Raw genomic sequence first — 72089 nt, 5'->3', positions numbered from 1 at the left:
GTGGCATCGCAAAGCAGAGAATAGAAGTGTGGGTTTGGAGATGAGAGAAAATAGATTAATTACCAGCCTGGTGAATCCTTTCTGCTATTCATCACCTATATACACGCTCATTAGAGTATGTATTAGAACACCGTATAGCAACAATAACAATTTTATGCTTTCACCTAAAAGTACTCAATTATCTTTTATGCACATGAAGATGTTCTCATCTACTCCCTAAAAAGTGGCAACATACAATCCAATTGGTCATAGGATCCATCACTGGATGTTGTTAATTACTCCCCATATTCAGTCATGGTCCCACCCGAATATTCTGTACTCTAAAGACTAAATTATAAAGTTTATCACCCACAACAGACTTAATAAAATAATAAAGACAAGAAGAAGAGTGCAGGACAAATTAATTGGTGTACACATACACACACACACACAACACGCTAGGAAAACATGCAGAGCTGCTGCAGTGCTTGTTTTTGTAATCGGTCAGGAAGCCATGGTTGATAAAGGCCCTGCCTTGTAGCATTTACTGATTTCTGTAGTGTAAATACTTCCGAAGGCTGATTTCAAGCTTCCAGGGTGACGTCACCACATGCAGCGTCGAGAAATGATTCACTTCATCAGTTCTTGGGAGTCCATTTGCACCTGCTCCAGTGCCCACTGCTTTCATAGTGCTGGAAGTTGAAACTGCACCTGGCCAGTTGGCACTTTGCCATTTTGCACTTCTCACACCATTCAAGCAAGAGGCAAAGAGGGCAGAATACTGGCTGGGTGATCTTAATTAACAAGGATAAATTGTGGTTGCTGCTACACAATGGGGGAAAGAAAAACTCTGTCTGGAATCTCTGGGATTCTCTAGGATCTCCTCATTACTTCCATTCCAATCAGTAAAGGTAAGTGAAACTTAGAGCAAAACAAATAAATGAACAGATAAACATGCAGGCAAGCAAATGAAGAGATGAGTGAAGCAGGTCCACTCATGATTCAGACCCTTCCCAAATGAACATTTAGATCACTCCCAGTTAAAGAATTTCAACCAACTGAGATTATGACAGTGATCTCATAGGCATATGGAATGTGTAACAGACAAAGATCATAAACTGAATATTAATTTTTGTGTCCCCAAAACTGAATAGAGTTTCTGACACATATTAGTGCTCAATAAATATTTGGCAATTGAATAGAATTTATCTACCAGGTTAATTATCTAAATTCTCAGTCAACCAAGTACTGTTTTCCAAACTAAATTATCAAATACATTAATGACTTTGGGTTTGAAATTCCATTGTTTGTTCCCCATAAATGTGTGCCAAAGTATACCCAAAAATTGACTAAATTAATTTTGCCATCCTGATAAAAATCTGAGTGATCCTGATTAGATATTCCCAAACTCCTCACTTTGCTTTTCATTCTATTGATATAAGGGATTCTGGAGAACTAAAGACAAAACATTTACCTTCAACTGACTCTGATAGCAGGTGCAGAGAAACACAAGCCATTAATTTGGATACTGAGCTCAAGGAAATAACACCAATCCACCTATGGCAGGTATCACTTACGGATTCTCAGTGGTGTCCCTGCCCTTCAAAGCTCCCAAAAAGACTGCAAGGGAAGAAAGCTAAAAGCCACATTTTCTAGACTCCCTCACCAGCTGGGAGATGGAGAAAAAAGGAGACGGAGGGAGTCTTCTCTGCCAATTGCAAACAGGTCTGTGGGCATCAGCAGGCAAGCAGCTGATGAAGGGGATTCTCAGCAGCCATTGGACTTCCTCCAGAGTACTATCCACCTCAATGTTTTATGCTTTTAAGATCATTAGTGGAGGCTTCCTGAGGCTTTCTGGAGTCCTCCTGAATATAGCCCACACTGACGTTGTAGGCAGGGGAGGACCCTGGTGATGATTTCCCTGTTCTACTTTCATTTCTCAATTTCCTGAAAGTCTGTTTCCTGACCACCACATCCTCAACCCTTGCAATGGTTTGAAAGCCCCAAGTTATCCATTGAAATGTCTCTCCTGTATCACATTAATCTATAATGACCTTTGAATGATACACCATTCTATCCCGTGATTTTTTTCTCATAAATTACATGATGGAGATGGATGAAGCAAAAAGAAGAATCAAAAAAGAATGCAGCAGAGATCAATATTTGTTTTATTTGTCTTTGAAATTAATGCAAAGATAGTCCCAGGGATCCTTAGAGAAAGATCAGATGAACATTTGTCAGAAAATACTGAAATAGAGTATTGTTTTAGGAGTCTAGTAATCAATTGTAAAATTACTTTTAATGCTACAATATTGTAATTCTAGGAACCATCAGCAACTAAGGAGTGGGCATTCTGAACCATCATGGAATTGTTATTAAATTATCTATAATGTGATAGAATAATACCGCAATTACATTGATAGCTTACATTAGCACTTAAAAATGCTTCAAGGTATAAGTCTGCCTAATTTCCGCATAAAACATTTACTATGGAAGCATTAATTTATAATTTTGCCCATCCTCCTAATTATTTTCAAATGGTATAGAAATTATTAATTGACATATATAAAACATGCATGGAATAGTTCAGATACATAAGACCCTATGCTATGCTTGCTCTTTAGGACATACCAAAGAGTGTAATTTACATGCTCCCTGGTTTACAGAGATCTCAGAGTCATCTTTAATCCCTCTGTTCAATCCATCAGCCTGTCGCTGCAGATTCCGATTCCAACATTCGTCTCAAATCTATCTACTCCCTTTCATCTACATGACAGTCACACGGGCTAAGCAATCATCATTTCCGAGGAACCTGCCTCCTCGCTGCTGCCCCTACACTTCTTCCACTCCACCTCACCACCACAAATCCACTTACACTCAGCACACAGAGTATAGTTTTTAAAACACAGATCACGTCAATTACCTGTTATACAACTTTCAGGGCTTCTTCTTTCTTTTACGGTAAAATTCAAATGTGTTTGGCCAGCAAAGCCCTGCAAAATAGGACTCTTGCTTACTTCTCAAGCCTTATCTGGACCATCCCACACCCCTTCCCTAGCTGTGCTCAGCCCTTCTGTCTACCTCCCTTCTCTGCTTGAGAGCCTTGGTCTTTCCTGTTCTCTGTCCATCCCTGGGATACTCTTCCCTAGCGCTTTTCAAAAAAGTTTTTATTTTGAAATAACTTCAAATTTACATGAAAGTTGCCAGATAGTATTAAGAGCTCCCATATACCCTTTTCCAGATTAGGACGCTTACTTTCATAACTGCAATAAAATCATCACAGTCAGGAAGTTAGCACTGGTCAAAATTGATTAAGTATTACCATCTAATTCACAAACCCCATTCAAATTTCACCGATCGTCCTAATAATAGGCTGTCAAGGACTAACTCCAATCAGAATTTTATGATGCACTTAATTGATATGCCTCATTAGCTTTTGTAAATCTAGAAGAGTTCCTCAGGCTCTCCTCATATTTCATGCCTTTGGTAGGTTTTAAAAATGCAGGCCAGTTCTTTGTAGAATGTTTTATATTGATTTGTGTTATCCACAATACGTTGTATTAGAAAGTACACCATAGCTAATTGTCATATTACTGGTGAGGTTAACTTTTATCCTTTGATTAAGATAGTGCCATGTTTTTCCACTGTGGAGTTCATTATTTAATATATTTATTAATAACAATTTCAAAGTATTTTGTAGAAATATACTTTGAGATTCTGTAAATATTCTGTTCTTCACCAATTTTTGCATGCATTTGTGATTCTTGTATGAATTATTAGTATGACAGTTGCCAAATGCTGATTTCCCAATGCCAGCATTCCTTTTACACATATTAGTTGGCATTCTACTTAAAGTAGAATTTGCTGTCTCTTCAATTTAATATATAGTTAGTTATTTTTGTACATGCAGATTTTGAATTTCTATTTCTCAAAGCATTACACTTGTTACTATTGTTATTTGTTTTGAGAATCAAACTCTCCCATATTTGGTCTGTGGAAGCCTCTTCAAAGTTGTAGTTGCATCCTTTTGATGCATCTCCATCATTCTTTGAGCACTGCCTTACTCCTACCCCAATGACTTGTCCTGAGCTCATCTTGCTTTTCCCTGCCCAGTGCCTGGAGTCAGGCACTTCTTCAAGAAGCCCTGGTTCACTTTAGTGGAGAACAGTATTTGTAAACCAAGATCTGACTGCTAGTTGTGCTCATTTCAAATGGTACTTCATTACTCATTAGCTGGCAAGTAGAGAGAGCTGGGAAATATATATGTATATACATACATACACACACAAATTGAAAGCTATTTATATATCTACTAATCTACAGTTTATTTTAAAAATTATAATTTCACAACTCTGCTTCCAATCCCGGCCCCCCCTTTCTAACTCCATTTTTTAACAATGAGAAGCTTGCCTACCCTTTTCCTCAATTTATTTTCTTATTTTCTCTGTCCCCCAGGATTGCATGTGCCAATCTTCCAGCATTCTTGGCAAAAGCTCAATACCAGTGAAGGGAGAAAAGAAAGAGGAAAAGGAAGAAAGAAGGAGGAAACTTCACCACGTCTTTTAATTATTTCAATCTCATTCTTGGGTCGTAGCTCAAATGCAACCACCCTTTAAAATAAATCCTTTTCACACAGGGACACACAGGTCATAAGTAAAAATGTAAGACCAACTATCTGGTTGTTATAATCTCTTATTTTTTTAAAACGTGTCAAAATTTTGATGTTTTATTTTAGCAAGCTGGTTAAAATCTCAGGTTTCTTGAGACCTGATTCTGCCACTTACTAGCTTTGTGAACTTGGGCAGCAGATTTTAATCCTTTAGAATAAAAAGGGGGCTCGAACTATTGAAATAGCTCGTACTATTGAAATAGCTAACTCATATGGATGTCATAAAGAATAAATGAGATCAGAACTTTATAATTCTCGCCATGAGCTTTATCTGGCATGTAGTAAGCACTTACTCAAAAAATGTTAGTTGTTGTGGCTTAAATATATTTTGGGTAGTATTATTGTTGTTGATATCAAGTTCAGTTCATGTTAATATTAGCATTAGCACTCTTCAGATTTATATTCTTCAAGAATTTATGTATGCCTCAATCATAATCATAAATTATAGCGTTACCATTAAACTACATGAAGATTTTCTTCTTAAAAAACATTATGAATTTACAGCAATGAAAAATACTGCAGGCTTGCAAGCATATTATACCTAATAATGTGAATAAGTTTATTTTGTTAGACTATTTCAAGGAGGTACTATTTATTTTTAAAGATGATTCATGGCATCATACACACATTAGTGCACAAACACACAAAATAAATGTCGAAATAATGATGGAAAAATTGGCTAATATATTTCAACTACTTATATTTTAATAAAAGAATAGTGTTTTCCAATATACGTTACTAATGTCCAGAATTGTTACTGGATATCAATAGATTATGTTAATTTTCTTAGTGGTTGCTTTCATTTAGGAAAAAAGGATTTATAACCATTGTTTACCTGTATTTTATTTTTAAGAATCAATTATGTTGGTCTTTTTATATTTTTATAAAGCTTTTATTTCTACAGAGAAATAAAACCATTTTATTTTATAATCACATGGTCATAAGGGTATAAAAAATAAAGCTTTAAGCCATAAAAACAAGATTTTTACATAAATATACAGCTTCCAAAGCACCAATTATTACTGTCACTTTACTTAGACATAAATGAGAGCACTTGAAAACCTATTGATATGGAAATATACTACTGCCCTCTTATGGAAGATACTGGAATGACAGTGGTTTTACACACGTCTTTTTTTTTTTGAAGATTTTTTAAAATTTTTTTCCTTTTTCTCCCCAAAGCCTCCCGGTACATAGTTGTATGTTCTTCATTGTGGGTCCTTCTAGTTGTAGCATGTGGGACGCTGCCTCAGCGTGGTTTGATGAGCAGTGCCATGTCGGCGCCCAGGATTCAAACCAATGAAACACTGGGCCGCCTGCAGTGGAGTGGGCGAACTTAACCACTCGGCCACGGGGCTAACCCCTTTACACACCTCTTTTGAAGTGGAGAGAAATATAAATAAAATTTTAAAAATATGAGTCAGTTCATATACTCTATTCTCTTCATTTACTATTTTGCTTATTTTGTTAATTTCCTGACTACAAAACAACATTTAAAAATTCTTTACTCATATATTTTTTTCCCCTTTAAGCCAATCAATATAGAATTTCTACAAATTTGTTTCTCACTTAGTGTCTTTTGAATTTGTATCAGAATTACAGTAGTATATTTATTGGAAAACTGAAATAAAATAGTGGAGCATTAGTGTTGAGGGTGGGTGAAAACACTCGTTTTAATGTTTAAACCATGGCAGGTTAACATGACTGGTTAATCCATATGGAAAAACTGGATAAAATAAGCAAACATTGAAAATAATAGTTAACATTATGTGACATGTACTATTTGATATGCATTGTTCTAGGTACAAAGCATTCTACATATATTAACCCTCTGTATTCTCACAACAACTTTATAAGTTAGGAATTGTTATCATCCCCAATTTACAGATGATGAAAAGGAGGCATGGAAAAGTATGTGAATTACTCAAAGTCATCTGGATACTAAGTACCAGAGCTAGTATTTGAACCCAGGCAACCTTGTTCCCTGTTTTTTAACTCCAAACTCCTGGGTTCTTGGTGATCAAGATAATTTATAAGAAGATCTTTATATTTATCTATGATCCCAGAAAGAAACCCAGAAATTCTCAGTTCATCTCTTGTTAGATCATTTTGATGAGTTTTAACAAATTGAAGGGGCAGACTAATTTGATCCCGTTTATATAAGAGTGTGGGTGTCCCGATAACACCTTGTTTATCCTCCGCTAACGCCTCTTCCCTCTTCAACACCTCCTGCTCTCCTATTCCTCTCATTCCTCCTTCCCTAAAAAAAACAAAGTTGCGTGTCTATTCTGTGCCAAGGGCTATGTAAGTCCTGGAAATACAATTCTGAATAAAACAAAACATCTGACTTTCAGGAGTTTATAGGCTTATGTGGGAAACAGAGAATCTGAACATACAGTGGGATGAGTGCTGTTTCTAGGGTAAGCAGAGCACATAAACAGGGCAGAAAAGTCCACAAGGGAAAATACCATAGAAACTGAGAAGTGAAAGCTGTCGTGATTCCAGCCAAAGATAAATGGAGGAATGGGGAGGAACGGAGAGCAATCTGGAAACAGAGAACAGCACGTGCAAAGAAGTGGACTTGAACGAATTTAGAACATTCAAAGAACCGTAAATATAGCAGTTGTATATAGTTCGGGTGTAGAATGTGCTAGAAAAGAGATGAGCCAGAGGTAAGGCAGAAGAAGAACCAGGTCTACCATCTTAAGTAGTTTAAACTTCATTCTGAGGGAAATGCATATCCTTAGAAGGATTTTTAAGAGAATGACCAAAACAAAATTACACTTTTGTGTGTGTGTGTGTGTGTGTGTGTGTGTGAGGAAGATTTGCCCTGAGCTAACATCTGTTGCCAATCCTCCTCTTTTTGCTTGAGGAAGATTGTCACTGAGCTAACATCTGTGCCAATCTTCTACTTTATGTGGCATGCCACCACAGCGTGGCTTGACCAGTGGTACTAAGTCCACACCAGGGATCCGCACCTGCAAACCCTGGGCCACTGAAACGGAGTGTGCAAGCTTAACTACTATGCCACTGGGCCAGTCCCCAAAATTACAGTTTTAAATGTTCCAGTTATCTGCATTTTTCTCTAGAAATATGAAGGAAAATAGTGAAATCTATACTTTAATATTACTCTTAGCAGTATTAGATTTATATTCACCAGGGAAGTGGAACATAAATGAACATAGCTTCAGCCTCCTCTGTGGTGGGTTGAATTGTGTCCCCTTAAAAGATACGTGTCAATCCTAACACCAGGTACCTATGAATGTGGCCTTATTCAGAAGTAGGGTTTTTGAAGATCAAATCAAGTTAAGATGAGGTCCTACAAAATCGAGGTGGGCCCTAATCCAAGAAGACTGGTATCCTTACAAGAAAAGAAGAGACACAGACGCTTGAAGAGAGAGCACCATGTGATGATGAAGGCTGAGAATAGAGTGATGCTTCTTCAAGTCAAGGAGCACTGAGGATTGTCCAGCATCACCAGACCTAAGAAAATGGCATGGAACAGATTCTCTTCTAGAACCCTGCGAGGGAGCATGGCTTGATTTCAGACGTCTAGCTTCCAGAACTGTGAAAGAATAGATTTCTGTTGTTTTAAACCACCCAGTCTCTGGCACTTTGTTATGGCAGCCCTAGAAAAATAATACACCCTTCCTCCTGGTCCCGCCTGTAGGTCTCATATCAGGAGCACTACAGAGCACTGTGGAATTCACAAAATGATAGGCAGTTGACACGAGAAAAATGCCATGATTATATTTTGCGAGACATTTTTACATATTTTCCTCTCTCTGACTTTTCTATATGGATATGTGCTCAGGTAAATGCATTTATCTAAGTAACCAAAAAAGTTCATAAGTTTAGTGTTCTTCTTATTTGCCTGTTGAGATAATAGTGCATGAAGAAATACTCCCTGGCCAGATGATTCCCAAGATTTTATATGACATCATGATGACAGCAAAAACAAATGAGATATTGTGTGTGGATGTGGTTGCAAACCGGCAGCCCGTTAGCAGAATCTGGCCCCTAGACTTGTGTTATTTCATTAGCAAGTGTTTCTTAGTTTTTAAACAATTATTTTGAATGAATTTAGACACGTAGCCCAGTTCCCAACATTCCCTCATGCTCTCTAGATTCTCAAATTTGTTTAACTTGAAGGATCTGAGTTTGTCACCATATACCATCCACCTTGCTTTGCATATATGTACCTGTCATCTTGGCTATATTATACTTATCGAGGGCACAGAGAGTCTTCACTAGTTTCTTTAAGCCAATACAACAAACTATTGCTACCCTCGTATGAAGGCGATTTTGGTATCCCTTTTCACAGTCAAAGTTCTGGTCCCTCAGACCTCATTCTTTCCTTTGCTTCTTAGTTCCATTTCTTCCCTGGGATTCTAACTCTTGACTTTTGGGCTACATCTTCTATCTTCAGCCCTGCATTCATTGGTTGGATCTTATACCATATTTGGCTTTTCTAATGTGACTGTAATTTACACGTGGCATAGGTTTAGGAAATGTATTTCAAATGGAACAGAAGAGAAGTATATAATGCCTTGGCCATTTCTAAATCAAGAGGCTTAATTCATCTTGGTATCTCAAGGTCAGCCTTACATATAGGAAAAAAAGGGAAATACTTAAATGTGGTTTGGATTTTCAAGGATTCTGGAAAGCCTCAAGCTTGTGAAGGATCATCTTGAGGTTTTTGGAGGAAGGCTGAATATAATTACCAGTTAATATGGGCCAGGAACTGTGCTGAGCACTTTATGTTATTATCTTCCTTACTTATTTAATTAATAATAATATAAGTATTATTATAGCTCATAATAGCTATACGTGGTAGATACTATTATTAATCCCATTTTACAACTAAGGAGACTGAAGCTCAGAGTGGCTTGACAAATTGTCCGGAGTTAAATAATAGCAAGTGGTAGAGTTTGTATTAAGAAAAATATAAATCTGACTCTACAAGCAAAATGTTCTTATTTTATGTATACCTTTTATTAAAAAGAACATTTGCACATAGCCTCTTGCAAACTTGGAATTTGTTTTTTAATGAAATGTTACCCACCTAAAAACAAAAAAACGTGAAGCTGCTGTAGTTGAATAAAAGGCGGGGGAGTAGAGTGGACGCCCTCTCCATGGCGTCCTCCTCCCCCCAGGGCTCTGGGATTAAAGGTGGAGCTGATTTATGACTGTACTCTCTATCAAATGGTAGATGCCCCGGGGAGTGGAGCTAAAACCTAAAACTTTTACTAGTCATTTATGCCTTGACTAAAGGATATGACTTAAGGAGAAGGAGGTGGAAGAGTGCCCTGAAACAGGCAGAGAGAGCAAGGAACTGAGGGAAACCTGGTTGACTTTAAGCTTAGGGCTGGGGCTGCCCAGGTAAAACCTATAAACATCTGGCTTAGATGGTGTTAACAAAGATTAGGGATGCAATAGCTAAACTCTCTGTACCTCGCTGCCCAGGCCTCAATATTAGAGCTCTTAACTGAAATGATTACATTGCACTGTTTCAAAGGTTTGAGCTATAATTTTCAGTAGCAGAGTCTCTAGATTTTCAAATCCATATTACCTAAAACAAACTGTGCTTCTTAAAACATGAATAATGAGTGGGGGCTACTTTTCTAGACTTTCCATAAATTATGCTAAGCAATACCCTCTCTCAATCTGTTCCCTTGTGCTTTTTCAGATGGGACTGCTATTAAGGCTACTTTCTAAGGTGACAGCTCCTAGTACTAACTTTGTGTGAAACCAGCGGAACAGATCTGAAACCTGGGCAGCATAGGCTCCAACTCAGCCCAGAGTTAATCAATAAGAACAGACAAGGCGGCCGTGCCTGGCTGATCAGTGGTTATCCCAGCAAGAGAAAGAGAAGCAGGTCCACAGTCTGTTTTTCTATCTAGTGCACACTGGAAAGTTCTGGAAACACCTCCCTATTTTCTCTGAACAGAGCAGGACCGACTGTTCTGTCTTTCTTTAATGATATTACACAGGCAATACTTCCTTTTCTATTAAAAGACAAAGACTCATTCATACATAAATTACTTTCCTCTCTGAAGACTAGAACAATGACGTAAAGACAGAGATTTAGAATTTTATTCAGACTATTGTCAAATAATTATCATCAATATTTTCATTCAGAAATAGGATTAATGCCAAAAATATCTTATCCCTCTTCCAAAAACTTCCTTTATGGCCTTGACATTACCTGAAATTATTTGATCATAATAAAGAACTACTTATGCCTTAATCATATACAACTATTGAATTCCTATGAAACAAAATACTTGTGAAATTTCAGGTGCTTTTTTATTTAATCACGGCCAAATCAGGGTAAATCTCTGAACTACTGCTTGTCATCACTGTACGCACTATAGTTTATTTTTGTGATGAGAACACCGAAAAAAGTGATGCTTCTATTCATCACTCCCATTCTAGAAGTTCTGAAAATAGAAAAGCAGTTTTAAAAGCCTTGTTTGAAAAAGTTGGAAATGTAAAAAATTTCAAAAACTTGAAAACTTCAAGTGTAGGATAGGGACTACTGTATTTTCTAAAAGAACACAGAGACGTAAATTAACCACAAAATCATGAGAAAAAAATGTATGTTGTTTTTGCTATCGTAATTCAACTGTAAAATTCAACATGAAGGTAGCTTAATCTACTTGTTTGGATTGGGATTTGTTTGAATATAAATATTTTACGAAGAGGTTGTAAAGAAAGTGAGTTTTGGATGAGAAAATTCTATGTTGAATGGATATGAGTTATGACTATGAGTTGAAAAATAAAAAATAGATAATAAATTCCACACCATGATCAGGAAGTGTATATTATCTAAATAATTAGATTTATTCCACTGAATCTAAGTCTGCGAACCAGTTTATCAGTGACCTCACTTGGCTTAAGAAACGGGGTGTAGACATTCCGATTTACAATGGCTGGTTGGTTGGTTATCGACGTCAGCACTGCATTACTTCATACAGTAACTCAGAAAAAAGGGTTGAGATGATGAAATGTCATAGAATTGTTTACAAAAAGGCTGAATTGGAATGATTCTACTCAAAAGTGTATTAAGAAAGTATAGAGTGAATAAACCTCTATTTGATTTGTTTAGCAGAGATTGTACCATCCTGATCCCCTCTTGTTCAGAGAAGATATCTTCTTTGTTCAATTCTACCAGATATTGGTTTAACTGACCTCAAATGTTCTTATATTGATCCTTTTAATATTTACTCAAATTAAAGTAAAGCTTTACACAGAAGGGAAGAAAAGTATATTCCTGACAAAAGTGAGCGTGCTCTCGGGTGAATCAATATGGGCCAGGATGACCTGATCAACAACGTGGGTAAATGCTAGTGATGAGTAGATCAAATGAATACCACATTGCTACCATGTTTGAAAATTTTAATCTTTACTCAATCTTTTCAGATTGATGTACACTGGGGTATCATGTTCTGCTTTTATGCTTTTTATAAGCATTCCTTTAAAGAACAGTGAAACGACCGATATTAGCAACTCTTTTACTGGCTTTTTCCTAAGAAAATTGTATTCTCAGAAATGTAAATGTCAATATTTTCTAAAGAAACTTTATCTTCCTTACTATGAAACTAAATATACCCTGAAAAGGTGATCGAAGGAAAGAATCACAGCTGGGGTATCACCGTGAATCTACGAGGCAGGGCTCCTTTTCTTTACATGGCACCACATATGGCATTGCAGGGCATCACAGGGCATGTTTCCTGCCACTCGTATAAATCAAGCGTTTTTGTTTTTGTTGTTGCTGCTGCTGGTGGTGGTGGTGGTGTGCATGTGTGTGTGTTTTAACAGTGGTGCTAATAATGACTATGGTGCATTAAAGCAACAGTAGAATCCAAAAGACATTGGATTTAGGACAAGATAATGTCCCAGTCTCTTCTCTTTTTACCTCCACGTGACAGGCATTCTTAACTCAATGTTTTAGGTGGAAATGTATGTCAGAATAACCAGAGGATCAACTAATTTTGGAGTCAGTCATTTGAGGCAAAGTCACATAGGAAACCTTTTACTTCAGTCCTAAGTCCTGAAGGTAAAAACATCCTATACTCAGTAATGGACAGCTTTTGGAAAGTGTTATCTTTAATATTTCCAATAGTTTTCTGGAGTTTTATGGTTTTGCCCTTTTTGTCAAAACTTTATGGCTCAAAAAATTTATGAAAAAATCCACGTAATTGCTATATTTGGCATTGAGTTTATTCGTATTCAATCGACATAGGTATGAATATCTTTGAGGAGTGCTCAGGAAACACAGTGACCAGAATAAAATCAACAGGAGAAAGACATTTTACTTTTTAAAGGATTTTTTAAAATGTGAATTCCAACTTCTATCCACCCAAATTATTTTTGTCCCCAGTTTCACAGTTACAGCACCTTCATTTTCATTCTGTTTGAAGACAATTAGGATTCATATTTCGCTTGTCCTTCTTTTCATCGTCTTCATACCCATGGTTCCTAACCAAGAATACACATTAGAATAAGTTTTAAAAAAAATACTCGTGTCCTGCATCGAATGCCAAAAGGATTCAGATTCAGTAGGTCAGAAATACGTCTTTAAAAGGTCACAAGGGACTCAGAAGCATAATTACAGTTAAGAAGCACTACGTCTTGATCTTAAACTTTCTGGGATCACAAACCCATTTGAAGATTCAGTGGAAAAAGTAACTTCTGCCTAAAAAAAAATGCACATACACGCAAACACGTGGAAATGCAAATATACTTTCATAAAATTACATCCTAAGATGTCGTTGCACCAAGATATGACTCCTCATCATCATTCTAAACCTACTAGTGAATACCTTTTTCCTTTCTCCTTTTACTCTACTCTGAACACTCTGTTAGTGCTATAGTGGATAGTGTTATTTGCAAAGTAATATTGTGACAAGCTGAAGGCTGGCAGCTCAAGTAAGTATTTGCCACAAATTTTCTTTTTCTTTTTGAGGAAAATTAGCGCTGAGCTAACATCTGTGCCCATCTTCCTCTATTTTATATGTGAGAAGCCTGCCACAGCATGGTTTGATAAGCGGTACGTGGGTCCACACCCAGGATCCGAACCGGTGAACCCTGGGCCACCAAAGCAGAGCACGCAAACTTAACTGCTACACCACCGGGTCAGCCCCGCCACAAACTTTTTAATATTGTGGCAGCTTACGAAAAAAATATTGCTTCAACACATAAAAAAGCAAAATTTATATTACCTCACCTACCGAAATAAGGAGGCAGATTTTTGAGTCTTCAATATGAAACAGTATGCAAAATAAATTCATTAAAATAAGTAAGATTCAGGAAAGAGAATACTTAATGCTGTCATTTGTGTAATGTGTATACATAGAGCCTCTCCAGAAGTAGACGTCAGAAACCGGCAGTGCCTTCAAGGGTGGGGAATGGGTGGCCAGGAGAAACGTTGGAAGGGAAATTTACACTGAATTGTTATAATTTTTGAGTTCTGCATAATGTGAATATATCGCCTATACATACGATATTTTTAAATTTTAAAGTGATTCAAAATATATCAGTATATATAATATAAAAAAACTAAAAGTTTTAGTCACCAATGGAATTGCATTTTAAATGCTGTGATGCAGTCTATTAACATATGTCTACGGTAGACCAAGAGTATTCGGCCAAAATAAACCAATGGATATGGTGTGCGTACCACCTCCCCCACTTTGCTGCATTATACATTGTTATTTTTAAAATATAACTGATATAGTGGTAGAACAGTTATAAATAAAAGCCTTTTAACTAGATGACACTCAGTGGAGTACTTCTGCTTCATCCAATTTCATGTATCCAAGAGTGTCATAAAAATCATTGTAATTTTTTGCACTTCAGAGACAGGACTGACCCAGCAAGCAGTCAACTGTACACATGGTTTCGTGGGAGACTCGAAGTATTTTTTCAAGAATTGTGAGACTACATTAGAAGACCATTTAACCATAACACTCTATTTTTCGTTTATCTCTAAAGTGGTGGTTACTCTATTAATCAATATAATCATCCCACTTGGAATATGATGATTAATTATTATGAAATACTAACTGCTGACTGAAATGCAAGATAATCCAGTTCAGGTGATACCAGGAAAATCAATGTGGAAAATAAACATCATTTTTTTTAACTTTGTTTATTTGTAGCTTAAAATGTAATGCCATACAATTTGAACAATCACTTAAAAAAGGATTTATATTTGCATAAAACAGAAGCAAAACAGAAAGATAGGAAATAAAATGCCATCTTGCTTCAAGTTTTCGAATCAGTACTTAGAGTACTAAGTAATATACATCTATATACATTGCAAGTATATTATATAAATATACTATGGGTAATCTTGAAATCACAATAAATATCAAGTAGGTTTTTAGGCACACGGCATAGAAAAATGCAGAATCTGCATAATTCTTGAGAGTGCTGAGTGACTCATTCTTATATGATTTTCACACATATATTTTACACAAAATATACAGGCATCACGCACATGATCCCCAGTCACCTCTGACTCTCAACTTTCATCCCAGCATTAGTGCCTTCTTATGCTTTGATACTATTGCTCTATACAGCTATTACATAAGAAAATATTTTGCGGTTTTCTTCAACTAATTGCCTAAGAAGGTATCAATGCTACCAAAATAAGTACAGCCTATCTACACAGTATATTCATGGAAATGTGCTGAGAGGCACCAACTTACAGAAATGCTCATTCTAACACTGGGAGTTACCCTGAAGGCAAACTGATAAATTTTAAAGTATACCACTTGTGAATTGCCAATACTATTACATCCAGAAATTATTAGAAACTGAGGTAACACCTGTTTTTTAGAGATAAAAATACTTGAAAAAACACCGAAAGTATTTTTAAAAATTCTGACAAACGCGGACCTCAGTCATTGTGAACTTTGTCTGTAACTCTTTCTGCACAAATGTAAACCAAAGAATCCAAAGGAACGCTCTAGTTGAATTTACATACACTGTTAGAATTAAAGATCACAGCCATGGAACACCTGAGATCGCCCTCTGAGAAGTGAAGCCTAACGCTTCTCTGAGTAGAGCCAATGTTCATTGATAAAAATGAACCAAATAAACCCCACTGATTTTCCCCCTGCTACAAGTCAGATTCTGGCATATCCGGCATATCGGCCATCAAGTACCCTATTCCATATCGTCCATTGGGAGCAGTATCCAAAGTTGGTGATCCACTCTGTTTTCGATAAATATTTTTACCAAAATTTGGAGATGACATTTCGCTTGATATCTTTCCATGAATGAGGCTTGCATCATCTCCCTCCAAGTTTACAGGCTCCTTCAGGACCCTTCCTCTCTTATAGGTCACAGATGCTAAATTGCCAGAGCTATCGTCTATAAGGTTGCAGCGACGAATAACGAAGACAACGGGGACGGGGAGTATGGCTAGGACCATCAGAGAGATACAGACAACCATTCCCCATGTTGGATAGCTCAGAAATTCTTCAGATGCCTGTTAAAGCCAAAAGATAATTATTAACAATCTTTCTCTGCAAGCATGTGGAAAAACTTCTATTTGTCTCATATGTGTAAGCCAAGAATCTGGGACTCGCTTTGACTAACAGAATGCCATAAAAGTGACATTAAGCAATTTCCTAGGCTAGACCTTAAACGTCTTGCACATACTGCTTCTGTTTCTTAGAATGCTGCCTTGAGTCCATAACGCTTGGAAGAAGCCAAGAATGAAAGATCACATAGAGAGAGCCCAGCTCTCCAACTTTCGTCAAGTGCATGAGTTAGCTCCGGCAAGACGGACGGAAGAATTCTCTAGTCCATCCACAGAACTCTGAGAAATACGAAATCAGCATTGCTTTTAGTCATTAAGGTGGGAGTAGTTTGTTATTAAGCAACAGATACCTACTGCACGTGCTACGTCATCTTTCTAAAATCTGAAAATCTAAATTTTGAAGCACATCTGGCCCCAAGGGATTTGGTAAGGGCTAACAGACTTCTTTATGCCCCAGTCATGAATTTAGTTGTTATTATATAGAATTATTGACCATAGAATAGCTGAAGGTCAGAGGTATCTCTGATAAATAAACGTTCTGATTTTATAACAGCTAATATACGTCTCATGACTGCATTATTATACGGCTAATGCAACTTGACAACAGAAATGGAAATAGTCATTGCTAATATAAAACAGTTATAACAAAACTTTACTTCAATGTTTACTTAAATTATGTCTACATGGCAAACGCATATTTTCATTATTACATAGTATCCAGGATATGATTTAACAAACTTATGTAGGAAAAAATATTTCTAGAGTCAAAGGCCCAATAATTATTGGTTCATCTATAGTGACATGAATAAAGCTACTTTAATAAGAAACAAGTCAGTATTTCTCATGTATTAAAAAAATCCACAATGTATAAAAAAAATCACAAATGTGCGGGGTCAAACAAAACATAAATCTCAAGATCCTTGCATAAAAACAATACCAAAAAAGCAAAAGATGGAAACCTCTAAAATGGCATTTTATGTATATTTTTTATCCACTTTCCTTATTTTGTATTTTACCTTGTCTTCGATCCACGCATTATAGCCAGGAGGACTTAGTCCCATATTCACAACACTAGCTATTAGCAGTGATAACAGCATGAGAGGAGAAATATATTTCCACATGTAGTAGTAATATCTGTTGGGAGCAAATCCCAGCATATCTTTTAGGTCTTCTATAAACCTGAATAAAAAAGAAAGTATTTAATTATTTCCCAAGTTAACGTCGCTATATCTTAAAAATGTGCATGATATCACTGGTTCGACAGGGGTTGAGCTATGAATAACCTACGACATTTTATACTGAAACAAAAAGTCATATTGGAAGAGGGCTTATAAGTTAGGAACATTTATAAGTAAACTGGAGCCAGTCAAGCACTGTAATTTTCATTTAGCAAAAGCCCCCTTAAGCTAAGCCCTGAAAAGTCTCCTCTTACTGATGACTTTCTGCTCTATGAACACAATATTTGTGATACTTTAAAAATTCCTTCTCTCTCCTTTTTTTATTTAGCAATAATCGATTACTATCATCCAATATCCAGTCAGTGTTTATATTATCTGAACCCTCCCTTCTTTTTGTAGTCCATTTGAATTGAAAGGCCCACACATTGCAACTGATTGGTGTGCTTCTCAAGTCTATTTTTCATCTCTGGGTTCCTCCTACACCTCCTTTTTGTTTCTTCCAATTTTTTGTTGAATCAGCTGGATACTCGGTCCTACAGTTTCCCACAGTCACGGTTTTGCTGATTGTTTCCCCACAGAGTTGCTTCACCAGTGCAGTAACCTGAGGTATGGTCTACACGAAATAAAATTCACCCTTTTCAGGTATATGATGTTAACACCTTCAAAGCACAGCCATGATGTACTAATCTAGAGAGAAATACCTACTGCCCACCCACCAGTCCTTGTACTGACGTTTTGTAGACTTTTTTGGTTGTCTAAAGCTAGTTCTCTGGTAGGTTCTTCCAAGAGGGATCATAGTAACTATACTCCCTGATTTCTTGCATGTTTATAATTGTTCGCTTATGGTCATTATACTTGATGTCACTTTGACTGGATTTAAAGTCTGTCTTACATTTTCTTTCCTTGAGAATCGTAAATAAGTCAACCAACATAATATTGTTACAAGAAGTCTGCTGACTTTTTCTCTTATAAATAATTTTGCTTGTTTTGTATTGATTTGTCTGGATGTCGCCAGTTTTTTCTTTGTCTAGAAGTAACATCGTAAACTGTGTTCTGGTGTTGGCCATTATGTCTGTTTTTCCAAGCATATTGTGTGCACTTTCTACATTCAAGTTGTCATTTATTTCACACGAGTCTCATGAATTATAGTTTTTAGTATCTGTTCTGGCCACTGCTTTCAGAGGTCCTCACTGAACATATGTTGACTCATCTTTGCTTAACTCCTGTTTCTAATCCTTTTCTTAAAACCCTCTTTATTCCTCCTTGGTTTTAAAAAACATTCCTCCTTTCTAGCTTCTATGTCTTGTGGAATTAGCCACTGCATTTATTGTTTTTATGTTCCTTTTAATTTGATCTTCATTTCTGAAGTGTTTCTCTTTTATTCACAATTATTTCCTGAGTTCTACCACCTCTGCTTTCAAATCTTCCTTTTCCCTAATTACCATATTTCTTGACTTTCAAACAACTTATTTATGCTGTTCTTTTGTGGCTTCTATCATTTTTAAAAATTTATTTCAACTCATTTTGAAATAGTTTTCCATCTATTTTGCTTGTGTGCTTTTGTTTTCTGCAGGGATATTATTCTGCTCCTTTCCTCTTTTTGTAAATAAGTTTTCTTAAGACTTGACCACATTTAAGTGAAATGAATTTCCCTGCATTTTAAGATGGAGGGATGGGCACTTCCTCTGTGGGCACAGTGAAGAAAGACTGGGCCCATAATTTCTCAATTCTACCTCCTCTGCTCTCCTCCTCACATTTACCTGGACTTGCTTTTTCCATCGCCCCTACTGTGTTTCTCCTGCTCTATTCAGGTTTTGCTCCCATCATTTTCTCTTCAGTGCAGAATTTTAACTTGGAAAGGAACTCTGGCTTGTTAGCTTCCAGAGTTTTTAGAGATCAGATTGCTCCAGCACTGATGACCTTATTGCATTTTGATCCCTCTGTATTCCTTGAAATGAGGGCAAGGATCCTGTAAAATTTCTCCCCCTTTAGGTCACTATCTCAGATTGGCCTGCCACACTTTTCAGGGAGGGTTTGGGGATGTGGGAGCTGTCAGAAGCCCAGCTGCATATCCTCTGCTGTCTCCCCCACAGATGTGATACCACACAGGTCTTGTGGCTGCCAGTGGTTTGTTCTTACCCTCTCATATTTGAATGTTCACAGGAATATCTTTTTGCCAATGTCCATGGGTATTGATTTTGCTATTATAGTCGTTATTTTTCTATTTTTTAAAAAAGAAATCTAGAGAGATACACAAACTATGCCGGCATCACTTTCAGCTTCACAGGAGCCTCCTCATTTTCTTTCATTCATATTTCTTCCTAATTCCTAAATCGCTACGTACCAACATATTTTTTTCCTGCATTTGAATTTGCTGTCTCCAAATTTTACAGTTTGATTGCCTTCTTTCTCTTAACCCTGTCTCTGGAAATGCAGGTAACAGTGGCAGAAGACACAGAGCAGAACTGAGCTCATGAACCTGCTGAACGTGAACTGAAAAAATGTAAGGTTGCTACAGAAATTTGAAGGAGGGGAAAGTAAGTAAATGAGAGCATTTTAGATGCCAGAATTCTAATCCTGCTCCTAAGACAAAACATGAGCTTTGGAGACCAATATACCTGGTTTCAAATCATAGCTCTGTCATCTTTTAATGTATACCTTAGTCTCCCTGAACTTCATTTTTGGCATTTTTGAAAAATACCTACCTTGGAGGGTTACTGGTAGGCTCACAGACAATGTATGCAGGACACACTGCCTCATGTACAGTAGGAATTTAACACATGTATCTACTAAATAGAAGGAATAGTACGATTCCCTCTTTCATTATAAATATTATTATTTACGAACACTAACTACCAGAGAGACATATTTTCTACCATGCCTAATGTAAATGATGAGCTGTCTAAATGGAAATCTAAATTATGATCTTGTAGATCCACAGATCAGTCCAATAACAATATCAAATTCCAACACAGTGTAGGTTAGGAGTTGGGGGTAACTTGGTAGGTTTTGAAATTCAGGTCTAAGTTAAAGTCCTGGCTCCACAACGAATATACTGTGCCCTCCTGTTCAAGCAAGGCCACTGTTCCATCTGGGATGTGGGTGATATTAGTTAACACAGGGTATTCTTATGACGACTAAGATTTAATGCATGTCAGACAGCTATTACTACTATTTCTATATAGGACATGATTATTAAATGTAAGCTCCCCTACCCTTCCTTGTCTGGAGCTTTTGACAGTAACAAAAACATTTTCTAAGCTTTGACACAGAGCTCACTCAAATACCACTAATGTTCTTTATGCTGTTTAAGAGGACTCTGGTCTTCATTCAACACACTCATTCCTACTTTACACACACCTCCAATAAGCTTGATGATCTCATGTTAACCAGAGACAACAACCTTAAAAAATATTAGACAAGGCGTCTAGACACTTTTTTCTTCTGAGATTACTCTAATGCTTCACTTCACACCAAGTATATATACTTTTCACATCAAGCAAGTATATAATTCAGAGGCTTAGGCATCTAGTGAATTCGAGTAATGACTTCACATAAATATGAAGTTTGTGTACAGCAAATGCCATATATATCTCAGAGCAGGATATATCATTTCCCAAAACTGGCCTGCTACAGAAGGCATTATGTAGCATAATAAAATAAAATTCCTCCCATAAAACAGGTTAGCAAAGTAGTTAGGAGCATAGGCTTTAGAGTTAAGCAGAAATGGCCATGAATCCCAGGTCTGCCCCTGTCCAGGGAACTATGAGCAAGTCCCTTGGTGTCTCACTTGGCCTGAGTTTTCTCATCTGTGAAATGTAAATAACAAGAACTCCAAACAACAAGGTTCTTGGAACATAGTCAATGCTCAGTAGATCTTAGCAGTTACTATTTGATAACCAGAATTAAATCAAAGGTCCAGAATCCTAGACTGTCTTACCATCTACACAACCTAACCAATCACCTAATAGGGGAATATACTTTAATAAAATTGCGGAATGAAGATGAGCCTACAAAAGATTTGATTTTGTGGCAACGAATTTTTCCCTTTAGACATTTCCCTCCTCTTCTAAGTGAAACAGATATTGACAGCTGGTCATTCCAAAATAGAGATGAAAAATGAAGGCATAAAAGCAAATTTACTTACTTATCTATGCCATAAACAAAGGATACAGCAATATTCTCCAAAATGACTACAATCAGCAGTGGCAGCGTTGCAGAATAATCATCAAACATTGTAACAAAGTAATTTCCAGAGCGTTGCACAAATATCAGGCCAATACAAAATGCCAGAAGACAGCAGATCACTGCACAAAAGGAATAAATTAAAAATTAGGCCTTTATTCAGAACCAAGTCTTTTAGACTTCATTATGAATTATTATACTCAAACAATAATCTTGTTTTCACTTTTATAATCTGTCAATGACATAAATAGGCACTACCTTTCCAAGCACAAACAATAAATGAGAAAAAACTGAGAAGATTTTTAAAAGTATAAATCTCCATACCCTTCTGCTCTTTTTACTAATAGCAAAGTGACCTTTTCAGGCAGCAAATGTTCACAGGTTATTTCTACTGCTGATAATGCTTTACAGTTTTGGAAGCTACATTGAATTTTTAAACTTATAATGAGACCAATGTAGCTTATAATAAGGTTGTGATAACATGTATATTATTATATTTGATTGAAATATGGTTATTTTTAAAGCATAACTGAAAAAATCTCATCAGACCTTGCCTTAGCACCAACACAGCCTAGATCTTGATATTGCCAGAACAGATTCATTGGGAATACAATTATGACAGGGTTGGGCAATCTGATTACCCAAGTAACTAAAAAGAGTCATCTAAAAGGAGTTTCCACAGTAGTATCTAAGAAAGATGTAGAAGGTTGTGACCAGCTACCATTAATATAAAAACTTAGAGAGATTCCTGGAATCCATATAATATTCTCATATTTTTTGCCAGACTATTTATTCTCTCATGCACGTCAGTAGAGAAGCCTTCAACAATAAAAGAAGCCTGTGCTCTATTTCTCAACCACCTTTCGCAGAGGTGAGAAAAAGTGAAAGACGCAGAACAGGTAAGAGCAGTTCAGGAGGGGAGAAAACAGACATCCCTGGGTTCAGTCAGTTCAGGTCCTTAACAAGGTCAATAAGTGTGGGTTAAATTAAGCCACTACCGCCATCTCCTAAGCACTGTGCTAGTGGTATGAGTTACATCGTACAGAAATATTATGTATAAACACATAATGTAGAAAAGGAAAAGTAACATTCACTTGGAGTCCATCACATACTGAAATGTTTAAATGCTTGTCACAGCACATTGTACTCAGTCTCAGGATGGAAGCAGCAGAGCTTGGATCTGAAGCACGGCCTGTGTCACTTTCACTCTCTCCTAATTACACCATAGTATAAGCTAAACATGAAGTGTATTCTAGGTGCTACAGACGGTAGGTTTTGAGGGAGATGTGAGAGGAAAAGATAGTGAGTGATTCACTTAGCTAAGTCCTATTGTTAGAGAAGACAAAATCACATCTGACAAAGGTGATGGCGGAACATTTCATCAAGGTAAAATATGACTGAAGTATAGGTATGATCCCAGAAGACAGGTATTGGGGGAAGAGCGGGCATTCCCCTTTGCTCTGACCAAATAGGCCAGCCAGTGGGAGTCGGCAGATACTACCTGTGTGTTTTTCCCTCTATGCTGCTGCTTTTCCCTTAATTCTATAAGCCCTCTAACCACAGGAGGGTTTGGATATGGGGCAAAGATAAGGAAAGCAGCAAAGATGACTGTTACGTAGCCTGCATGTCAGGCAGGATATTGATAACCTTAAATGAAACAGAAACTTAAGAAGCAGACTGCCTTTTGTGAGAAGGTAAAGAAGTTTCTCGTCTATATGCAGCTGAGTTCAGGATATCTAGATAGAAATATTTGACAACTGCTGAAATTGTTTTACACACACACACACACTTAGAGCAGTACGTGATAAAGGTATATATTTGAGTTATTTACACATAAATGATCACTAGATCTTTCAGAGCCTTGGGGAGCTTGAGCACTAGTGCCCAGCATTCAAGATATTTTTTTCCAATTTGTGTTTACATCACTTACCAACACTGTTCCCACACTCTGGTCTGGCCGGCTTCCTTATGGCTCCCTTTATCTCTATTTAATATGTTTAGTAAGACTACCCTCTGACCCCTGAGAAGACCCTTTCCCTTTCCAATTCAACTTCCAGCTCTTTTGCTGACAGTTCTGTCATACATTTAGATGACTTTTGTTGCTTCTTAACTCTTATAACACGAAAAGTCTCTATTATGCTATCTATCAGTATATTACGTGGTACAGATCTTATCTACCTAATTTGATTTTAATTATCAGTACTATTATTTTTGCAGAAGAGGCTCTCCTATATCTCTGTGTCTCCTAATTTCTCTGATATCCTTTACATAGCTCAATGCGAGGATGAGATACTGCAAAACTGGTGCTGTAATAACTGCTTGCAGATTGGGCTTATCAACAACCATGAATACTAATAATTGTTTTATTTCTTTCCTACTTAGATATTAACTACTAGTAGGCTACAATTGCTGTTTTATAGGAGAACTGGATTTAGGCTTATCAATTTCAGCTATGCACTTTTTGGAAAAGGAGTATTAGATCTGAGCTCCTTTTTTAAACTTTCTTTGTTTTTTTAAGAATTATTTTTTTAACCAATTGTCAATGTCAGAGTTCTTTTTTTTTTTTAAAGATTTTATTTTTTTTCCTTTTTCTCCCCAAAGCCCCCTGGTACATAGCTGTATATTCTTCATTGTGGGTCCTTCTAGTTGTGGCATGTGGGACGCTGCCTCAGCGTGGTTTGATGAGCAGTGCCATGTCCGCACCGAGGGTTCGAACCAACGCAACACTGGGCCGCCTGCAGTGGAGCGCGCAAACGTAACCACTCGGCCATGGGGCCAGCCCCCTGAGCTCCTTTTTTAATAATTATTTGACTTGTATACAAAATTATATATGAACATTCTATGACTTTATTCTAGTGCCAGTAATTCATGATAATGACATTATTATTAATAAAGAGAAATAATCATTAACTAATATAATCTATATTAAATCTACCCTCTGCATATTATATAAATAAAATAAATAATACAACTATTATTAATAAAGTGACATTAATAAAACTTTCTTATTTCCATCTCTGATCTCCCACCAAGAGTAAAATAGACTATCAGTTCTATGAAAAGTGAAATACATAAAAACTCACCAGTTAGAATCTCTTTCCTCACTTTGAAAGTATCCACAATAGGCGTGATGATCCCTTCAATGGTTCCAAACATGCTGCCAAGTCCGAGATTGACCAGCATGAGGAAGAACATCACTGACCAGAAGGGAGATGCAGGGAAATGTGTCATCGCTTCTGTAAAGGCAATAAAAGCCAGACCAGTCCCCTGGACAGCCTAAAAAATACACAAAATAGCAACATCAGTACAGAGAAATATTAAGAGATGAGAATATACATCAGTTACAAAGGGGAGGGGAAACTCTTAGTAATAAACATGGAAATAAACTACTGGAAATAAACATGCTGGTACCATGCTGTCTCCTAAGAAACTGTGCCTCTAAACAAACTTCAAGTTGATACTGTTATCTCAAAAGACAACAGGTAGACTAGAATTAAAAAAAACAAAAACACAACTTTTAAGGGTTAGTTAGTCATTAAATCTTTCCTTATAGAATTCAAGATTTATATATTAATGATGACTTCATCCATTATTTCCTGCACATGATTCTTTATGGTTAGTCTCAAGCGTAGTTAGCTCTCTTAAAGTAAGTGATTAATGGCTAATTTCTCCATTATATTTTTCTTTTTGGCAACACAGGGAGAGGGTGACAACCAAAACAAGAATATTTATCAATGTTCACCTATTTCATGTTTATTAAAATATATGACAGTGGCTAAGAAAAAGGACTTAATCATGACTTCTTGAATACAGTTATTAAAATGGCCAAATATCATCCATGCATCAAAAGATTCATGCAATATGGAAATCATAGTCATAATTCAATTTTTGTAGTGAATATTATACCAGGAAAGGTATCAGACTAATTTCATTATCTCTGATGAAAATCACTTAAAATTTATATTCATATTTTTAATCATTGTGATTTAATCAATGAAATTGTTTTTTAAAGTAAAAGCAAACCTTTATGATTTAAGAAAGTATGTTCTTGGAAATAAAGAATATGAATTTTGAACGAGCATAATCTTCTACAGGCATTTCAAAGGTTATTTTCCTAAAAGGAATCTTCTGGAAAACGCGTATTTTAAGTGAATGATGATTATTTTATTGCTTAAACACAGCCTACTAACTTTATTTAGCTCATCTTCAATTTGACAGGAATTGAGATGAAGAGCGGGAAACTCCCCTTCTTTCACTTTTTGAACGATGTCATAAACTAAATGATAATCTTCTGCAGTAACAGCTGAAAAGTTGATATGATGGGGGATAATATCGTGACTAAGGTTGCCCATTTTCAGAAATTTTATGATCATTTCCGAATTTCTGAAAAACAGAACAACATATTAACGAACACATGCATTTAGGGGGTACTTTTTCTATATAATTATGCCATCAAAAGCTAAAGGAAATTGATATCCATACTCTGCAATGCATTTCTCATTTATGACACTGGCTTTGAAGCCCAGAACTGCAAACACCACCAATGTTGCCAGGACAGAAGTAAAAAAATTGATGAAGGACACCAGGACAGCATCAAAGTGGCAGTTGTTGTCTCTCTTGTTGTAGCTTGAAAAGGCAATGACGCCACCAAATCCCAGCCCTAAGGCGAAGAACACCTGGGTAGCCGCTTCTCTCCAGACCTTCGGCTCCAGCATCATTTCCAGCTGTTGAAAATTAAACATAATAGAAGTCGATTGCAAAATAATAGTTCAGAATAATCTACATGCAATTAGTTCTATTGTTTAAATATATCATAATGATATCTATGTACACAAAGCTTATTTAAATCAGGGGGACAATGTGTTCTTAAGGAGAAATAACAAACTTTTCATTTAGGAATGAAACAAGGAATATGACTAAGAAATACTATAGACTATCAAGACTTTAGATGGAGTTTTACTTACATGGAGATTTTCTACTTCTATGGGAATTTTAAATATCTTTAAGACAAATCGTCAAAGGATTATTTGAAAGAGAAATTAACTATCTTCAATTATTTCCCATGTCTTTTTCTTTCCAAAGCAAAATAAATCAATTATCAATAAAAGTTAAATAGTTGCTTAACAAATATCTTAAGTTTTGTGTTTTCTGGCGAAATCTAATAGTCAAAGTAGGGGCCGGCTCCGTGGCCGAGTGGTTAAGTTCGCGTGTTCCGCAGCGGCGGCCCAGGGTTCGGATCCTGGGCACAGACATGGTGCCGCTCGTCGGGGCACGTTGAGGTGGCGTCCCACATCCCACAACTAGAAGGACCTGCAACTAAGATATACAACTGTGTACAGGCGGGGTTTGGGGAGATAAAGCAGAAAAAAAAATAAATAAAGATTGGCAACAGTTGTTAGCCCAGGTGCCAATCTTAAGAAAAAAAAAAAATAATAGTCAAAGTAGATAATAATTATAAGCTTGGTAGAGTTGAACTATTTGTACTTTGCATATTCATGTATATATCATTCATTCATTCTATAGTTTCCTGAAAGCCTTTTCTTTGAAAATTGAAGAAATTAAACCATGTCATTTCTAAGACCCTTTCAGATCCAAAGTTCTAAAGTTCTGAATCTGTGCTGAACACGTGTTTCAAGTAGCTCTACTTTACTTCTTAGACAATTAGCACTGTATTGTATACAACCAAATCTTTTAAATGGGACAATTAATATTAGCCATATCTGACACAGACCTCAATAAACAGTCAAGTTTGATTTCAGTAACAGGAGTGTTTAAATTGGTATTTTATCTCTTTTTTACTATTACAATGAAATTGCCTTTATTGGGAGCTATGTCAAATACAGTAAGGAATGAGTTCCACAGCAAGTTTCAGATCCTGGTTCTGCCATTTAATAACCTAAAAGCAGTGCAGCCTGGGATAAGCGGCCCCACTTGCAAGATGGGAGTGACAAGACATGGACCACTTACCACGTCGCCTACCACGCTCCAAGTGCTCGGGAATTGCTAACATGTATGGATCAAAGTTGTAGGCACACTGATAAGCATTTCATTTGGATTATCTAATTTAATTTCACTACAATCTGTGAAATTGTTGCTACTGTTATGTGAATTTTAGAAAGGTTAAGTAACCTGACTGAGGTTACAGAAGTTCTGGGGTGGAGCTAAAATATGAACACAAGTTAATTCCAAAATGCATCCTCTCTCAAATATTAGGCTTTCTTGTTCAATGAATTTTAGTGATTATTATTAAAATATATTAAATATTCTCATGGACCATAATCATGATTATATTTATAACTTACAAATAACTAAGATATGCATACTGTTTATTGACCATTGCTACATTACCATTCTGTGGTTAATACTGACCTACTTACTACAAAACACTCAGCTGTCTTTCTCTACTGTACCCACTAGATGGCAGGCAACACCTATTTACCAAAGACATTCGTCAGCTAACTCCCAATTCAGGAACAAAATCTCCATTTACTGTTTGGGGAATATTTCAAGTGCTTAGGTACTTCCTCTGTCTTACATAAACAATGTAAACTAAAAAGCAATTGACAACTTCTTATCATTACTGTATTAACTCTCACATCCTACAGTGACACAAAATCTTATCAACAGTCAAAAAAAAAAGCGAGCTGAACTATACTAATAGTGATCCCTAGTGATGTGGGGTCAGTGAGCTGAGGAGTCGAAAGAAAGATTTCTTGGACTCTCAAGATCTGGCAGTAGTGCTCTTTTATTTAGAGAATAGTGTGGAATAGCATGGGGACAGGACCCATGGGTAGGCAGAGCTGGTGCCTGCATGCTGCTGCTGACATGGGGACAGGACCCATGGGCAGTCAGAGCTGCTGCTGCTGCTGCCGCCTCTGCTGCAAACATGGGTGGAGAGTAAGGCTAAATTTAAGGCATAGGTATGTGAGTTATCTCTTTACAAGACAAAGGAAAGAATATGTAAAAAAGTTAAAATGGTATCAGTGCCAGTAGGGTCCGGCCATTGGGCGGTCCCACAACTTTTAGATAAGAATCAAACCGGATTGAGCAAATGGCAGAAATCACCGCTTAAATATTATCTTCAGCTAATGACAAAGGAGGATTTGGGGGGGGGGTCAGTTACATGAGGTTGCCAGACAGTAAACAACTTGAGTTCTTGCCTTTGGCATTGATTAAGAGTTTCTAGAGATAAGGCCATCCCCCTTCTTCCTGGCACAGAGAGGAGACATCTTTACAGATAGAGGTTTCCCTTACAAATGTAAATGTTTCCCAACAAAGGGCAAGCAAATTCCACTCCTGGGAGCCTGCTTCTCATCTGCAGGTTTAAAATTAACCAGCCTAAAATCCTCCTCACCTAGTACAGGTTTAAAACATTAATAACGGTGCAGTTTTAAATACGGGGCCATGTAAAAGTGTCATATCAAAGTATGTAAATTCTAAAATATCTATTTAAACCAAATATTTAGAATTATGTCACAAGCAATTGCTAACTTAGAAACAGGTAACATTCCAGAAATTCACATCAAAGCAAGTTGTTTTAAACTCAGAAAACTTGGGGCCGGCCCGGTGGCACAGCGGTTAAGTTCGCACATTCCGCTTTGATTGGCCTGGGGTTTGCCGGTTTGGATCCCGGGTGCGGACATGGCACCGTTTGGCACACCATGCTGTGGTACGCGTCCCACATATAAAGCAGAGGAAGATGGGCATGGATGTTAGCTCAGGGCTAGTCTTCCTCAGCAAAAAAACAGAGGAGGATTGGCAGCAGTTAGCTCAGGGCTAATCTTCCTCAAAAAAATAAATAAATAAATAAATAAATAAACTCAGAAAACTTTTCTTTCAATATTACAAATATAAATATTTTGGGTCATTAAGTATGGCCCATTTGAAGCTGATTTAAATTACAATATAGCTGAAATTTATAAACCTCAACTAGTTATCCACTGAGGAGTTCCAACAACTCTAAATGTTGGACTTTTGAACTATTCAAGAAAACCAGATACCAATGTCAGCATTTTGTTGCTAAAGAACGAACACCAAGTTGGAACCAGACACCTAAAGAACACAGCCTCTTTTACACAGGATCAAGGCAGCTGCCGGTGTGACGAAGAATTCCAGGAAAGCTAATATCTTCTGCCCAAATCTCAACACGACCTGGCTGCACATTCAGATAACTTCTCATTTCTGAACTAATTTTGAAATTGCATCTTTATAACTCAGTGTCTGCCTATGATAGTGTTAGCAAACTAATAGTGAGGTGCAACTTCATTTTGGTGACCAAAATATATATATAGCTCAAAACTTGTTTTCATTTCCTGTAAAATCAATATAACAAGTCCACGAGTAATGATGAATCGGGTTCAATGGGTCCAGTGTTGAGTTCAGCTCTAAGCTGAATGGCAGAGCATAAGGTCTGAGCTTTTATGTGCCTATGAAGAATTTTCCTAAAATGTATATGCATCTACAAAAGTTACAGAACTTCCCAAACTCAGAACTATAAATATTCTCCCAGAAGGTACAAAATCTCCAAACAAACAAACAAAAAACAAGAAAGCATTGATTTCTTCTGAGACAGGATCTAGAGCATAGCAGGGTTCTTAACCTGAGTCCATGGATTTTAAGTGATCTGTCAACCTCCTGAAACACGAAGCAAATTAATATGTTGATTATTTTTTCTGGTAAGAAGATCCTACTATTGGTTTTATCAAAGGGGTCCATGATACAAAAATGTTAAGAACTCCTGAAATAGAGGAGGAAGAAGAGTAAATAGAGATTGAAAAGTTCTAGAATTTATCCGTGTAAAAATTAGAAATTAATTGACTATAAAAGAGGAATTTTTGAAGCTTAAATAGTGATAGTCTTACTCTAGAACTAAAATGGAATTTAAATTGGAGCTGGATGGATATAATTATAGATATACAAAGGCTCTAGTTTTCCTAGGCTGGTTAACATAACAGCTGTAATTTAAAAGTCTAATGTACATGTGTTAGAATAATTATCCCTTAAATCTAACTATGGGAATATTTTAACAATAAACGGAATACTTTCATGGTAATAAACCTTAACCAGAAGTACAGTACACACCTTAGGGGTGAACATGTGGCGGATGCCATCAGTTGAGCCGTTTAACAGGAGCGCTCTGATGAGGAAGCAGAGAAGTACGACATATGGAAACAGAGAACTGAAATACATGATCTGCAAAGAAAGAAAAATAAAAATAGGTGAGATACACTAACTACAGTCTTTTTTATAGTTAAGATTATGTGTTCTGTTCTGTACTTTGACAGTTACTGTTTTTATAGTATGATTAATAACACTATCAATAAGTTGTATAGCCATCTTACTAGAATGGCTTATTAGTCTTGATTCAACATAACCTATTTAAGATCCTATTTGAGATATACAGAAAAATAAGAAATCTTCCTGGTTTAATCTCCTTTAAAATAGTCCATAGATATAGAGTAACTTGAAATAGTGCTAATTCCTTATAGTTCATAAAATAAGCAATATTTAAGAGAAATGAGTGGTCACTGACTCCCTAACAAATTTCTACTTTCATTATTGTAGGCAGAAGGAAAAGAAAAGGCTTTTTTTCCCATTAACGTAAGTTCCACTAAGATTCTGTAAAGCTTCTGGAGTAGAGAGTGGTCCCTATGTTGTCTCCTACAGAACCTCAACAGTTAACCACGTAAAGGTTTTACTTTCTTCTTCAGCATTTTCACCATTAAAGTTAAGCAAATGTTTATCATAGGAAAAGAATTGTCCTAACTAGACATTTTGACATCTCCACATGGAAGCCCTGTGGGTCTCTAAGACTTTTCAGGTCCCCAAGGGAACTTCTGAATTTCCCCTAAAGCTGTCCCCACCCATCTCTAAGTAAATGGCCCCACCAACCATCCAGCGGCTAAAGTCAAACGTCCAGAAGTAGTCCTGCACTATTTGTAACATTCTCCTAACTGGTTTCCAGGTTAACCAGAGATAACTTGGGTTATCTCATTCCCTGCTTAACACACTCCAGGGATTTCTAAAACACTTGGAACAAAACTTGAATTCCCCCTTCCCACCTGCAAAGCCTTACGCTGGAGCCCTACCTGCCTGCCCCAGCACTCTTCCCCGGGCTGAGCTCTGGCCCAGCAGGCCCCTGCTGGCTGTGGGCAGACCAAGCTCTTCAGCTTCAGGGCCAGAGCAGGGTTGGGCCCTCAGTCTGAGGCGCTCGTCTCCCTCCTCTGAGCATGACTCGCTTCTCTCTGTCATTTACATCTCATCTTCACCTTCTCCAGGAAATCTTCCCAGACCACCCAAAATAAGGCTACACTTTTTTCCATCCGATATCCCCCATCTGCCCTCCCCTGTGCTCTATGAACCCTCCATATTATCTTGTTTTGGTTTTTTTGACGGGACTCAGCACTGTCAAAATTATGTTATTTATACATTTACTTACTAATTTCCAGTCTCCCCTTTGTTGTTAGTGCCATCCAGTCAATTCTGACTCCTAGGGAGCCTGCGTAGAGCAGAGCAGAACCCTCCCCAGTCTTTTTGCGCCATCCTCTCCCCTTCTAGCACTGTATCAGACAGCACTCCGCGGTTATTCACAGGGTTTTCATGACCAATTTTTTCGGAAGGGGATGGCTAGGTCCTTCTTCCTAGTCTGCCTTAGTCTAGAAGCTCTGCTGAAATCTGTCCATCATGAGTGACCCTGCTGGTATTTGAAATACCAGTAGCATAGCTTTCAGCATCACAGTGACATGCAGCCGCCACAGTATGACAACCACCAGAGGGACGGTGTGGTTCCCTGACCAGGAAACCAACCCAGTGAGAGCACCAAATCTTAACCACTAGACCACCACCAGTCTCCCCTACTGCAATACAAGCTTAGCAAGGGCTAGGGCCTTTTCCCTTCTATTGGCTACCATATCCCAAACACATAACACAGGTGCTGGTACATAGTGGGCATATGATATGTGTTCGGGGAAGGGAGGAATGGAGGGTGGGAAGAATGGAGGAAAAATTGTCATAGCAGAGGATGGCTCAGGGCATGTAAGAGAGATTGAACTCAATAAGCACTATAAACAAACAATGTAAGTCGACATCATAATCTGCTTTTCTTCTATAGTTCTATCCACTTAGATTTAAACACATGTGGAACACCCTAAGAAAAAAATTAATATTACAAATAAAATCTCAACATACTTAGGAATCCATATAAAAATAAAAATAATCATTTTATTCAGTTATAATAGAACTTAATTTTTCAATCATTTCAACCTGGTTTAATTCCTTGATTACTTCCATTCACCCACATTTCTTTTTATCAGAATGCCTTCACAGTACTTTTTTGTTCATTCTTCTTGCCTACTTTTAGCATTCTTTAAATTTGTTAGCTTACTATGTATCTAGTTAAGTAGCCTGATCTCACCTGAATTAAAGCTATCCCTTTTACGATTCTTCTTCACAAATCTTGAGGCTAGCCAGAGGCATGGATTCGCTTCTGCACAGCACCTTATCTTTTTGTTTTTTTAAACAGAACTCAAATTTGCTGCCTTATACGTGACTTAAATGACATCCATTAATCCCATTTATTTAAAACTGAAAATGAAGGCTACACACTGAACTAGTCTGGAAAGGTCGATAGAATTTTTCCAATAAATTTACTCAGTATGTTTTAAATATAGTTGCAAATTAGAGGCTAAGGGAAGAACTGATTCTTTCTGTACTTGTATTTATCCAGGCTCAACAACTCCAAACACACCCTTAATAAGTCCCTCTTTCCCACGTGCCATAACCAACTGGTCAACAAGACCAAGTGATTCCATCACAGAAATCTGACGTCTGTCCCTTCATTTCCATCCTCAATGACGTGTGACCTTCCACTTTTATGACAGGTCCCTGCTCACCTGGCCTCCAGATTCTCCCTGCCAGCTCTCCCCTTCATCCCTGAAATCCACCATCCACATTACTTTCCAAACCAAAGAGCTGATGGTATCAATGAACTGCCAAACACCCTCCGATATCCCACACCATTTATCAGGTAACAGCCACTGTGACCAGTGTCCACAGATCCTTCAGGATCTGCTATTCACTCACATTTCAAGTTTCATCTCCGAAGAGCTGCACAGATTGTATGTAAAAGTCACACAGGGGTACTCAGCAGTCGTTGGGCTTTGCACATCCAGTGTTCTCTCTCTGAACTTTCTGGTGAACTGCTTCAAACATCAAACTCTAGCCCAAAAGTTACCTCCTCTGTGAAGCTTTCCCCCAAACCCATGTGAATTTCAGTGGCTGCCTCTGCTATCATGCACTTTATGTGCCTCTACTACCGCACTTATTCTGCTAATTATCTGTCCACCGATTAAATTATGGGTTCCATGAGGACAAAACTGTGGCCTGTTCATCTTTGCATATCCATCAGCACCTGACATATAGTAGATACTCAAAAATATTGTACATTAAGAGAGAATTTATAGGAAGTTAAATTGTCCTTTCTGCATACATTTCCTAAAAAAAAAATCAACTTATCTTTATTCTGCAGTACTTTTTAAATCATATACTAATATACGACTGGACTCATTTCAATTTTCATTTATTAATTTAACACGTTTTGAGTTCTGAAAGATATTGATCTGGATTCAGTGATACAAGACTCTAGCATAGCTTCCTAAAAGAGAACAGGAAAATTTCACGTTCATTATAACAAAGAGAAAAATAACAGTCAAGATTTTAAACATTCCAGTAGGGTTAAGTAGGTCATGTCTGAATTTTCTTGTTCTGTGAGCAGGTAAAAGGGCAAAATATTTAATTATTAAATTATGAAATTTAAAGATGTATCTTAAGTCAGCACTTTTACAGACACACCCGTATTGTGTTTTTAAACACAAATTCTTTACATTTAATCAAATGAGTCTGATCTTATTATACCAACACAGTCAGCTGCACAATATTATTAAAAATAGGCTAAATTCTACCTAACTACATGCAAATTGTTACACATTCTCCTTACCGTACTTTATGTTATGCATCACTACCTGAAATTATTTTGCCAATTTTATTGTCTGCCTCTGCCACTAGAATGACATTCCATGAGGACAGGCATTTTGTCTGCCTGGTTCATTGCTGTATCTCCAGACGAAATATGTGTTAAATGAACAGATGAATGATCCTTACATTGTCCAAGAAGTACACATTTTTAAGAACTGGGAAACAACACAATGAAATATGTTTCTTTGTCTGATTTTAAGACTCCTGGGTCTCGACAGCTGAAATGCCTTCACAGCAAGTACATGCAGTAAGAGATTAGTTTATCAATCAAAATGTTGTATAAAAACATTTTTATTCTACTCAAGTACTGAAGAACAGAAAACATGAAATCAGTGAGTTATTTCTTTTTACATATTAAAATGTTTACTATAAACACACCTTCTCTTTGAGGACTTCAGAGCCTAGTTTTAGCTCTGCCACTTATCAGTTGTTTAATTCTGGCCAATTCTTTATTGTATCTAAGCTTCTTAACCTTGTAGTAAAATGGGGATAAAAACACAAATCATCTGGCTGACACAAAGATTAAACAAGCTAATGTAGGCAAAGAAAAGAACTTAGAACAGTAGTAGTAACTATGGCAAAGCAGTACTAGTAGAAAATATTACCTTAGGGTCAGAAGAAAGCTTAGAGCTTCTCCTTTCTATCATGCTTTTTCGGGGCAGGCATCCCCTTAACAGAGGCTGTAACAAAGGGACATGCAACCTCTGACACCTCCAGTGATGCTGCACTGGGACAACTAAGGTACCAGGCCTCATGGCTGAAAGGTCTTCCTTTCTTTGAAGATGTACCACCACTCTGCCAATCTCCATAATCCCCAATATTGGATCATAGTTCTGCTCTCTGTGGTCACACAGAATGAGCCTGATTCTTCTTCTTTTTTTTTTAAGATTTTATTTTTTTCCTTTTTCTCCCCAAAGCCCCCCGGTACGTAGTTGTATATTCTTCGTTGTGGGTCCCTCTAGTTGTGGCACGTGGGATGCCGCCTCAGCATGGCCCGATGAGCAGCACCACGTCCGCACCCAGGATTCGAACCAACGAAACACTGGGCCGCCTGGAGCGGAGCGCGCGAACTCAACCACTCGCCCACGGGGCCAGCCCCCAAGCCTGATTCTTCTTTTGATTCAACTATTTGAAGACTGTGATCACAGGGCTGAGATTTCTCTTCTCCATAATAAAGGAGGAAGTAAAGATTTCAGAGAAATCCAGTACTGCAGGCACAGTCCAGTGAGGTGTGTCTACCTGGCCCAAGGAGAATGACACTGTCAGACTCCTCTTTTAATTCATGCAGTTTCTAATTAGCATTTTGTGTGGTGTGTGTGTCTGTGTGTATGTTTGTATGTTTGGCCACACATATCACAAGCTGACTCATACTCTTCTTTTAGCTACTAAATCCTCTAATCTAAGTCATTTTTTTCATATACTACCCTTAAACCATGGTTCTCTATTCTCTACTTGTGTGATTGTTCATTTGGAGGCTGCTTTGGAAGACAAACATAGAGCTTTCCATTCAATCCTAACAAATTTCTTCTTCTTATATTTAGATCATTGTTTCAGACAAAGAGACTGTGACAATTTAGATTTCCATCCCTTTGCTCACATTACTTACAGCTTTCTCCCCATCCACACCTACTGAATTCTTACTTCAAATTCTGACCAAAAGCCATTCTCCCTGAAGCCTTCTTATAGAAATAATAAACTGTACGTACTAACACATTGTATTACATTTTGTAAGATAAAGTTATATTACATGACATTAGAAAAATATCCCAAATCCTGTGATAAGAAAAGGATGAATATTTCTTTAAATGATAAGACACATACTCAGACTAAGAAGAAACAAAATGTGGCAGTAACAATGGAGCACGGGGAGTTTTGGACTTCTCTGGCTGACCACAGTTGGTACCCTTTCTACCAAATGACATTTTCTTAGCATGCTTGTAAATATGGTTAGATTTGGCTTAAGAATCTATTCCTTTATTTATAACCCGACTGCAATGTCTCTCTGATATAGCAGAAGACACGTCCAATTGAACAAATTAATTGAATTTAATCACACAGTACATTAACATTCAGAAAAGACTGAAAGATTCAGATGTGTTATCCACCACGTTCATTTCTTCAAAGGAAAAATGGTATAGGAGTTCCAGCAGGAAGGTTAATATAAAATCAGCTATGGCTTACAAATTAAAAATATCATTAAACATTTTGAATTCAATGAAGTAACAGGAAGCAAAGATGAATTAGACAGACTTCTGCCCTAAGAGTCCACTATCTGATGGGAAAGAAATACGACAGTGAGAGACATTACAGTGCTACAATTAAATAACACGGGCTCTAGATTTAGACGGACCTGTCAGGTTTGACGCCAGGTACCAGCACTTACTAGCTATGACACTTCGGGCAAGTTACGTCATTTCTCAAATTTGTTTTTTTACCTTTAAAATAGGCCCGAGAGTAGCAATTACTTCTTAGAATTTCTTTAAAATTAAAAGGGATAAAGCATATAAAGCAATTACCACAGGGCCTAGAGCAAAATAAACATAGAAGAAATATTGATCTCTGTTAGTGTTCTTGCTCTGATCATTGTGAGAATCATCTTCACCATATCATTTACTACCACTACTACCTACCACTACTACCTACTACTACTACTACTACTACTGGTCCCACTCCTACTAGCACATGATGCTGACTGGTAAAATATTAGCCTGGAAAGATACATGATCAGATCTATGCTTTGGAAAGAAAAAATGGTAGAGATGGACTGCTGAGGGGTAGAGAGAAGCAGCACCCACAATAAATTCTTGCTATGGTCCAGCCAAAAGATGTAGAGAGCTTTAAAGCAATGATAGTAATAATGAAAAGAAATGTAATATAAAAGCAAAATGGTGAACAGCAATTACTTTCATAATGCATCTTTAAAAAAAAGAACTCGAGGTATCTAGAATTCACTTAATGTCTTTTTCAACCACAGCCTTTTAAAATGTTCCATGTGCCCTGGCAGGCATGCCCTTTAATCTTCTACATTACTCTGAGCTCCTTGTTGAGATTATCATAACTACCTAATGATGTTCAGATATTTTAAGAAGCCCTCCACACTAGACTATTTTAAAAGCTTTTATGCAACTATTCCTTAGAAAACCCATAGTAGAGAAAAATAAATGATACAACACCAAAAAAATGAACGAATTCTTCATCCTGCCACTTTCCCCAATTTCCGTGATTGGAATTAGCAGGTAATGAGAAAACTAAAACATTAAGGTCAACTGAATACAAGCAAAAAGAAAGGACTTTCGGGTCCTGACAAAACATTTCACAGAAGATCTTGATGAAATAAGGAAAGATTCTAAAGGACTTAGATTTCACTATAAAACACTTACATCTTTATTTATGCCCTTTCTTTAATTTAAACACATTTGAAAAAGCACCACTTTTAACCAATCTTTAATTAACTACCTAAAATGAAGTACTACTTGCAGTTTGCCCACAGAGCTTCGTAACAGAGCTTGAGGCGGGCGTAGAACCCAGGAATCATGGTGATTAGCAGAATCAGAGCTCTAACATACTAACTTTTCCAGAAGACTGAATGCCTTTGATCATAGCCAAGCAAACCACGACCCAGGCAGCCAGCAAGCAGATGGTCATCTTCCAGTTTAAGCCCCCACTTTCAGAAATGGAATTGGAAATATTCAGTGCTTCTCTGTACCAGTAATATGTGGTGGCAGAACTTTTTTCACATTCTGGCTCTACAACTGTAGAAAGAAGGGTAACACGATCATTTCAGACACAAAGAGACAATGAGATATTAAGACACCAACAAGACAATTTTTCTTCCAGTAAACCTGTAAATCAACACTTAACATTTCCTAGGAAAGTACTACTTATTCTACAGAAGCATTTAAATTCACAATAAAAACTCAACTGTGCAAAAATGTGGAAAATCCATAGACACATATCCTCTTTGATATTTCCTTTTACACATTTCTAAAATAGGAATATGTTAGCTTTTTATTAAAGTAATTAAGACATATCAGTTTTATAGCCCCTTCTACCCCCAAAATTATCTGATCAACTTCCTGGGGCAGAGCTGTCAAATACGCTACCTGCTAGCCATATGGAGCTAGTCTAAAGTGACATGGGCTGTAAATATAAAATACAAGGGGGATTTTGGAGACTTAATACAAGAAAAATAAAGCAGATTATTACATTAATATTTGTAATATTAATTATATGTTGAAATGTTAATATTTTGGATATACTGGATTAAAGAAAATATTTCATCTGTTTCTTTTTACTTTTTTAAAATGTGGCTACCAGAGGGATTGTCCCCATGGCCGAGTGGTTAAGTTTGCACACTCTGCTTCAGCGGCCCAGGGTTTCACTGTTCGGATCCTGGGCGCGGACACGACACCAGTTAGACCACGCTGAGGCAGCATCCCACATGCCACAACTAGAAGAACCCACAACTAAAATATATACAACTGTGTTCTGGGGGGATTTGGCGAGAAAAAGCAGGAAAAAAAAAAAAAAGATTGGCAATAGTTGTTAGCTCAAGTGCCAATCTTTAAAAAAAAAAATGTGGCTATCAGAAAGTTTCAGACTACATATGTGAGTTGCATTCTGTGTTTACTGGACAACACTATGATAGGGAATTGTTCTTCATTTATATTCTAGGATATAAAAATAAATGATGGAATGTGAAACAACAGAATTGAAGACATAAAAACAATTATTTCAATCCAAATTCTTCTTTTTGTCCTCATTTTATTTTAGTGAAAATGTAAGGCATCAAGAAAGGTGTAGAAAATAAAAGATTGTCCAATTAACAACTGAAGGCCTATAATATTTTACCCTAATGTCATGGGGCACAATAAAATACCGTGGGGAGAGCCAGTAAAATTAGATGGTGCCAAAGGTCTATCTTTCTGAGTATGCCAATCCTAAATGTGAGGAAATAATTTTGAAAGATTTTCCCACATTATTTTAAAAAGAAAAAGTCTTGAAAGCTCATGCCTTTACCAACTTTATGATCTTTAAACACAAAAACATTACGCTGTACATGTCTTACAAGTGTGTGAAGCATTTTTCACCAAAGGACACTGATCCCAAGGTAGAGGTTGCTGAAAGGACTGAGAAAAATAAAACAAACTCCAGCCGATGATGACGTTGTAGTAGAGAGCCACGAAAAAGCACACCTGCAAAATAAAAGCATGCGATTACAGCGAACCGCTCACGCCCCTTCTTTTGAAACAATGCGATGAAATGCATAAAACCCCATTTAACATTTGAATATCCTCCTCATTTTATTTTTATTTGAAACATGTCATCTTTTCTAAAAAGATGCCTCATCGGCCTTACATGCATTAGCAAGATTGAACTATATTATTTACAGCTTGTTTTGTGTTTTAGTGCAAGCTGCAGTAGTGTTTTTTTTTAACATATGATTAAAAGAGTGGAAATACACACTCAAAAGTTTCATGTAAATACAAACTATATAACTACAAACCCTGTAAAAATTATATGGCATATACCATACCAAGAAACTTACTACACAACTTGCAAATCCAATCCCGCCCAGTTTAGGGCTTATGTAATTCCATACACCAATGCTTCCTCGCCGAATTCTTTGGCCCACAGAAAGTTCCAGAAAAAAAAGGGGAATACCTATTACCAGAAGCAGTATTAAATATGGCAAAAGATATGCACCTACAGAGACAAGAGCAAACAAAATAGATTATATTTTCAACAGTCACAGTAAAATAGATTATATTTTCAACAGTCACAGTAGAGAAGACACTAATTCTGATTATCTCATGAAAGATGATATTTGAACTTTTATATAGTATAATTATAAGACCTAATAACATATTATATATAAATTATATATGTATATATAAACTTTAAAGAAAATGCAATTTCAGTACTTTAAACTGACTAGTATTTGAAACCTGAATTTGACTGCTACAAAGAGTTTCTGATAAAAAAAAAATGACGATAAAAGTAAGGATACCAGTGAATAATTTGCTTCATTTTATTGAAAGAGTAAAAGAGCTTCATTTTCCATAAAAATAAACGAGAGTAAGAAATCTCTACTTTCTCATGGCTGATTTGCAGTCTTTCTGACTTGAGTTGATTCTAGAAAGGGATATGTAATGTCAGTATGGATGCATGAGCTTATAAAACAGAATTATCAAAATTCTAATTCCAAAATCATTAGCAAACTTCAGGCACTAATGATCTAAAAATGTTTTCCATAGGACCAAAAGTTCATTGTAGCACCTGCATCAAATGCTAGAGTGTGAATGGGTACGTATGTGTGAACGACTAGAAAAAAGAGAGAATGAATTAAGACTGGACTCATTGGGAATCTTTCCTTAATTATGTGCACATAACATACTATTCGATACTTAGCCTTTCCTTCTAACTTAACTACTCTAACATTAGCCCCCCATATTAAAAATAGACGTAGCTATCATATAACTGAGCATTTACTATTTGCCAGGCACATTTCTAAGCATGTTACAAGTAGTTACTCATATACTCCTTACGAGAATCCAATGCAGTAAGTACCATTATTATCTTCATTTTACAGGTGTGGGAACTAAGCCCAAGAAGTAAACTTGTGAAAGGTCACATGGCTAGTGCCAGGCTTCATAGTTGCAATGGCTTCAAAATTTGAGCTGGTAGCTTCTATATTATATCACGTATTAAGTTTAACCATTGTGCTTTAAATATAATATCTTCAGACAACTCAACTTACGCTAGGTCTATTACTTTTTAGTTCTATTATTCATAAAGTGCCTCAAATGATGAATGAATACGATTTAGGTAGCCTGAGACTATTTCACTAAACAGCCAGAAGACAGTACTCAACCACCTAGAAGGCTCAGTGCTATATTGCATGTTGAGTACAACCTTTTTGACTCTCACAGCCATCTTGAAACGATAAAGTCCACTGATATTTTATAATGTCAATCTCTGGTATTAGAAGGGAGGAAACAATACTAGGAAGAGCCTTTTGACTCTTTTTACAAATGAAATGAAGGAGGAGCAATTTTTGTTAATAACTAATTACTAAAGATGAAATCCTTTAAAGCCCTCCATCAAGCCAAAAATTATATTAAATGGAAGGCAACCTGATTTTCAGCCAAGACGGTCTTCTTCCTTAAAAGTATGGCCAGTAAGGCTCATAGGGAAAAGGCCTGAAAATCAGAATTCATCTTCTGCCAGTCTTGGCAAATGGAATGATATGTGAAAAACAAAAAGCAGATAGTACATTGCCGCTTATAGCTGATTTGATAAATAATTCATATGTGATGTGATGTTAACGGCTAGCTAAGGAGCTTACAATTTCAGCGGAGTAATGTATAGTGCATCACCGACTTCACGTACTGATCCTTACTTCTCAGGCAGATTTGTCAAACAAGCTACTTCTTCCAAACCTGTCATTTTGTGCCTGGTTGAATTGACTAAGCAAGATCTTAAACATATTTTGTCACCATAACACCTTAGCTTTTTATCTCTTAGTGGATAAGAAGAAATTTCACATGTGAATGGTTATATTATTTCATTTAATTTGTAGGTTACAACTATATCAAAAATAAAACCATATTTTTGTCCAGTCAACAAAACTATCACAGACCGTAATCAAATACCAAAATAATGTTTCTATCCTTTGTGTGCTGAAATGCAGCTCAAAGAATATGTAGTTTTTAACCACACTTATTTTAACACCTTCCATGTATAGCGATAATAAAGCTTCAACTCAAATGTTAGTTAATTTTTTTCTTGACTCAATTTTTGCTATGGAACTCTTGGTAATTATACATAAATACAAAAATCTAGAATATCGTGTTGATGCAAATATTTTTGTTTAAAATTACGAATGCTAATTTCTTGAAAGTTTTCTTTGAAATGAAACATTGTCCCCAAATCCTATAGAATTAGGAACCAAATACCTATGATAGCTAAGGATGAAGAATGTCTGGTATTATACTAATTATCTGGTGAAGTCCCTTTGAGTGGGATCTACAAACTTCTGGTCAGCACTTGAAGACTATAATCATTCTAAATTATATGTAATTTCTGCTTTTTTGAAGAGAGAAACAACTTAAAATTCAGAGTTAATAAGTTGTGGAGAGAAAGTCTGTCTTCCTTCACCAATATTGTCTTATATCAGAAACTAGGTTTTTCTCCAAAGAGAATAACTAATAGGCACAAGGGATGCAATGTTTGCTAGAAAAGTCAGTACTTTAGAGATGTTTAACAGCATCCACACAAAAAACCTGAGAGTTTGTTACCCTTCAGCAACCCTTGAGTATTCACAGCAAGCCATCTGCTCCTATGGAAACCTAATCTGAAAACAGAGCTGAGCTCACTTCCAACAAAGAAGTCTGCCCAGCCTTACAATGGAATTCATAGTTTCTAAAATAACAAGACTGCAGCAACTACAGGGGCCATTTGAGATAATCACTTGCCATTTACTCAGCAACATATTATTTAAAAAAAAAACACAAAAACAAAAACTTACCACCCCCATTCTTCTGACATAGGTATGGGAATCGCCACACATTCCCTAAACCTACAGAAAATCCAACTTGAGCCAGGATGTACTGAAGCTTATTGTTCCAAGCTGGTCTTTCATCTTCAACTTCAGATCCTTCTTCAACATCTGTATCTTTCTCTTCTTGGACATCAACAATTAGTTCACTCTTCTTAAAAGCATCGTCAGCTGAGTCTTCATTGGAAAGAAGGTCTTTGACAGACTCAATAACCTCATCATCTAATTCTCTTTTTACCACTTTGCTATTCTTAGGCATTGGAAAGTGTGGGTAGTATTATTTTTAAAAATTCCCTTGTGGCAAATATATTGTCTTCCTTAAAATGGTAGTTGACACGAAGAAAAGATGGAAGAGGATATCAAATAAATCCTTGATTCACGGCAATAAAGTCTTATGGATCTTGAATCTGTATGTCCAATATTCTGTAGGTACCTGTAAAGTTTTAAGTTGAAAAATGATAAAATTTAATGGGGAAAAATATTATAAATACTGAAGACCCTTTCTTATTAATTTTTATGATGGAAACTCTTTCTGCAGGATATAAAACATACAATTGTCCTTGGCCTTCCAGAGATTAATACTTTCAGAAGTGTGAGAACTGTAAAGTACACACGCTAACTTCTTTCTTGCAAAAATCTACTTGGATCTTGTCACGTGTGTATGCCTTAAGCAGCTCGAAGAAAGTTTAAAGGTGATTAACACTCTCTCAGGGTTGTTTTTCAGAGCTATGCTGGGAAGAGATACCAGTCTCAACTGGCCTGAACCAGATGAGGTCCCACTGCAAGGCCAGCACTTGTGCAGGTGGCCCAGAGATGGCCAAAAGATGCCCTTCATTTCATCTTTATCCTAAAATCTCAGCCCTAAGAGGAGCCTAGGTCTTATTAGCATGACACATGATGTACGTGAGAGCATGTTTTCAGACTATGCCTGCGCCTGCTAATATTCACCTCTACCTGTTATAGTAAAACTCTCCTTTCAAATATTCATTCCTCACCCAAAATAAAAGGACCTACTTCCCTTTGTTCAAGGAGCCACAACTTCGGAAATGATTCCACATGGTCTCCTATTTGCTGCAAATAAACTCTACTTTGTGTGACAACTATTTCTGGTGGAGAGTCTGATTTTAACTATCCAGGAAGCAAACCCATTTCAGTTCAGTAACAATCTCAGATATGCTCCAATGCATAATGTATACTCTGTTCATTAGGAATTAAAACTTTGTGACTCTTTTTCTTCTTTCTTTCCTTCTTTCCTTTCTCTTTCCCTTTTTCCACTCTGACTAAAGTATATCCCTTATTTTATTACCTATAGAATTACATACACGATTGTATACCCTCCCTGTAAATTTGTCTTACACAGAATCTCTTCTGTTCATATTTTCATCCATTCACTCATTTGATATTAATTATGATGGGACCTTAAGAGATACAAACATTAATGAAACATACAATATCTGCTTTTAAGGAGCTTATTTATATCAAATAGAGAGAAAGCACATCTCAACTATACTACATTGTACAATTTAAATGACCCAACATCATTACAGTAGGAGAGATCGGAAAAGTTGGATGAAAGTGACATTAGAGTTGGGCAGAAATGGAGTAAGGCTACACCAAACATAAGAAACAGCATAAACAGAGGTGGGAAGTGGTAAAAATTCATGTTTGTGTGAACACTCTCTCAAACAACTCAAGAAAAACAGTGCCATCACTTTGTCATTTTTCCCTTCTTTTTCCTTTTGTGTTAGATCTCCTACCCTTTTCTATATTCAGACACAGATCAGTAAGTCTACCATGCAGGACTACAAAACAACAAGATGGTCTCTTTTACAAAGTGACTAAACATCTGAGTGCTTTTCTTCAACACAGACCAGGAGGCTTAGAAATGATATCCCAAGAATTCTGCCATTCATGGCTAGAAAAAATGAAGTTCTTTGATAGAACTGCTGAAGATTTACACTGAAAGTCAGAGAAACAGCCAATCATACTTTAACTTATGATAAGATGAACAAGAGACAGGGTGCTGAGTAACCCAGTGAAAAGAAATTCTTTAACTTGACCATGTAATTTACTTGTTGCTTTTAGGTTTAGATAGTGTTTAGTTGTTTCCAAAATTAAAATATACACCCTAAGAGAAAACACTTATTTAGGATTTGGTGAAGACTAAGAGGAAGACAGTGAAGGAAATTCCGAAAGAGAAGGCTTCCCCAAATGTTTTGAATGACAGACACATCTCTAGCACAAGAGAAAAACTTCTCATAGTGACTACTTTAGAGAGGCCAACAAAGTTTTGATATGGAAATATCTTCATGAGGTTGGGGATTGTGTCCGTTTAATTTGCAATATTCCCCCCTAGAGGTCATAAATATTAGTTGCATAAATGAATAAATGCAACCATTGAAAAATTGAAATAAGCTAATTTTCCAAGTAATTTTCTCTGGAAGAAAACAACCTGACATGTAAGAAATTGTGATTTGTGAGACATGAATTATCTAGATTAAAGGTCTACATTTATTGAATTATCTAAAGATATCCAGCCCTGGTGGTCTAGTGGTGAAGACTGAGCACTCTCACCACTGAGGCCAGGGTACCTGTCTCAGTCAGGGAAACACACCACCCATCTGTTGGTTGTCATATTGTGGGGGCTGCAAGTTGCTGTCATGCTGAAAGCCATGCCGCCGGTATTTCAAACACCAGCAGGGTCACCCATGGTGGACAGGTTTCAGCAGAGCTTCCAGACTAAGACAGATTAGGAAGAAGGACCTGGCCACCCACTTCTGAAAAAGCTGGCCGTGAAAACCCTATGAATAGCAGTGGAGCATTGTCTGATAGAGTATCAGAAGGTGAGAGGATGGTGCAAAAAGACCAGGCAGGGTTCTGCTCTACAGTACACAGGGCCACTAGGAGTGGAAAGCAACTCAACAGGCACTAGCAACAAAAGCTGTTGGCATAGTAACTTGACTGATACATGGATAACAACATTGATTTTAATCTGACAAACTTAGAGTTGTGTCCCAGCTCTTTTACTTATTAGTTGTATACCTTTTAGTAATTAATCACTCTTAACCTTAGTTTCCTCAATAAACATTGGTCTGCGATTCATTTTGATTTTTCCATACAAATAGAAAGATAAGAATTGTATCAAAGTTTGGAGACATTATTACAGTAAAAATACCCACCATTTCATAAAGAAAAAATGTAAAAGATAGTGTGACTGATACTGGCTCAACACAAGGCTGACATAAGGGAAGCCATACTGTAGAAAAGAAACCATATTGTCGTACTTTGAATATCCTCTGATTAACTAGCCTAGACATGCTCTGTAGATTTTGTGGCCCCTCCCAGCCGCTTTAAGAGATAACTTTGTTCTTTTGAGTTCCTTAGGAATGTGATGACCCCTAGGCAGAGAGCCTATGCTGACAGCCATCAATGACAACTGAAAGATCAAGGTATAAGGCAGTGCTCCAGTCTCTGATGCATATCCAGTAAAACAAAGGACTGTCAGGAGCTGGCACCAGATGTCAACCCGACCTGGAGATCAGATGGAGGCCCCACCCAGAGACTAGCCACCTCCCCAACCTGGAGACCAGCCCCATATATAACTGGGCTGCAGTCTTTGTTCTGTCAGATGGTTCTTTTGAACAGGAGTCAGCCGTCTTCCCTCTTGCTAGCAAGCTGTAATAAAATCCTTTCCCTGCTAGCACCTTGCCTCCTAACTAGTGGCATGTCTTGCAGTGGGCGGAGGACTCCCCTTGGGGGAGTAACACTGCTCATAAACCGCCCTCAAATTAATTACCTCAGAAATTGTATTTCTTCCATACATTTCTGCTCTTTGCTGGAAAAAATGTACCAACAAATAAGTAAAAATGGAAAGTAACACTATTGGACAATGCTGCGTGTTTTTCACATATCCAATGAATAATCACACCAATTGACATAGGATATCCTTTGGCAAAATTTACGTTTAAAAATTCCTATCAGACTACCCAAAGTTCACATTTTCTATGAAAAAAAAATCAATGTCTAATGTAAACAGAATATAAATGTAACATATTATAAATGACTAAAATATGCACACCTATATAGACAGATTGTATAATGCAATAATCCTAGGCAACTTTTATAAAATTAAACATATTAAAAAGGGATGTGAAATATGTATTTGCATGCATGTAGAGTTCCTTTTCTGTTACAAGCAAAAAAAAGTGATATTACAAGTAAATGTAATGATATTACAAGTAAAATAATTTGAACTCTCTTTTCTCACTCTGTTTCTTACCCTCTCCCATCTTCTGCTCTTGTCTGGGGTGGCTGTAGGAAAATATGGGGTGGGGTTGCAGGTAACACTGAAATTTCCACCATAACGTAAGTCTGGGGGAAAAAATTCTCTTCTTCACTAGGCCATAAGCTCTGACAGGGAATGACTTTATCTTGCTCATCTCACATTCTCAAATGAATGAACTGAAAGAAGTACGACAGAATAATATTGTCCGCTAACTACAAATATTTTGCACTACTGTGTTTGGGTGCTCTTTTGTTTTTCAGGTTTTTTTACCCCAAGGCCCTATACTCACAGGTCAGAGGTATTCCTTTCTTGTATAGAGGCTGCAAATTGATGCCAGCTCAGTGAGCCGAGGAGTCAAAAGAAAGATTTCTTGGACTCTCAAGGGCTGGTAGCAGTGCTCTCCTATTTAGAGAATAGCATGAGGACAGGACCCATGGGCAGTGAAGAGCTGCCAGCAATGGGGACAGGACCCATGGGCAGCGAAGAGCTGCAATGTGTTGAGAGTAGGGCTAAATTTATAAGGCATAGGTATGTGAGTTATTCGTTTTACAAGACAAAGGAAAGACCATGTAAAAAAGTCGTTAAAATGGTATCAGGCACAGGTGGGGTCTGGTTATCGTGTGGTCATGTAACTTTAGATGCGAATCAGGTCAGGAGTCCTATACTTCCCGGAGGATGACACAGATTGGCACGTAGGCCAGGATGCCTTGGGCTTCTCTCCCTGGGGCAGCCTTGATTCTCATAACAAATAGCCAAAAGTAAAGATATAAATTAAGTTTCTGAATGGATTTGTAAAAATTTTGTATATGAGACAACAATTTGGAAGCCAAACTAATCTCAACTTTTCAAGATTCGACTTTTTTGAAAGATAAAAATTTTTATGATGCCAAAAGCTTGCCTGAAGAACTCAGTCTATAAAAGTAGGCCACAAACATAGATTAAAAAGAGAACATAAAGTGAGGCTGACGGTTGCTAAAACTGTGTTACTGTTGCTCCATCTGGGAATGGAAGAAGAAATGAAGCAGGAATGTCCAGGAAGGAAGTGAGGCAGAGAGGGTGATAAAGTATTGGTACTCTACAGGTCACATAGGCAGTAGTACATGAGTACCAAGTAACCGCACAGCCTAGGCCAAGTGCGCCCCATCCATTCCTGTGACAGAGTCGGCTGGGGGACAAGCTATCATCTACTGCCCTTCATCCGCACCTAGCAGTTGCATCAGCTGTCCTCATTACCTGGTAAGGGGCTCCTATCTCCAACCGAGCAACAGATAGTCAAGAGCAGGGGTCAACAAAATATTGCCCATGGGTCAAATACAGCCCACTGTCTGATTTTCTAAGTAAAATTTTATTAGAACGTAGCCATGTCCACATATTTACATATTTTCTATGGCTCTTTTGTGCTGCCACAGCAGACTCATTTTGTATGGACTACAAAACCTAAAATATTTACTGACTCTATTGAAAAACCTTGACAACTCCTGTTCCAGAGAATAAATCTGAACGAAAGATGTGGAGTGCCTCAGATCATTCCATCTATGCTCCATTTGTGTGGTACTATTATTTCTTTATCAAATAGTATGACAAGATAGCACTCTCCCCATTCAAAGATGAGTAACTGCTAAGAATGAAAGAGTTTTATATAGAAACAGGAAGATGGAGGGGTAGTAGCTGAGAGAAGAAACATAAGGAAGAGACAAATGTAGAATATACATCAGGAAACAGAGAGCTCCAGAATTTTAAAGAGATTACTTATTTAAAAAAAAAAAAAAGCAACTGGCCTGGTGGCATAGTGGTTAAGTTTGCATGCTCCACTTTGGCAGCCTGGGGTTCACAGGTTCGGATCCCGGGCATGGAACCACACACCGCTCATCAGGCCATGCTGTGGCAGCATCCCACATACGAGGGAGACTGGCTCGGATGTTAGCTCAGGGACCATCTTCCTCCAGCCAAAAAAGAGGAAGACTGACAGCAGATGTTAGCTCAGGGCCAATCTTCCTCACCAAAACAAAAAGAAGAGCACAGAGATTCAACAAATGAAAGATAAAAGAGTCCCTCTTGAAAAGAAAGCTCAAAGAAAAGACATAAAAGATAAACAGGAAGAAAAAATTTAGATGGATGAATAGTGAATACAGGCAAGAAACGGGAAAATTCATCACAGGAATGAAAGGGACATTAGAAAAAGTAAAACTAGAAAAAACTACTGCAACCACATCCAGAGATATGGAGGAGAGGCTTAAGGAAACAGCTCAAAAAAAAAATGAAAAGAGACAAATATTTTATTTAAAGTAATTTTGAGAAAAAGCTAATGAAAACTGAAGTTAGATAAATGTGACCCAACAAACAAAACTGGCAGACCCAGACAAGGGAATAGAATATTAAAATAAAACACAAAATATTAAAAGATTAAATAACAGATGTTTTTTCCTAGACTTATAATTTCAAATAATAATAATACAGAAGGTCAACACAGAGAAATTAGTGGGATAAAGATTCCTACAGATTTCAAACAGAAGTAGAAAAGAGAAATAAAAAGACTTTTTAGGATATTCAATAACCTCTATGAAAACTAAGGAAAAAAACCACTTGATCTCCAGTTTTTATACTCAATTACTTTGTATTATTCCAATTATAAAGGCCACAGGCAAATAATCTTATCCATAAGAGATCTGATGGGAGGAACTAAATGATCATGAAACTTAGCCAACCAAGAGCGCAAACAAAGTAAAGATGTCAGGAACAGAAAAGCCATGTTAAATGATAGAAGTGACCGTTAATTCAAATAAGGAAATAAGGTTTAAAATCTATAGGAATTATGTTAATGGGAAACATATAAATTAAAATTTAAAAATAACCAACAAAATCAAGAATTGAAATGGGAGGAGACAGAAATAAATCAAAGTATGAGAATGTCCTCCTCTTTCATAGCAGGAAGCCATTTAGCATACTGTCTCAATATGAAACCCATAGTCTAAGAAAGGATAATGACCCCAACCTCTTCACGTTTTCATATAATCCTTCTAATTAACTTTAATGGGATCTTGTAGGAATTAATATTTCTTGCTATAAAGAGACATGTATTGGTGCCAAACATTTACATCTAAGTTCTAGAGACAAACTAAGTTCAAATCCTAGCTCTATAACATTTGGTTTTATGACGTTGGCTGAGTTACTTAACTATGCTTCAGTTGCTTTATTTATAAAATAAGGAAAATAATATGTCCATCAAATAATAAAATCCTTGGATAAATGCCAGCACGTTGAGAGGACTCAATATATGTTTTCTTTTATTACTATGATTATCATCCCTCTTACGGTTGTATTATATTACAACTGGTTTGCGGCATATTATTCTGTAAGGGAGAATGTAAGTCCACAGCCATGTTACACGCTTTAGTTGTTTAATGCCACCTTTTTTTTAATACCAGTTATCTACTGCTGCATAACAAATTACCTGAAAACTTAGTGGCTTAACAAACAAAAATTTTATTTACTCCTGATTGTGTGGGTTAGCAATTTCAGCTGGGCCTCCATGATCAGTCGTTCGGCTGGTCTTGACCTGCGTCACTTCTGCACTGCTGTTATCTGTTGACCCGAGTTGGGGAGGATGCTCTAAGATGGTCTCACTCACATTCTGGCAGGAGGCAGGCTCTCAGCGAGAGTTACCTTGGTTCTCTTGCATGTGGTCTCTCCAAAATGCTAGCTCCAATTTGTTCACATTGTAAACTCAGAGTTCCAACTCTAGCTGAAAGAAGTAAGCCCAACACGCAAGTGCTAGTAAAGCCTCTGTTTGTGTCACATTTGCTAATGTCTCACTGGCCAAAGCAAGTCACCCAGTTAACTTCAGACTGATTCAAGAGTGGATAAACTCCACTTTTTGATGGAAGATGCAACAAAGTCAAATTGCAAAATGCATGAGTAGAGCGAAGAGAAAAATACTGCTACCATCTTTGAAAATGACCCTCCACATTTGTCCAGTTAGATTTACCCTCTCTGGATTTTGAATCTTCAGGAGAGGAACAAAGAGATAAAAAAGTTGGCATCTCATTCAATTCAAAGCCATTATGCCCAGGCTGTAACTACTACTGTAGTCAAGGATCCTGGTTTCTAGTTTTCAGAACTGTTGTCATTCTTGCCCTTTTCCATGTCATTGCCAAGCACCCCATTGTTTCTTTGAGGCCCTGTGACTGCCAATAATTCTTTCTTCCTTCTTTTTCTGTCTTAGTCAGCATCAGTTTCTGCAGCTTGCAAATAAAGAACCCTAAATAATACACCTATTATAAAGGTAAAACAATTCATGTCTTTCCATTCATCTATTGTGTCTATGGGGGACTTACACAAAAAATGTCGGGAATGTTACATTATTTACATTTGGACTTACATTCACATTTTTCTCATTCTTCCATTTTTGTATTGCTTTAATTAGCTCCATGTGTAATTTCTCAGAAAATAATCTATTTTAAAGGACTTGAAACTACATTCAAACCTTTTAAAATCAACATAATACATTTCTAACTCAGTGGTTCTCAACCCTAACCATTTTTTAATGTTTTTCTTTTTTATGATTATTTCCTTGCCTTTCCACATAAATTTTGAAATCAGCTTGTCAATTTCTACCCCAAAAAAGAGCCTGCTGGGATTCTGAATTGGATTACATTGATTCTATAGACCCATTTGGGGAACACTGACATCTTAAAAAATTGAGTTTTCCAATCTATGAACTTGGTATATTTATTTATATCTTCATTAATTTCTCTCTAGAAAAAAAATGATTTTATAATATAAGCTTTCTATCCTAGAACAAAGGTAAGTCAAGTTGTTGCTTTTTTTAAGATCCCTTAGGATTTTTATATACACGGTATGTCACCAGTAAGTAAAAACAGTTTAGCGTTCTCTGTTTACTTTTAATTTCTTTTTCAAGACTTACTGTACTATCTAGGACATCTACTAAAATTTTGAAGAGAAGAGTTAAAGCAGACATCTTCATCTCTACCCCAATGTTAGTGGAAAAGCACTCAATATTTTACTGTTAAGTACAATGTTAGCTACGGATTTTTTTTTCCCTTTATCAGTTTAGAGAAGTGCTTTTCTTCTGTTTTGGGGGGTGGGGGAGGAGAGGAAGACTGGCCCTGAGCTAACATCTATTTCCAATCTTCCCCTTTCTTTTTGCTTAAGGAAGCTGTCCCTGTGCCAATCTTCCCCCATTTTGTATGTGAGATGCTGCCACAGCATGGCTTGATGAGTGGTGTGTATGTCCATGCCCAGGATCCAAACCCACAAACCCTGGGCTGCAGAAGCAGAGTGCACAAATGTAACCACTATGCCACCAGGCTGGACCCAGAGAAGTTTTTTTCTTATTCTTAGCCCAGTGAGGTTGTTTTTATATTTTGAATCATGAATAACTGTTGAATTTTGACACATAATTTTCTGCTTTTATTAAAACAATCATATAACTTCTTAATCTGTTAATATAGAATATTACATTGATTAGGTTTGTATCTTAAACCAATCTTTTGTTATGGGATAACCCCACTTGGTCAAGATGTATAACTTTTTTAATATATCACTGGAATCAATTTGCTAACATTTTGGTCAAAAATTTTTCAATTATATTCATGGGCACAAGGTCTTTAATTTTTTTTTTTTTTTAAGATTTTATTTTTTCCTTTTTCTCCTCAAAGCCCCCCGGTACATAGTTGTATATTCTTCGTTGTGGTCCGTCTAGTTGTAGCATGTGGGACACTGCCTCAGCGTGGTTTGATGAGCAGTGCCATGTCCGCGCCCAGGATTCGAAGCAACGAAACACTGGGCCGCCTGCAGCAGAGCGCGCGAACTTAACCACTCAGCCATGGGGCCAGCCCCAGTCTTTAATTTTTTTTTTCTCTTATTTTGCTTCTCTGGTTTTGGTGAATTCATAAATGGAATTTTAAAATGGTCTCTCCTTTATTTTCTGAGAATACATGTAGGATTAGTTTTATTTCTTCCTTAAATGTTTAGCAGCACACATCAATAAAGCCATCTGGGCCTGGAGTTTTCTTATTGGGAATACTTTTTTTCTTGGTGAGGAAGATTAGCCCTGAGCTCACACTGCCACCAACCCTCCTCTTTTTGCTGAGGAAGATTGGTTCTGAGCTAACATCTGTGCCCATCTTCATTTTTTTTTTTTATATATATATATGTGGGATGCCTGCCACAGCATGGCTTGATAAGCAATGCACAGTTCCGCACCCAGGATCCATACCCACAAACCCTGGGCCGCTGAAGCAGAATGCGCAAACCCAACCACTATGCCTCCAGGCTGGCCCTTACTGGCAATACTTTTAATTAAAAATTCAATTTATTTCATTGATATAGAATACTTAGATTTTCTTTTTCTTGTTGTGTTAGTTTTGCTAAGTTGTGTTTTTTGAGGAATTTGTCCATTTTACCTAAGCAGTCATATTTATTGGCAAAAAATGATTCATAATATTCCCTAGTATTTTTTAGTATCTGTAGGCTTTGTAGTCATATCCCATTTTTCCTTCCTGCTATTGGTAATAGGTGTTTCTATGCTTTTGTCTTGATTAGTTTTGTTAATACTTTCACTATAGAAATAATTCAAAATATTATGCAATTCTCACACTATCTTTTAAGACTTTTTAGCTCCTAAACTATTACATCCCCTTTTGAAATTATGTTATGTTAAATTTTAATTAACCTTTGCACTGAAAATATGCAAAGACCTAAAATAGCAAGCAGGCACTTGTGTCTTAGAAATGAAGGAGGATGCAAAGAGACACACCTGCATTAGTGGCATTTGCCAAAAGCTCAATATTCTATAATAAAGAACTAGAACAACAGGAAATTATGTCCTTATGGACAAATTCAAATTTTACTGAATAAAGTTGTCTTTAAATATGAATCAATTCTGAACACTGAATCTGAAATTCATTGTAGACTCAAATGAAATATATTTATCTAATTCTGATATATGAGCTAAACAATAAAGACTAAATAAAAACAAAATGTTGAACCATATTGAAACACCAAAAAAAAAAATGGCACGTGTTGAGAAGTTTATAGTTATGGAATAATCACAAAAGGTAAAACACAAGAGATTTGATAACATGCTGAAATAATGATCTTGACAAATAATACAAATATGTTCACAATATAGAATTCAACCTAAAAACTTCCTTTGCAAATTACATCCCCTTTACATAAAACGTTTACACTACGCTAAAAGATAAAAAGAAATCACAAAGCTGATAAAAAGGTGGGAAATATTTTTTTCCAAATGACAATACAAAGTCACAACTTATAATATACATTTTGCACAAAAAGGTAAAACTATAACACACCTATCAGAATGGCTAAAAATAATAATAACAATAACACCAAATGTTGGTAAGGATGCAAAGAAACTAGATCAATCATATAATGCTGGTAGAAATGTCAAATAGCACAGCCACTCTAAAACACAGTTGATGGTTCCTTTTAACACTAGGGTTACTTTTCACACAACACCGGTTGCTAGGAGTTAGGGTAGGGAGGGCAGGGTAGGTGGGCATGCTATAAGGGGTAGCACAAGGGAACCGTGTGAGGTGGTATAGTTTCGTATCTTCACTGTGGTAAGGGTTACACGATACAATTGCAAAGAACTACACACACACCCCAACACAAACACAGGGAAAAGGACCACATGCTTGGAAAAAGCTCTGTGGATTTTACCGCTATCAATATGCTGCTTTTGACATTGTATGTACTTTTATACAAGATTGTAAAATGGGGAAGGCTTAGTGAAGAGTACATGGGACCACCCTTTGCACCTTCCTGTGAACTTACAATTATTTCAAAACTAATTATAATTATAAAGTAATTTCCATAACTTGAAGTGTATTCCTTGTTAACTTCTATGAACCCAGGACAGACTAAATCTTACTTAACTAAAACAGTCTTTCAAAAAACCTTTAAACATATTCAAAATAGACAAAATCTTTTAAACACTTAAAATGTTATTAACACATTAAGAACACCTCACGTTTAGACCTGTATTTTGTTTCCTGAGGTGCTGTAACAAATTACTTCAAATTTAGTGGTTTCACACAACCGAAATTTATTCTTTTAAAGCTCTGGAAACAAGAGATCCAAAATCAGTTTCAATGAAGTACAATCAAGGTGGTGGAAGGTTTGCACTCCCTCAGGAGGCTCCAGGGGAGAGTTTGCTTGCTTTTTCGTGTGTATGTGAGGACGACTGGCCCTGAGCTAACATCTGTTGCCAATCTTTCTCTTTTGGCTTGAGGAAGATGGTCGCTGAGCTAACGTCTGTGCCAGTCTTCCTCTCTTTTATGTGGGATGCTGCCACAGCGTGGCTTGACGAGCAGAGCTAAGTCTGCACCCAGGATCCAAACCCGCAAACCCCAAGATCTGAACCTGCAAATCCTGTGCCTCAGAAGCAGAATGTGCAAACTTAACTACTATGCCACAGGGCCAGTCCCCCGGGGAGAGTTTATTCTATGCCTCTTCTAGCTTCTGGAGGCTGCCAGCATTCCTTCACTTGTGGCCACATCACTCCAATCTCTGCCTCCATGTTCACATTGCCTCCTCCTCTTTACGTGTGTCCAATCTCCCTCTGCCTCTTTCATACAAGGACATTTGTGATGGCATGTAGGGCTCATTTGGATATTCCAGGATAATCTCTTCATCTGAAGATAATGTCTGCAAAGACTCTTCTTCCAAATAAGGTAACATTTACAAGTGCCAGGAAACAGAGGCAGACATATCTTTAGGAGCTATTATCAGCCAACCTCAGGCATATACTACTATATTACACTTATTTATATATATGTATTATCATGTCTTATGAATAACAAATTTGAAGGCACTTAATATGTTTTATTTATTATCAACATAGAATGTCAAGTATGATCCTTCTTTGTTATTTCCTGGAGTAGACTGTTTGCAAAAATGAACATTAACAATTCCTCCCAATACTGTACATGCTTGCTACTCCTTCCATCAGGAAACAGACTCTATTTTTCCTTCTCTTAATTCTGGGATGGCCTTGAACTTGCTTTGACCCATAGAATGCAAAAGTGACACTATGCAATTTCCAAGGCTAGGCCTGAAAAAGCCTAGTAGTTTCTGCTTTCACTCTTTTAGAAGTCAGACACAATGTAAAAAAGTCCACCTGCCTTGCTTGAAGACCCACATGGAAAGGGAGACAGAGGAGCCTCAGTCAGCCACCAATTGTTCCGGCCATCTGAGCAGAAGCCCTAGGGACGAGAACAAAGGCATTGACATTCTAGCCCGGGCTGAACTGCCAGCTCATACCAAGTGGACCAGATGAAGCACATCGCTGAGCCTAGCCCATATACAGAATATGAGAAAGAAGAAGTCATTATTGTTTTAAGTTCGCTACTTTTTGGAATGGTTTGTTAAGTAGCAATGGATAACTGAAACATTTGCCTACAGGGAAGATAAATTGAATATTTATTGAATTTAACTAAAAATATAAATATTTAACTCTAGTGAAATTTAAAATATTGTCCAAGAAACTGTTCACAACGGAGCTAGACCTGTGCAGAAGGGGTATGGTTTAGGTTTTCAAATCCATGTAGTGATTTTCTTTTAACCACAAGATAAATATGAACCTTAAAAGGCACATTTAGTTAGTCTTACGCAAAGTTCTATATGGTCAGTCTTATGTTTAGGCACCTTGTATACCAGAAATGAAATAGATATTAGCATAAAAAAACCTGCGGACATCAAAATGATCATAAGGGAAAACCAGCAAAAACTCAACACACATAAAATTGATTACTTAGTGAAATGAACTAGCTCCTTGAAAAACACAAACCACCACAACTTACTCAATATGAAATAGATCATTTAAGAGCCCTATAACTATGAAGAATCTTGAAGGCATTATTTCAAAGCTCTCACAAAAGAAATCTCCAGGTTCAGATGGTGTTCCTGGAGAATTCTACCAAACGCTTAAAGAATTAACACCAACTCGGCACAATTTCTTCTAGACAACAGAAGATGATAGAACACTTCACAATTCATTTTATGAAGCTAGTATACTCTGAAATGAAAACCATACAAAGACAGTACCAGAAAAGAAAACTATAAATCTATATTTCTCATGAATATAGGCACAAAATTCTTTAACACAATATTAGAAAAGAGAATTCAGCAATATATAATAAAAATTACACACCATGACCAAGAGGGTTTTATTCTAGCTATACAAGGCCAGTTCAATATACAGAAATCAATAACATAATACACCATAATAACAGGCTAAAGAAAAAAAACACATGACCATATGAATTGATGCAAAAAAGGCATTTGACAAAATTTGACACTCATTTATGATTAAAAGCTGTTAAAAAATAACTAAGAATAAAAGTGAACTTTTTAAACTTAATAAACATCATCTACAAAAAATGTACAGCTGACATTATACTTACCAATGAAAGACTGGATACTTTTCCCTTAAGATCTGGAGCAAGACAAAATGTCCATTCTCATACTTTTATTCAACATGTTACTGGAAGTTCTAGCCAGTGCAATCAGGCAAGAAAAGGAAATATAAGGCATACAGACTGGAAAGGAAGAAAGAAAACTTTCTAATCTGTAGACATTCTGATTGTCTATGCTGAAAATCCCAAGGAATCTACAGAACATGGACAGTACTTTTATGATGAAAACCACTAAGCATTGATAAAAGATCTAAATATAAAGACAGACATACCATGTTCATGGATTAGAAGACTCAACATAGTAAATATGTCAATTCTCCCTAAATTGATATATGTTTAATGTAATTTCTATAAAAATCCTAGCAAAAATTTTTTGTACACATAGATAAGGTTATTCTAAAATTTATATGAAAATGCAAAAAAACTAAAATAGCTAAAACAACTTCAGAACAGAAGAATGAAGTGGGAGGACTGACCCTACCTGATTTCAAGACTTATTACACAGCTACAGTAATGAAGACTGCGTGAGGTTGGTAGAAGGACAGACACATAGGAGAATGGAACAAAAGAGAGTACCCAGAAATAGACCCACAAAAATACACCCAACTGATTGATAAAGGTGCAAAAGTACTTTCAATGGAGAAATGATAGCCCTTTCAACAAATGGCTCTGAAACAGCAGGACATTCTTAGGCAAAAATGTAACCTAAACCTAAACCTCACATCTTATACAAAAATTAACTCAAAATGGACCATGGACTTAAATATAAAACATAAAACTATAAAACTTCTAAAAAGAAACCATTAGAGAAAATCTTTGAGCTAAGCAAAGAGTTCTTAGACATGACACCAAAAGCAGAATCTATCAAAGCAGAAATTGGTAAACTGGACTTCAAAATTAACAAGTTCTGCTCCATGAAAGAACCCATTAAGAGGATGAAAAAATAAGCCAAAGACTGGAAGAAAATATTTGCAGACCACATATTCAAGAAACGGCCAGTATTTAGGATCTATAAAGAACTCATAAAATTTAACAATTAAAAATAATTTAACAAATGGGCAAAGGACATAATGAGACATTTCACTGGATATGATTTCTGGATGGCAAATGAGCACATGAAATGAGGTTCAACCTATTAGCCATTAGGGAAATGCTAGTTAAAACTACAATGAGATGTCACTACATACCTATCAGAATGACTAAAATATAGTGACAACCAAATTCTGACAAGGATACAGAAAAACTGGATTCATACATTGCTAGTGAGAATGAAAAATGGTACAGCTCTATAGCAAACTCAACATTCAACTACCATATGACATAGTAGTTGCACTCCTGGGCACTTACCTTGGAGAAATGAAAACTTATGTTCCGTAAAACCTGTAAACCAGTGTCCATAGCAGCTTTATGCATAATAATCCTACATTGGAAACAACCCAGATGTCATTCAATGGGTGAATGGTTAAACAAACTCTGGTAAGCCCGTAACATGGAGTACTACTCAGAAATAAAAACAAACTACTGATACACACAACAACTTGAATGAATCCACAGAGAATTACGCTGAGTGGAAAAAGCCAATTCCAAAAGGTTGCCTACTATATGATGCCATTTATATAAAATTCTTGAAATGACAAAATAATAAACATGAAGAACAGATTAGTGGTTGCCAGGAGTAAAAAAGGGGTTGAGCACAGGAGTGAGGTGGTTGTGGTTTTAAAAGGGCAACATAGGGATCTTTACAGAGATGGAACTGTTCTGTGACTTCACTTTATCAATGTCAATATTCTATGATGTTGTAGCATAGTTTTGCAACATGTTACATTTGTAGGAAACTGCATAAGGGCACACAAGAACTCTCTGTATTATTTCTTAACAACTACTTGTGAATCTATAACCATCTCAAAAATTTTTTTACAAGGCAACTCACCAAAAAAATTACGCACCTTTATGTTGATATAACTGGCTAAATTTAGTGACTCCACTAAATCTCATCTGCTGGTCTAATATAATTTTATTTCTAAGAATGCTGAAGGAGGAAACTCTCTTATAAATTCAGAAACTACAAAAAATCATGGAGTCAAAATATCCATTGACTTTTATACCCTACTCACTTGACAGCATCTGATGCCTGCATACTGTTCTCCCAAGGGTATTTGCTATTCTTTTCACTTTACAGTATGTTTTAATCTATGTTTTGAATAAATAATACAGTAATATGATATTAAAGGGCATAGAATGAAAAATATGTTCCCACTCTTTCTCCCCAGTATCCAGGCCCGCTCTTACCTCCCTATCAGCCACCAAAGTCCTCGAAGGATATCTGTTGTATAGTCAAGCTAATATGCGCTTCCTCCTCACCTACCCGACCTGTTTTTTTCACACAACTGTTACTATATGTATAATTCTGATCTTGGTTTTTCACTTTAAAAGATCTTCAAAAAACTTTTGCTCTCAATACAATAACTTGTGTTTTTTCCAAATGATTGTATGATAGTTCATGGTACAAGTACAGCATATATTTAGGTCATTTCTGATAATTATTTCAATGTTCAAGCAACTAAATTCGTATATCTGGCCATTGCATACCTGTATAATGAATTCCTAGAAATGGAACTGCTTGATGAGAGGGTATGTGCTTTTATAATTTGATAAATATTGCCAAATGACCCTTTATAAAAGTTGTCTCAATTTGTACTACCACGAGCAGTGTATGAACGCTCACACATTTCTCTCTGCCCTCTTCATTACAGGTAGTAACCTTTTGATCTTTGCCAATCTGATAGGTGTAAAAGCTCCCAGGGTAAGCATTCTACTCAAAGATAACAATCAGTTAATCTTATGTGAAAGGATATCTTAGTGTATTAATCACAAGGAAATATACTGACCTTCAAGACCGAAAACAGCTCTCTCCTATTCAAGTGATAGGGTGCATTGAAAACTACTGCAGCCCAGCCTCTAGGGCTTGCTTTTCACCAAGAAATATGAGACAATCATTGGTCAAAATTAATATTTAAACAGATAAATTTGTTTATCAAAAAAGTATTTACCAAACACTTCCAGAAGAGTAGTTAGGACTTGTATTATGTTATAAAGCAAACTGGAAATAAACTTAAAAATGCCTGCTATGAAATCTTGAATGTTTCCATGCATCAGACTATGCTTGTGGATTTTTGTTAATAATGCCATCTGCTCAGAAACTATTTTAAAATCTACTCTGCATAGGAATATATTAATATATCCAATCATGCATATGTATGTAATAAAGAATTAACATACTCTCCAAAAGAAGTTGAGAAGTAAAAGAAAAGTTTTCAGATCTCTTGATAATCAACAAGGTCTCTTTCAGATCTATCATTCTAACTCAATGATTTTTTAATTACTGAATGAACCCTAGAGTTTAAAGGAATGCAAATTTCTTACCTATTCACACACAAGTTTTATTTTACGACAGGACAAGCATATTTCCTAACACGCACACAGTAAAATTTGAACTGTGAACACTGAGTAAATTAATAATTACAGAGTTTAGGTTTTAGTAATTATTCTAACATTTTAAATTTTCAATTACTGACAAGCAGGGCATCACATCTGATTATTGGTCTCCCAAAGAGCTATTATTCGATTTGAAAATTCTTTACTATTTGCTAAGGTTTGAATGTTTGTGTCCTCCCCACCAAATTCATATGCTGAAATTCTAACCCCAACGTGATGGGGCCTTTAGGGGTTCATAGAAGAGAGCCTAGAGCTAACTAGCCTCTTCCACCACGTGAGGACACAGAGAGAAGACACCATCTACGACCCAGTAAGGGGCTTCTCATCAGACACCAAATCTGATGGCACCTTGATCTTAAACTTCCCAACCTCCAACTATAAGAAATAAATTTCTGTTGTTTATAAACTACCTAGTGTATGATGTTTTGTTATAGCAGCCTGAACGGACTAACATAGTATTTCTTATTTACTTTATTAATTGGATGACAGGGCACTTATTTCCTAGAAATATGTATAAATACCTTTGTTAATGCCATTAAAAGACTATGTCTTGAGTTACATTGATTGCAAGATTAAAGCAATTCTTGAATCAAGTATATAACATGCAATCAGAAAAAGAAAACGTGTCAACAAACAGTAAGAGATTATCTTCCTTCCAAAATAGTGTTAATTCCTGCCTTCCTGAAAAAGAACAAATTGAATGTTTCACTTGCAGGAAAAGGGTCAATGAATTCAGTCATATGTATTGATAATAAATTTTACTCTAACAAATATACATGAATCATTGATCACGTGGGTCGAAAAGACACTAACACTCTCAAAAATAAAATAGACAGTTCTGATGGCCAAATACTCCAAATTTAATGAGAGAAATACACGCACTCTAAAAGGAAGATTCGCTCCATCGTCAAGTACTTATTAAATACATACTATAAGCCAAACCCAGCGCTAAACGCCAAAGACATTAAGAAGGTCTGTATCTCAGCACCATTCTTGCAGAAATGAGGCTGGGTGGGGCAAGCAGCTCGATGGGGTTGCTTCGTCAGAGAATGATATTTGCAAAAGCAAACACTTTGTTCCCGGTACCCGGGGAAAGCAACCAGGCACTGACAGGCATCAAACAGCTTTAAAAACTGAGTGATGAGGAAGCCATAAAGCAAACCCTTCGTGCTTCTGGGCAGCGAACCTTACAAATGGTGCAGACTGGGTCTACATTTAAGACCTGGAAGGAAAACTGCCGGACTGGGAGAAACGGTCGCAGTCTCATTTGCATAAGCACCCAAACACTGCTGACGTCACCGCGCCCGAGTGCGGACGCCGCCCCGTCTTACTCCAGCCTCTCCCCGCGAGGGACGAGGGCGCAGGGGAAAGGGAGAGCCGGCCACAGGCGAGCGCGAGCCGGGGCATCGCTCACCGCGAACGCGGCAAACGCCGCTTCTCTGCTTAACGGAAAAGAATTCCCCCGCTGCGGCCTCTGAGACCGCGCGGGTCATACCTGTCCCCGCGACGTCTCGGGCGTTTTGATCCACTCATATTTGTAAGGCAGGCGTGCCTGCGTGTCACGACTGAAAGGTTCTCCCTAGACTCAAAGCCCTCCTCGGCCCAGGCCACGCACAGACCGGCCAAGTGAATGAAACGTCCAAACGGTCTGAGTTCCCAGTTGCTCCTACCGTTTCCTTAAAATCCCAGCGCCACCACCCGCACCGCCAGACTCAAATTCCTGGCTGCGCAGAAATACACAGGCTGTGCTTTCTTCGGTAGCCACGTGCCCAGTGCAGGGCGAAAGGCCCACTTCAGGACCATTTATCGCAGGATGCTTCAGGCGAGAGGGAAGTGGAGTCACGTGAAAACACACCGCCTTCGGTAGTCGCCTTCAGCAGATGCAAAAGCAACCAGAAGCGAATGAGAAATGAGGCTGGCTCTTCTCCCCGCCCCACCGCCCACCCGCACGAGGATCGGCTTCCAACTCACCTAGAACCTCGGAAGCGCCTTGCTCCGTCCCGGCCCTCCCAACTTTCCTCTAGCACTTGCCACAGGCGGACCCCACCCTTCAGACAACCCTGCCTTGACTTGGAAACGACCAGTCTCTCGGGGATGCTGTGGGCAGTTTCCACGACGAGAAGGAAGGAGGGCGACACGTTTCGACCCATGTGCTTCCCCCTCCACGCCGCCTCTCGCCCCCCGAGGGTACAGAGTTCAGGACGCGGAGCTAGGAGGGTCGCCCGCTGAGCCCAGCTTCGCCCTCCCAGGGCTTTGGAGCCGCCCTCCCTCCCCTCCCCTCACAGCCTGAGTCCTTCCCGGGATCGATCCATCCATTCCGCTCCCGTCCCCTGTCCCCGGGTGGCAGTCGGTGAGCCGCACCCTGCCTAACCCGTGCCCTTAGCGGTAGGAGAGCGTCCTTACAGTTAGCGAATCTCGACCCGGCGCCTCCGGCTGCTTCCACGTCCCGACAGTAGCCGCAGTCGCCGATGGGTCGGGTCCAGGTGGGGTGACAGAGGCCGCGAAGGAGCGGTCTGGAGAGAAGCAGCAGCTCGCTCAGGGCGGGCCCTGGGGCCGGGGTGAGGGGTCGCTGCCCGGCGGGCTGGCGGGCGAGACTCGTGGGCGCCTGTGTGGTGGCCAGGGACCGAGCACGAGATGCAGCGCGCGGCTGCGTGCGCGCGGGGGTGCGAGTGTGTGAGTGAGGGTGTGACGGAGGCGCCCACGTGCCCGGCCCGCCGGGGCTGCGGCCGCCGACACGCTGCGGGGGAGGGGGGAGGGGGCAGGCCGCGGGCGGCGGGCGGGGGAGCCAGGTCGCCCGGCGGGGCGCCGCACCTCCCCGCGCCACCGCCCCGCGCCACCGCCCCTGACGCAGAGGCCGCTGCGGCTGCCCCGCCGCGTCCGCCTCCGCTCCGGGCTGCGCCTCCGGGACGGGAGGACCGGGGAAGCCCGCTCCACAGCAGCAGAAAACAAATTCCCCTGCTTCCCGTCCTCCCCCAACCCGCTCAACAGACAGGATGGCACCAGTTGCCCGCCCCCCGCCTTTGTCTCAGCGAGGATAACAACAGACATGGTCCTACCTCGCACCCTCTGAATATTCTCCAAGAGTCGGTGATGGGACTAGAAGAAGTGGGTGACCCAGAGCACCCTTCTCCCTAGCTTTCTCTCCAAGCCAGCCATTTACATCTCTTGCAAGAGAAAAGCACTGTGGGCATTTGCTTCCCCCATCAAAAGGGGACCTGATAGCTCTCCGTGATTCTGGCCAGGTTATGAAAGGCTGTTTTAGGGAGCTGGTCCTCACCTTCTGTTGGTCCCTTAGCATCCGACTCTTCTCCAAGGGGTCTCATTACAGAATGAAGGCTGACTGACTTCTTGCAGCAGTCAAGACATATTCATAATTAAGCCACGTGGAGAATTCCTAAAATATACATCACTGAGCACAAAGCTTAGCCTCCTTTTGAAAATGGCTGCATCTTCTCCTAAACAGGGCGTGTGCTCTATGGACCAAATTTTGTGTCCTTGGAACTTTTGAAATTTGAAAGAAACGCAAAATGAACCCAAAACATACTGTAGCAGAAAGGTTCAGTGACTCGGTGAAGGACATTTTTCACTTTCAGAGGGTTAATATCACCACTAGAAAAATACTTTTGTGCACTTTCAAGCCTTCCAACAGTCCCTCAGATTTTGATGGTTTGTATCCAATTAATACTGAATTAAAAAATAAGGCCATTGCAGACAGGTTTTCATGCAGTGAAAAATCTCCTGGAAAGAAATCACAAGACCTGAATTTCAGTTCAGAACATTGCTGCTAATCCTTAGCTTTTAAAGCAGCCAAGAGAGCTTTTTCTCAGTCTCTCCCAATCCCACCTTTAAAATATGAAAGAAAAAAATTAAATTAGATTTGATTCCCTGGGTGCCCCTCCCCTGCCATGGGTAAACAAATGGGTAAACAGATGCCCTGCAGAAAAAATAAAAACCGTTAGTATAAGCCTTTTACAGAAGATCTTGCATAATTTGCCTTTTATATCACGGATTGGCAAGAGACCAATATTTATGCTGATATATATCATTTTATATATACTGAAATTGAGATTTGTACAAATAACACCGATACCAACTGAGAAGAATTTAAGAAAATAAGTAGAACTATGTCCTCCGTAATCAGGATTAGGCTTATCTGTGGGAAACAAAGTTTTGTGTATGCCTACAGGAGCAGCTCACTCACAGGAGGACCAGAAGACCGACCCGCCTGCTAGTAATCCCCCCCCCACACTTTTTCACTCACGTTTGACACCTATTGCAAATGCATGTGCAAAGCTACAAGTCACAAAATCTTCGTGGAGTAATATCTTCAAAGCTGACTGTTACTAATTTATGTCTTAATGCCAGTGAGGAGAAATGAGAGAAAGCAGCTATGGAGTTTCCCACTAAGTGCCTGAGGCTTTAAAATAGCTTATTTAATCTTCTCAATTAATTAATGAGGTGATTTTTCCTAATTTAGAGATTACACAGAGGTGATACTCAGAAAGAAAGAAAAACTACACATAGTCACAGCTAGTGCTATGACAGAATGGAGATTTAAATCCAGAACTGGCTGGCTTCAGAGTTCATGTTTTTCTATACTACCGCGTAAGCTTTGAGTGAATGCATAGATTTTAACGGGAGGAAAATGTAGAATTAACACACGGGGTAGACACCTTTGAAAATAAGAAGTGTGGGGTGGAAAGCGCCCAAAAGGAGAGCTGGGGAACTCCAGTCACGGAGGTGGAAAGTATACTTTTTTTAATTTTAGCAACAAGGAGCCTTCAAAGATGTACTGTTCAATTGCTAACATCCTTTAGCTAATGATTATTGAGTGCTGCCTCTGTCACACAGCAGAAAAATGACCACATGGTGTTGGTGTGGGCGGGAGGAGGCAGCACACAGAAGGGGAAGAGCAGAACTTGGAAGAAGATTGCAACCTACAATTAAAGGGAAACCAGTCTTTTTTGTCCACACCGTGTTTAATAATATTAGCAAGTATCAATTTGATATTAAGTATATGCCTTTGCGAGGTGCAGAATAATATATATGCCTTATTTTTCTTAATCCTTACACCAACCCTATGATGTAGGTGCAGTTATTGGCGACACATTGGAGAAGAAAAAACTGAGACTTCAGTTGTCCCGGTTCACACAATCAGAAGGCAACTGTCAGAGGCTGTAAATAAATACCTGCCTGTATCTAAATCACTTTCTGAATTTGATGCCTACTTTTAAGCACCAAAGCCCTCAGAATTACAATATTATATAAAAGCTCCCAAAGATGTAGCACCAGAGTTGAGAAAAAACATTCAAAGATCCCCCCCCCAAAAGATTTTAATACCACAATACTAAAGACAAATACTGAAATCAATTCGCATCATGAGATTATGTCAGTTCCTTTTCCTATACTGTTATATAGGCAGTATATTGTGGAAACTCTTTTTGTTAGTCTAATAAAAGTTTTTATTGTATTATCCTCCATACCAAATGTTATTTGATATAGTTTCAAAATTTTCATGAAACCAAAGTCTACACAATCCCGAAATCTCTAGTGAATTTTCTGTTCCTCCTAGATTTTCATGACTGATGAAGGGCAGAGAGGTAGAAACAGGGCAAGTAACTAGATTATCTGATGTCTCTATACATAGAGGGTGGATTAACTGAATTGACAAATATCAAAGCTATCAAATAAATTTTTAACCAATTGGCTAAGATCGGGAAGCATTCAAGACAGTAGACAATGACTGAATTTCGATAATGTTTCTGCGTTTTGTAGACAAAGGCTAAATAGCTCTGACAAGCAAAAATACCAACAGCTGTCACTTTGTTGACACAGGAAATGCGCCCCCTGCCTCTATGTACTGACCATGATCACTAAATTTTTCAGTCCCTCTTGAATTGTAAATTTCTTTTATATAATAATAGATTATATTTCTAAAATACTTCATGTCGACTACTGTGCTCAGCATTCATCTAGGTCTACAACTCCTTAGAGATGGAAAAACAAAGTGTTTTATGATATTTGTTTTGTATGCCATTCCTTATACAAACTGCCTTTTCTTTGACTCACTACGAAATCTCATTACTGATTTATTCAAATTCTATAGCCTCCATGATCTAATCTAAAATCTAAATTATTATTTTAATACAAAATACTCATTGAATACACTTCAAAGTGTAGATTTGTACATGGTATCCAGTGAAAGCCCCTGTGTTCATGTTTCTTTGCCTTTCTGTCAATTTTACAGCCTAGTAGTAAATACGGTTAACTATTTGATAAGCATTCTTACAAAATTTCCTCTTTCTCTCCCTCTCTTTCTTCCTCTCTCCCTCTCTCTTTCCTTCACTCTTTCATCCTTTCTCGCACTATACGTATGTATGTGTACATACAATATACAAATACATAGTTTTGTTTATTAGTGCTATTGTTTTTTAAAGTGTGACAAATGATCGCTTTTCTCATTGAAGCATAACCAGAACAACTCAAAAAAACTAGGTTGGTGCTGGAGTTCTATCAAATTAAAATGATACTTAAGTACTTAGAGCACCTACCGGCTCGTCTATGCTGTGATCAGTGGATTCAGTCTTTAGGTGGATCAGAATCACCTGGAGAACCTATTAAAATACAGATTTCTAGGCCCCTTCCCAGAGTTTCTTAGCATTTCTAACAGGCTCCAAGTGATGCTGCTGGTCCAGGGACCACATTTTGAGAACATTTGGTAAGTGTTTAGGAATATCATCATTAATAACTTTCAGGATTTGACACTATTTACCAGTACATTGTTTTAAAAGATAACTATATGAACGAATAGTTTGTTCCTTGTTTTACTCTATTCATTATTATGTTGATTGTAACTATTGCTCAGGGTTTGAAGTGCTCTTGTATTTTTCTGTGTATTACTGCATCGTAGTAGCATTCACAAGTTGAGGAATTCTGAATACCCAGCAATATGTCCTTCCAAAATCTTGGTGGTAAATTGACTATAATAAATAAGGCATCACAAATCAGTCAGAAAAGAAGAATTACTTGCCAGATTGAGAAATGTATATCCTCACTTGATGCCAAACTAAATTCCAAGAGGATGAAAGAGAAAGAACTGTGTCTGTCTCTGATAGAAACATATGTATTTGTGTGTGTATATATATGTATACACATACGCATATTAAGTATATGCATGTATCTCATCAAATCTCTGGGGAGAGGAGAGTTTCTAAATTTACAAGTCATAGATACATTCTAAAGAGAAGCTGCATCAAGCTGACTACAGACGAAACATAAAACATCTATGACAGAAACATATACAAAGCCATTGTAGCTAATAATTCTTTAGTCCAAAATATGTGCTGACCACTGTTATAAGCACTTAATGTATACTAACTCTTTTACCATTCATGATAATTATATAATAATAATTATTATTATTACAAAACCCTGATAATGCTCTGTGCAATGCAGTGGTCTAAACACCTTACATCTAGTAACCTGTTTAACACTTATAATACTTAATGAGATGAAAACTATTACTTTTCCCCCTTTTTACAGACCAAGAAGTCAAGGCACAGAGAAATTAAGTAACTTGCCCAAGATCACACAGCTAGAAAGCAGCAGCAGAAAGATTTGAAGATGGGGATTATGGTTTATAAATTCACAACAATATTGTTTCAACAATTTCAATGGTCATTTGAGGACAACATGACAGACAAAGGTTCTTTTTCCTTTGGCTTTCAAAAAAGCAAATGCTTACAGTTTTTCTGTGACATCTTTATAACTCATCCATCTTCTTTATATTCTCCTCTTTCTAACTGTTGATGCCTTTAGGGCTCTGTCCTTGGTCTTTAGGTCTTTTTTTCTCTCCATACTCCCTTGGGTGATTTCATTCACTTACATTTTCTTTCATGTTTGATTCAAATAATGATGATATTAAAAATATTTAATTTTCTGTAACTAATAACTGCAATTGGCAGTGATCAAAGGAATTGATCATAGAGAGGACCAGGATTCCAGGAAGGGAGCCAGGGTGACTGAAATAGCAGAAAGAAGGCACTTGAAGGAGTCAGGGTGCAGGTATTTATCCAACAGTAGAAAAATATTTCAATATTCTTTCAACCAGTACGACTGAACAATGTATGATAACTGAAAACCATTCTCCATATTGCCATGGTTTTTTGGCATGTACTATTTATCATATTAAAGTAATTCCCTTTCACTACTAATTTACTGAGTTTTTAAATCATGAATTATTTCATTCAAATATTTATTGGGGAGTTACTATATAGCAGGCACAGTTCTAGGTGCTTGAAATACATCAATAAAAAGACAGACAAAGATCCCTGTCCTCATAGAATGTATAATCCAGTGGAATGGGGCAAGGGAAGGCAAACAACTCACGGTAAACATAATAAGTAATTAAATCATAAGATATGTTAGGTAGTGATAAGTGCTTAAGAATAAAAAAAGAGAAACTAAAGTAGGCTAAGGGTTTGGGAGGCTCAGGGGAAGGAGGTTGGGCTTTAGTTTTTTTTTTTAAAGATTGGCATCTGAACTAACATCTGTTGCCAATCTTCTCTTTCTTTCTTTCTTTCTTCTTCTTCTCCCCAAAGCCCCCCAGCACATAGTTGTATATTCTAGTTGTGAGTGCCTCTGGTTGTGCTATGTGGGATGCCACCTCAGCATGGCTTGATGAGTGGTGCCATGTCCGCACCCAGGATCCGAATTGCTGAAATCCTGGGCTGCCGAAGTAGAGCACAGGAGCTTAACCACTCCGCCGCGGGGCTGGCCCCTGGACTTCAGTTTTGAATAGAGTGGTCAGGATGGGTTCCCTGAGACTTTATTGGAACAATGACTTGAAAGACTTGTGGGAGTTAGCCTTGCGGATGTTGAGGGGTGGGTGTGTTCTAGGCAGAGCTGTCAGCCAGTGAAAAAACCCTAAGAGAAGTTCACCTGGTGTGTTTGAGAAACAGGGAGGAGACCCAGATACAGCAAATGCTTGTCTTACTCTGTAACAGCAAACATACGGTTAATTTGTTTTATAAAATTAATATTCATAGATTTTCTGCTGTTCAATTGTGCTTGTACTCCTCGAATAAATCCTACTTGAATATGATATACTTTTATTCTTTATATAAATTGACGGATCAAACTTTTCATATTTTGAGTTTTTTCATCTATATACATAAATGAAGTTGGTCTATGATTTCTTTATGTTCTCCTTACAAAGTTTGTTTATCAAGGTTATTCTAGAATCATAAAATGAGATCCATTGTTTACACTCCTATTCTGTCTCTCAAATATTCTTACGTAAGACAGAAATTGCCTGGGAAATTGAGGAAAGTAAGAAGCAGGTGGTAGATAGATACTTTATTATTAATTCAATTTTGCTATTGATGTGTTTTAAGTTAACTTTCTTATTGAGTGAATTGTGGTAACTCATTTCTTTTAAATTGTTCATTTCATCTAATTTTTTAGTACATTGCAATAAATTTGTTAGTACTATTTTTTAATTTGAAATCCTAGATTATACTTGTAGACATATGCACTTCTCCATAAAGTTTATTTTGACCTTTTATATCTGCTTTCTAATCAGTTTTCTTTTAAAGTATGCTTTTTCCTTTTTCTTTCTTTCTTTCTTTTTTTGGGGGGTGGGGGTGAGGAAGACTGGCCCTGAGCTAACATCTGTTGCCAATCTTCCTCTTTTTCTTTTCTCTCCCCAACTCACCAGTACATAGTTGTATATCCTAGTTGCAGGTCATTCTACTTCTTCTATGTGGGATGCTGGACAGCATGACCTGATGAGCAGTGTGTAGGTCTGTGCACAGGATCCAAACCAGTGAACCCCAGGCCACTGAAGCAGAGAGTGAAAACTTAACCACTCAGCCATGGGGCCAGCCCCTCCTCATCAGTTTTGATAAACATTTGTCTATTAGTCTTTTCAAAGAATCAACTTTTGATATCACTGGTGAAATACTTTTTGCTTTTCTGTGTGAATTTCTTTCCTCATGTTATTCATATATTTCTTCTGCTATCTTTTTCTAGCTTTTGGATTTGAACAACTACTATATTTTCATTTGTAAATTACTTCAGGATTTTAATTTACTCTAAGTACAGCTTTAGTTGCAAACTACAAATTTTGGTTATATATCACTTTAATTAATTAAGTGCTCCTTTTAAATAATTTCAATTCTTACTTGCATAATTTATAAGCATATTTTTAATTTTATTTTTACTGCTGATTATTTATGTTGATACTTTAGTCAAATAACTTGATCTTTATGATTATCAATTCTTTTGGAATTATTGAGTTGTCTTTTGTGGCCCAGCACTTGTTCAATTTTTTTTAAAACTCATCTATGTTGGACTCAAAAGAGTGTATATGTTTTATTTGCTGGATTAAGTTTATTAATTATGGATTGTAAATCTTCAAATATGCAGCACAGACCTTTAAGGCCCATATGATTGAATGATTCTATTTCAACGAGATGAAAAAAATAAAACAATGTTTTGTTTGTTTTTATTTTTGGTTTACTTCTATACTTCCCAGGGAAAACGTCGCTTGGTTATGTTGGGTCATGTTCTTACACATGAACAATCGAACTGGACCCTGGAAATGAGATCCATAGTTCCATAATGATCATATGGAATAGAAGAAACTTCTCCCAGTGAAAGAAGGCAGTAGTACCAGAAAAGGGG

The 72089-nt window shown here is 37.5% G+C and overlaps 1 protein-coding gene across 2 annotated transcripts; it reads right to left on the bottom strand.

Moving 5' to 3' along the window:
• Positions 1–14820: 14820 nt before the first annotated feature.
• Positions 14821–63957, bottom strand: SLC6A15 (solute carrier family 6 member 15). Of its 2 annotated transcripts, none has more exons than XM_046645959.1 (12): positions 63807–63957; positions 43131–43593; positions 40149–40306; positions 39669–39795; positions 38171–38352; positions 30650–30760; positions 26051–26292; positions 25759–25951; positions 24652–24844; positions 21531–21690; positions 17222–17384; positions 14821–16151 (listed from the first exon to the last, which is right to left on the bottom strand). In XM_046645959.1, the coding sequence occupies exons 2-12, from the start codon at positions 43417–43419 to the stop codon at positions 15780–15782; spliced, it is 2190 nt and encodes a 729-aa protein (XP_046501915.1). In that variant the 5' UTR covers positions 43420–43593; positions 63807–63957; the 3' UTR covers positions 14821–15779. The 2 variants fall into 2 exon arrangements, with proteins under 2 accessions (XP_046501915.1, XP_046501917.1); XM_046645961.1 differs by lacking the exon at positions 63807–63957 and adding an exon at positions 63074–63118.
• Between the last annotated feature and the right edge of the window lie 8132 nt (positions 63958–72089).

This window comes from Equus quagga, chromosome 19 (assembly GCF_021613505.1).
Source record: "Equus quagga isolate Etosha38 chromosome 19, UCLA_HA_Equagga_1.0, whole genome shotgun sequence".
In the NCBI taxonomy this organism is placed as follows: Eukaryota; Metazoa; Chordata; class Mammalia; order Perissodactyla; family Equidae; genus Equus; species Equus quagga.
Note: the sequence above shows the minus strand (reverse complement) of the source record. Positions and strands in the feature narration are given on the sequence as shown.

What these genes read in the sequence shown, in the direction of transcription:
- SLC6A15 (XM_046645959.1), bottom strand. Translation starts at nt 43,419, where the DNA reads ATGCCTAAGAATAGCAAAGTGGTAAAAAGAGAATTAGATGATGAGGTT. An exon ending in GAAAAATGCTTCACACACTT is followed by an intron (nt 38,353 to 39,668) that starts GTAAGACATGTA and finishes TTCTTTCTACAG; the next exon opens with TTGTAGAGCCAGAATGTGAA. An exon ending in GCATTCAGTCTTCTGGAAAA is followed by an intron (nt 30,761 to 38,170) that starts GTTAGTATGTTA and finishes CTTTCTTTGCAG; the next exon opens with ATCATGTATTTCAGTTCTCT.